This window comes from Anabrus simplex, chromosome 1 (genome assembly GCF_040414725.1).
Source record: "Anabrus simplex isolate iqAnaSimp1 chromosome 1, ASM4041472v1, whole genome shotgun sequence".
NCBI classification, from domain to species: Eukaryota; Metazoa; Arthropoda; class Insecta; order Orthoptera; family Tettigoniidae; genus Anabrus; species Anabrus simplex.
In genome coordinates this window covers 1,676,466,335-1,676,538,423 of record NC_090265.1, presented here as the reverse complement: position 1 = coordinate 1,676,538,423, position 72,089 = coordinate 1,676,466,335, and positions in this window count along the sequence as shown.

Genomic DNA, 72,089 nt, shown 5'->3' with positions numbered 1-72,089 from the left:
GCTTAAAGAAAATCACTGTGGACTGCGAACTTAAAGTATAGATTGCTAAAGGTGCCGATTAATGGAGATCGACCTTGGAGCCTACGCAGTCCCCGCCCTGATTTCATCTTCGGCGGAGTGTATGGGTCCCCCTAAACACAGTGAGCACTGGACATGGAAGAAGTGGCTCTGCGACGCATTCTTGCGGCCTTTGACCTTCTCCAAGCTGTGACTGGAATGAATAATTCATGACTATACGACACATCGCCTACAGATGCCCAGCTAGAGCCTTCCACGGAACTATCGACGACCTTCTGACAGTTTCAAAACGGCTATTCAGTGGCTGCAACAACTGGACCCCCTAGTTAAGCTCATTTGTTAATTTGAGTATTTACTTATATTTTGCATCATTTCTGTGTTTTTGTATATTTTCTATCTTTTCTGCATTGCATGTATTTCTCTCAATTTCTACTTTGTAAAGTTTACCTTCATCAATCCACGACGGGAGGACCGTCTTTACGACTCTGGTAGCTTAGTGGACTGTCCTTTGCTTCAAATAACATTAACAAACTAGCCGATGTACCCGTGCTTCGCTACGAGATTCTCAGAAAGACTGACTTTGTGGTTTTCTTAACCTGAAATCAACATAGGTCGTTACAAAAACGTAAGTACGAATGCAGCGATTAAAAGCAATGCTATCATATAAAATACTCGATCAAATGGAAAGCCGCACGTTTTATCACTTTTAACGAACAGTGCTGCGGTTAGATTGCGGTGCCAATCTAATAGTCCAAAGTTCCAGAGCTGGGATGACCAGGCTGCAGATTGCCATGAACACTCATCTGACATTATTCCGCTAAACATGCACACTGTTCATTCCAATCAGTGCCTCAGAGTAGGGATTGAATAGCCCGAATGCTACGATGATCCAGCGTCTTACGTACCAGTAGTATCAGAAAATTTATAAACCAGGGGAATGTCATGCTAAAGAAGAAAGTTATCTAACTCCCCAGCTACTTCCCATCAATATTCAGGCAGGCTGTTACACTCTGTACGACTGGGCGAGTTGACCGTGTGGTTAGCGGTGCGCAGCTGTGGGCTTGCATCCGAGAGATAGTGGATTCGAACCCCATTGTCGGCAGCGCTGATGATGGTATTCAGTGGTTTCCCACTTTCACACCAGTCAAATGCTGGGCCTGTACCTGAATTAAGGCCTAAGACACTCCTAGCCCTTTCCTATCCCATCGTTGCCATAAAACCTATCTACGTCGGTGTGACGTAAATCAAATAAAAAATACTCTGTACGCCGCAGTAATCCTATCTACCGGAGATGAAGGGCAACAGATGACACAAAGCACATCACGACAATGGTCAATGTAATGTTATTGTTGATCAATGTTATGAGCTTTCTATATTGTAGGCCTTCACATTTAGTTTTCTTTCGACTCTGTGATTTGTAAAATATTTTATACCATAAACTGTAGTTTCTTATTCTCCGACTTTACATACCGATTTTCATTAAATACTGTTTACCCATTTCTAGTTACTCGGCGCTGATATGGACTTAGTAACAAAAATACAAAATCATGAATATCTTTGTGATCATAGCCAGTACGGTAACAATGTATAAGACATGAATAATAGGAAATTTAATACTATAAAACCTAGTTATGTAGCATTCATCTATTACACCTCTTAATAAGAAAGATTTGATAATTACATTTTAGGCATTCCCCTAAACTACAATTTCACTCAGCGTGAATATAATAATTTACAGCCTAGACTATAGCGACTTATTTCTTGACTTTGCATACCGATTTTCATCAAGATAGGACTACTAATAACAACAAAATTTGAGAATTATATTTTAGGCCTTCCCCTAAACTACAATTTTTCTCAGCGCGAATACAATTATTGATAGCCTAGATTGTAGCAACTTATTCCCCAACTTTGCATACCCATTTTCTTTAAAATACGACCACTAATAACAAATAGTTGAGAATTCAATTTTAGGCCTTCCCCTAAACTACAATTTCACTCAGCGTGAGTAAAATGATTTATAGCCTAGATTGTAGAGGATCATCCCCCGACTTCACATACCGATTTTCATTAGACCACTAATAACATAAATAGTTGAGAATTCAATTTTAGGCCTTCCCCTAAACTACCATTTCACTCAGCGTGAGTAAAATGATTTATAGCCTAGATTGTAGAGGCTCATCCCCTGACTTCACATACCAATTTTCATTAAATTTTCTCCAACCGTTTTCTCGTGATGCGTGTACATACATACTGTGCCATTTCACCGTTCTATAGTTGCTGTATTAGGAACAAAAATGGCGCTCCAGCCATTAAAGAATTAAAATAAAGCAATTAGCAGCGGTACGAGCTGAAGAGACAATAAATTCAACCGGCAATCACGGAAAGAACCACTTTTAGAAGGCGGTGCGAAAGAATGACGAGAGCGGATTATTTAAACCGATTATTGAAAAAAATCTTCCATTAGAACAAATCTCAATTCAGCACTGCATCGAAGAAAGGACGGAGTCGAGTAAAGAAACCAGCTACTTATCGGATTCTTTAATCAATCATTGGAGATAAGATCAAATCTGCGATAACCCGTTTAACATCAGCTGTGGTTGACACATATACGTGAGATTATAGACCAGCTGTTAGGAAACGTCAAGTTGGATCTGTACTACGTCACGGTTGGACTCGGAACATTGTATTTGCCCGATACTGCACAACGTCAAGAGAGCTGAATTAAACGGAAAATACAGTGCAATTCTAAAAGCACGTAAAATTCACACCGTTTCGGCGAACAAGGCAGTTGAAATAAGACGATATTTAGAGCTCTTATAAGCAAATTAGACGGACCAAATTACACATATACTTTTCGCATTAGCACTACGAAGCAGATTATAGCATGTATGAATCAACTAATGCTTTGGGTTATTCTGTCCTTGACGCAATGAAGACCACTATGATGTTCTAAGAAGCTGAGGCAGAGACTACTCCGGCTATGGTGACGCTTCACGAGATTGATGACCCAGGAGGGCGGTAACCAGCTGTGAAGACGAGATGGACCCGATTACCTAAGCCGAACCATGGGGCGAGGCTTACCAGCCCATGACGATTAACAGCGAGATGGAAATCACTACCCAATAAGCAAAGTTAAGTCCCCATTTGAGTCGTGTCGTAAGTAGAAACCTTTATCCTTTTGGTTAATATATAATGTGCATTATGACATTGTGTGTGCGTAGTTAATATACGAGTGTACTTACAAGGAAATAGGTATTCATCTGAAGTTACCGTAAATCCCAGACATAGGTGTAAAAATACCAGTGAATGCCGTTCGTAAGTTTGTCTATATGGTAGTGGAGAAGTGATTGATATTTTTCTTAATTCGTTGTCAGTGAAGTGTTAGAGTATTAAGAGGAAGCTAATATTTATATGCGTGATGGCTTTAACAAAATAACATGCGTAAAGATCGTATTTAGGGAATGTTACAATAAAATATAGTGGCACAGTTTTAAGGTTACGATGTGCTGTTCTTTGATACTATGACAGTAATGATAATGATTTATATATGTGTAGGTTATGGCATATATGTTGCGCATTTTGATGAAACGAGTGCTTTGATTATGAATGCTACGCGATAATTGAATGTTAAGTGATGAATGTAATAAGCATATGAGTTGATAGTATATTTTGATGGTGATAGTTACTGTTATGTAGGAAGTTGGTCATAGTATTCTTCGAGAGATGGTAGTATGTGTAGGTTGCACATGCTAAGGTATAGGTATTGAAACGTACTGTTTCCGATTGCTATTTTATTCCCTAATATATATATAATACAGATTAGGATACGATCTCAATGCCATCACTATAGAATTAATTGAGTAAGTAGGATCATCAGAAGAGCCGAGAGGCCACTTACGTCAATATTTAGGCCTTCACTGACATACCTATGGTTGTTTTCATGTATTCTTACAGACGGCAATTTAACTTATGATTTTATGGGAGCAGTTTAATACATCACTGGTAACTTAGTCTTTCATATGTGGATTTTAGATGAAGATAGAGTCTTCCTATGTGTCAATTTTTCCACCTATGGTATTATTCGTTGGAAGGTTAATTAAATACACTTGGTAATGCTATATTAAGTCATATACGCACTTTAATTGAATTTCAACCATGAATTTAAATAATAATTGAATGATTTAGCCACATAAGCCTTACGATGGAATTAATTTGAGATTACTTACGACTTAAAGTGGACTTAGATTTGCTTATATGGAGGTCAGTTGAAATGAAATATGAAACATAAAATAATTTGGAACCTCAACTAGAGAAAATCCCTAATGGACAGACATTAATCTTCTCATACGATTTTTCTACTGTGCGTGGACATTAATGTGAAGTGTTCAGCCGAGTGATATGCATTTCTGTAATTGCATGTGAATTTAGGTTCAGACGATTGAATTTTGGTAATTTTAAGGAGCAATCCAGTTTAATATGGAAAGATTCCAGATCTTAATTAATTAATTAACTGATTGATTCATTATTGGCCACTTTCTTTGCGTTTTCACATTTTCAATTGGAACTCAATTTGAACATTGTATATAGTAGGGAGTATAGCTTGTTTTACTTAAATCATTTGGATGCATCCAATTATTACAATTATGTTGAATGATTTTACTTGATTATATGATTTGCTTATTTTCGTTTCATTTAATTTTTCTTGGATACTACTTAATTACGATACAATTCTTCGACAGGCCAGGATTAGGACATAGTTAAATGAGGCCTGATTTCATTTCTTTTCTATGTTAGAGGTTTCTCTAAACCTGTTTTCTCCAATGCAACATAATCACATCATTTAGAGATGCTGATTGCGTAGGAAACCAGCCACATTATATTTATAATTTTTCAAGATACTCTACTTTTATTTCAACTCATACTTAGACCAATTTATTAATAAAAGCTGAGTAGTGAAAACATTTAATTCTTTCAATGTCTACTTAGAATAAGTACTAGATATAAGCTTTTAATGACTAATTCTGATTGCGATTATGATGATGACATATACGGAATTCTTGACAAGCCATGATAATCTGATTTTTACGATAAAATTCGGTATCATACAAGTACGGTATCCGACTGATAGCGTGTTGAAGACGTTCATCTACGTAGGTTGGGATTTACCGTAGGCCATCGGTGTTCTTTCTCACGCGGAACTCACAACCCAGCAATATTTGGCAGATGAAATTGTTATTAAGAGCTAGTCTGGAACTCGTGTATCCCCACCTGGACGCGGGAGTGGTGCAATACATACATACAGACAGACAGACAGACAGACAGACAGACAGACAGACAGACAGACAGACAGACAGACAGACAGACAGACAGACAGACAGACAGAAATTACGGAAAAGTAAAAAGTGCATTTTCTTGTTACTATGGACATGAACGATACAGAAATACCGTTATTTTCAAATTCTGAGCAATGTACAGACAAAACTCTTATTTCATATATTAACAAATAGTTGATAATTCAATTTTAGGCCTTCCCCTCAACTACCATTTCACTCAGCGTGAGTAAAATGATTTATAGCCTAGATTGTAGAGGCTTATCCCCTGACTTCACATACCGATTTTCATTAAATTCTCTCCAACCGTTTTCTCGTGATGCGTGTACAGACAGACAGACAGACAGACAGACAGACAGACAGACAGACAGACAGACAGACAGACAGACAGACAGACAGACAGACAGACAGACAGACAGACAGACAGACAGACAGACAGACCGACAGACAGAAATTACGGAAAAGTAAAAAGTGCATTTTCTTGTTACTATGGACATGAACGATACAGAAATACCATTATTTTAAAATTCTGAGCAATGTACAGACAAAACTCTTATTATATATAGATAGATAGATAGATAGATAGATAGATAGATAGATAGATAGATAGATAATCTTGCATACATATTTCATAGCAATACCAACTCACACATATAGGCTACACTCAGAACACAGAAAAATGTCACTGAATTAGTATACCATGGATGCGACCTGTCAACATTATTCATACAAAGTTATTTAATTTTAATTTCACCATAGTATGAAATAAAATATTTTACGCAAGAGTCACTTAAATGATAAGTTTATTTTACTCGTTTGGAAACTCCATGCTAGTCCACGAATATCACTTTTCGCGTCAGTTGTGTAAATATATATTTTTTGATCAAAGCCACCTCAACATATACACATTTTAATTTGGAAGGAATATGGCTTGCGTAAATAATAGCCAATCTGCTCGGGGTTCTATTCCCGGTCATCCCAAGGATTTAAATGCTAGGCTCAGAGCGCAAACGGGGGTAAATGAGACGTGTGAGACCAACTGACGACCTGTCTGACGAGAGAGGCAGCGGACTCGGTCACAGAAGCAAAGAAATACACCTGATGATGTCGTAACATTCATTATGTGACACTCCAATACCTGACTGAGCAACAGTCTTCTTGGCAGGTCAAGGGTGTTAATGGCCTATACGCACCATGAGTTTGAAATTGTTCAGAAAACAAGAATCTGCGGGGAAACGTTTTCATGACAGTTGAAACACATCACCTCCGTGATGCAAGTTTATTAAAAAATGCAGCCAATTCCCTATTTACGGATATTTTGTCTTCTGTTGCCATGCTCCTTCTCTTCAGACAAAGGAAGCATGTGTAACCCTGATCTAAATAATATTGTTTCTAGATATTAAGCAGCGGTATATATTATTTTGTTCGCACCCTGCATATAGAGTACCTTCGCCGGCACGCAGCCAAGGGATGGATCCCCCGTCTAACCCCGACCATTAATTCTCTTCAGGCGCGGAAATCTGTTGCTGATTGTAGAGTCAGATATTTGAACACTTATTCTTGTTAACATCAGCACTTTAATTAAAGCTGGATTAAGCACGAAGAATAATACTGGGGATAATTTCGAAAAACAGAACAGCTCATCAACTGTTGTCCTTAATTATGGTTTTGAAATGTTATACTTGTGTACTATTTCAGCGTCCGTCGCGAAAGGAGACCCTGAGTTTACATGTAAGACATTTCAAGTTAGAATTTTCAATCCAGTGTCATGAGATGCGAACATCACACTTCATGCATTTCATCCGGCAAAACTAGCTCCTTTTGTGGATCTGTAGTTGAGTGTTGACCTATCAATCAATCAATCAATCAATCAATCAATCAATCAATCAATCAATCAATCAATCAATCAATCAATCAATCAATCAATCAATCAATCAATCAATCAATCAATCAATCAATCAATCAATCAATCAATCAATCAATCAATCAATCAATCCTGATCTGCATTTAGGGCAGTCGCCCAAGTGACAGATTCCCTATCTGTTGTTTCCTAGCTTTTTCTTAAAAGATTGCAAGAAATTGGAAATTTATTGAACATCTCCCTTGGTAAGTTATTCCAATCTCTAACGCCCCTTCCTACAAACGAATATTTGACCCAGTGAGTCCTCTTGAATTCCAACTTTATCTTCATATTGTGATATTTCCGATTTTTAAAGACAACAATCAAACGTATTCGTCTACTAATGTTATTCCACGCCATCTCTCCGCAAACAGCTCGGAACATACCACTTAGTCGAGCAGCTCGTCTTATTTCTCCTAAGTCTTCCCAGCCCAAACTTGGCAACATTTTTGTAACGCTACTCTTTTGTCGGAAATCACCCAGAACAAATCGAGCTGATTGTCTTTGGATTTTTCCAGTTCATGAATCAAGTAATCTTGTTGGGGGTCTCATACACTGGAGCTATACTCTAGTTGGGGTATTACCAGAGACTTATATGCCCTCTCCTTTATATCTTTACTACAACCCCTAAACACCCTCATAACCATGCTCAGAGATCTGTAGGTACCCTTTATTTACAATCATATTTATGTGATTACCCCAATGAAGATCTTTCCTTATATAAACACCTAGATACTTACAATGATCCCCAAAAGGAACTTTCACCCCATCAACGCAGTAATTAAAGCAGAGAGGATTTTTTCCTATTTATGACACTCACAACCTGACTTTTAACCCCGTTTATCATCATACCATAGCCTGGTGTCCATCTCATAACATTATCGAGGTCATTTTGCAGTTGCTCAGCCAACGGCCGTAGCCGTGTTGAAACACCGGATCCCGTGAGATCTCCGAAGTTAAGCAACATTGGGCGTGGTCAGGAGTTGGATGGGTTGCCACGCGCTGTTGGTGGGGTGGGGGGCGTAAGGGAATGGAGGAGCGGAAAGGAACTGGCCACCCTACGGCACGTAAACTCCGGCTTAGGAACACCTCTGCGGAGGTTCGGACCTGCCTTCGGTCAGAATAACCCTTACCTTACCTTACCTTGCAGTTGCTCACAATCTTGTATCTTATTTATTACTCTATACAGAATAACATCATCCGCAAAAAGCCTTATCTCTGATTCCACTTCTTTACTCATATCATTGTTACATATAAGAAATCATGAAGGTCCAATAATACTGCCTTGAGGAATTCCACTCTTAATTATTACGGGGTCAGTTAAAGCCTCGCCTACTCTAATTCTCTGAGATCTATTTTCTAGAAATATAGCAACCCATTTATTCACTCTTTTGTCTAGTCCAATTGCACTCATTTTTTTCCAGTAATCTCCCATGATCCACCCTATCAATTGCTTTAGGCATGTCAATTGCGATACAGTCCAGTTGACCTCCTGAAAGGTCACGGGTTCAAAAACAACAGAGGTGGTACAAATTTTTAAGTCAGAAAATGAGTCCATTTTGACACTCCGTATACTACGCTCATGTTCATAAGTTAAAGGGATATTCGAGATCCACGAGGAAACACTGAGACATGGCGATAATGTATGTGGCTGTACAACACGGAAACACGTGACATACAGTATATGGCAAGCTCAGTATGAGACGAATTTGTGTACCTGAAACAGTTTATGTGGGCAAAGGTCTCCAGCACAGTGGTTCTGACTGCGCGTTATGTGCGTTTGTCAGGAAGCAGGATGGCACAGCGAACACATATGGGTAAATAACACGACTGGCTGTATCATCGGTACAGCACAGGCTACTCACAATCAGAGTTAGGTGGGCCGGTAGTTGAACGTCGTCCGTAGCATCATTGTACGGCTATGGATAAGATTCCAGGACGGAGGACACATTCAATGGCAGTACGCGCTAGGTCAACTACGAGCTACAACCCAGAGTCAGTATCGGTATCTTGCCTTATGTGTCCGAAGACATCCAACAAACACAGCACCTCCTTTAGCTAGACAACTCGCAGCAGCCACTGGGTCACACATCTCAAGTCAGACTGTTTATCATCGGCTTCTGTAGATCTATGTTCGGCAACCAGCCAGATGCATTCTTCTCACAAAAAATGGCCACATGGCTCGTCGAATGTGGTGTCTTACGATGGTGTGGTGTCCTGTTTAGGGATGTGTTGGGTTTAACCTGGAGAGTGATTCTTGGCGTCTGTTCGTCTGACGCTGGAACACGACACAACCCTGCCAATATTATGGAAAGGGACCGATATGGCAGCGGCAGTCTATAATTATAAAAGGAAGTATTTGTCTGCCTATGTGTCTGTGTGCCTGTGCGTGATGCCCAGCAAAATCTACAGCACGCAGAGGTCTGAAATTCTGGACATAGGTAGATGGAAAGGGGTCGGAATGCACCTCAAAGCCGGAATTTTAATTTTCGCTTTCGTTGGTGAGTTATGAAAGAAGAACCATCGGAAAACGTGCATTGGGATATGACAATCCAACGTGGTGTCACCAATATTAAATGCATGGAGTCGCTGTCGCCAGGCAACGTACAGACGATAGGTAGAGAACACAATATTCAAGCAGCCATTTTACGTCCAGGGCGTAGGAAACCGTTTTTTGGTCTTATATGGTGTGAGGGCATATGACGCAGTTGATGGTGATTCGTCAGTTGGATCGGGACGTAAAGTCTTGAGCTATTCGAGCGTAGTGGGCTATGTGCCGGCGCCGGGTTTCATCCTCTTCATTCTTACTATCACATATAACGTCAATCATTTCATCTCATTAACTCATCTGATTAGGTTGACGTCATGAAAGTCGTCCGGTCGTAAGAGTTCGCTACGAAGATTTATCTCACTTCATATCCAAACCGCACAGAGAAAGGGGCCAAGGGTTGGACACTTATACATTTAGAGGAAACATTCATAACACAAGATAAACAATAATAATAAACAAGGAATAATACATAAATCAGTCAGGATGCCATTGTAAGTCCATGGATTAGGAAGCCATTTTCTTTCAATCCATGATGTCTGTCTGTCTGTCTGTCTGTCTGTCTGTCTGTCTGTCTGTCTGTCTGTCTGTCTGTCTGTCTGTCTGTCTGTCTGTCTGTCTGTCTGTCTGTCTGTCTGTCTGTCTGTCTTCATGTGTGCGATTCCCAGCCAAATACACTGCAAACAAAGACCTAATTTTTTTTCATAGTTGGGAACAGGTTTTCACCTAAGACGCATGTCTGTGTCTCAGAGCAATTCTTGCACCAAGACATGAAGCTGTGAGCGCTTCGAAAACGGTGCTTTTGCCATTCTCAACTGTACGTGGATTGTTCAAGAGTTCGAAAGCAAACACAATACAGTATACATCTTACCTCCAAATGGAAGGACATTAATATAGTTTATTCCGAAGCTCTAAGGAAACAATATATTTTGAATTATATAACATGGTCTATAACATGGTTTTAATATTATTTGTACAATCCTTCAACCCGGTATCTTAAGCATTGAAAGTAACAATATAATAAAAATAAAATAATGTATTTCATGTAATTTACCTCAAAAAGATGTGAGTTAATAAATATAATGCTCTAATGTGTTTTTAAATAAAGAGTTTAGAAACATCTAACGGTTGAATTACTAAACGTGGGCAAAGCCGCGGGCACATTCTAGTGTTCTCATATAGGAAGAGATGTTCTTAGGAGCACATACAACACTGCATATGTTTCTTAGAGGTACTTTGAAAGGTGACAACATCCTTGATCAGTATGTGCGACTTTTGCGTGGTGCATATAGACTAGGACCACGTACGACACTGCATATGTTTCCTAGGGGTACTTTGAAAGGTGACGACATCCTTGAGCAGAATGTGCGACTTTTTCGTGGTGCATAGGAACTACGATACCGCCTGATGTTTGATAATGATCACCCAAAAAAGGGTTGGCCTGGCGGACGAGTACCTGTAACATGAGGACACCACGTCTGCTCAATCCCTGGACCGAAATCCGATTTAACATACATGGGACGTTATAGGCCGAAGGACTGCAGCCCTAACACCGCTACAACAGACCATTCTTGACCTCCAAAGGGGGCTTGTACAGCAAAGGGATGCGTTACTGTCCATGCCGGATGATCTGATCCACAGTATGACAAGCCGTTGCGCGCGCTGTACTGCTATACGAGATCATCACACTCCACGTTGATGTTCTGTATGACACGGAGGTACACCACACGTAGTCGGTGCTACGCGCAGTCCGTGTCTGATTTTCCTGAATGCGTTGTATTAATATCACAGTGTCACGTGTCTAATTGTTCCCAGGGCACACTTCAATGTACACGTTATATCCGTGCCCCATCATTTTCCGTAGATCTCGAATATCCCTTAGCTTATGGACATGAGTGTACTATATCGCCTTGTAAAAGATCTCTGGGCGACACGTTCGGCTATCCACAGGTCGCCATTTCCTCATTCCCCTACACACTCACAGACACTTGCAGCAGTCCCTTCAAATTACGTTCTCTATCTGCAGCTGAAATTATGCAAGAGGCATATTCTTGACATCCTTCGACAGCGAGTTTCATAGTTTTACTGAGCACCAAATAAAAGTCTTCTGTAAGCCTGAGGTACGAATGAAAGGCGGAAAAAGGTTGGAGGTCCGAAAAATGTTAACTCCTAGTCCTCCTTTCTGAGCGGAGCGGTAATCAAGTGACATACATTGGAAAGGTTCAGTACCTATAGAGTTAGAGATGGATTTCCAGAGAAAAACTTGGAATTTGGCTGAAAAGTCAAATTAATGCATAGGTGTAATTATTTATTAAATTTTTAAACGATGCATTATTTTTAATTATTCAGGGGTTTTATACTGTGACGAGGTCCACCATTTTGTTCTAAAACTTAGAGGGATGAGCTATATGGGTAGAATTCAGGCGGGTCTACTGACGTCACAACTTGATGACCCTGCCCCCGCAGCCAACCAAACAGGAAGGAGCCAGCGACGCAAGACCAGCTCCTCTCCGTCATCGCTCTGTCCTGTCACTGGAGACCTCCCGGCGGAGCGATAAAGACCTACAATATATACAATGATCATTCGGAGATCTCTTATTTCCAAAAGTATCTCGAGGGGCCGGTCTCCTTATTTAAGGCGGGCCAGATGAGTTCAGTGTTGTTCAGTGCTACGTGCGAGTGTACTGCTGTGAGTACACGGCTATCTTTCTGTTCTGTCTGTCGTCGAGGATTTTAGACTCTTGTGTCCCATGCTGTGGAGTGAAGGTTTGTGTCTCTGGTCCAGCGTGAGAGAGGTCGGCGAGGGATCGGCAAGGGACAGTGGTCGATGCCTGTTGTGAGCGTACGGAGAGTGTACAACATATAAAATTGTGCTGTACGCGAGCTTTGAACTAAGTGGTTTTAATAGTTTACAGCCTACCTTAGAATACATGTGTTAGAAGCGGAACAGTGTAAACGTGTACGGTATAGCTAGTGTGATTGTGTTACTCTGTAAGCCGTAGAGTGAACAGCCAGTGTGAATGAGTTAGCGAGAGTAGGGAGAATGCAAATTGGTGTACTTGTGTGTGTGTGTCTGTGTAGTGTGTAAGAATATGCAGTAACTAATAAATCTAAGGATTAAAAAGCTACCAGTTGTGTGTTTACTCACCACCCGTGCCAAAGTATGTTACAGGCTAATTGTTAAAGCATTGTGCCCCATTTTTAACTGAGAAATCTGGAAACCCTTATATGTATATATGTATGTAAGTATCTACTTGTATCAATGTATGTAACTTGGGAACAATGAAATGAATAGTTTTCACACAAACATAGATTATGTGGTCCTTTACGGTACTTATTATTATTATTATTATTATTATTATTATTATTATTATTATTATTATTATTATTATTATTATTATTATTTTAATATATCATGGATACTCCTGTGGGCAGTACTTGTGCCAGGCTCCTCACTTTAATCTTTCCTAACTGACCACCATTAGTGATTCTTACTCTTTTCTGATCCCGATGGTATTCTGTTTGCGAGGCCAAGGGAATGTTTTAATTTTCACGCCCTTCGGGCCCCCTCACTTTCTTTTGTCGACAGGAATTCTTGGAATAATCTGACCTCTTCCATTTTCCCTCTGACTGGTGTTAAGGGAGGATATTTGCATAGCAGTACTTTGCATAGTAGTACGTCCTCTTAAAACAATAACCACCACCACTCCCTCACGGAGAACCAAATGAGGTGAAGTTAATATTTTAACACCCGACTGCGAGACGCCGGCTATGAATTTCAATGCCGTCAATGAACGACAGGAGTGAACTTCTATCTCACGAATGCAGGGCAATTCAAGTCAGTTGGTAAATATTAGCTACTGCGCTCTGGCATATTAAAATTCGCATTAGCTTCTCACATCATCCAAAAATAAGGTAGTTTTTCACTCACAGCTTTGGCATAGATCACCCTTAAACGACCGTATTAACTTACTCGAAAACGAAGATGTGATTGCTAAGTCATTTTGGTGGTGATTTCTTCGTGCCTATGGTTCGAATATTGGCCTCTGCAAAGGAGAGTTCTGAACTGATGCATTTTGAACGATAGAAATAATACATTTGTGTTCTCCTCCCGTGTTGGTGCAACTGTTTTCAGTGGCACCCCAAATGGAGGTGAGTTATATGCTTAATTTTTAACCATATACCAGCCATCCCACAATTCTTAGTTTCTGGCAATATCGGGAATCGAATCCGAGTCTAATCGGAACGCAGAAAATAACATTGACCGTTAGGCCACGGGCGCAAACGTTTTGAATAATAATAATAATAATAATAATAATAATAATAATAATAATAATAATAATAATAATAATAATAATAATAATAATAATAATACCCGCTTCTGTGGTGCAGTGGTTAGTGTGAATACCTACCACCCCCGGAGCCCCAGGTTCGATTTCCGGTAATGCCACAAAATTTTAAAAGTGATACGAGGACTGGAACGGAGTTCACTCAGCCTCGGGAGGTCAGCTGAGTCAACTGAGCAGAGGGGGATTCGACTCCCGACGCAGCCATCTTCGAAGTGTTTTTCCGTGATATCCCACTTCTCCTCCAGGTAAATTTCGGGATAGAAATGAACTTCAGTCCACGGCCGTTTCCTTCCCTCTTCCTTGCCTATCCCTTCCAATCTTCCCACCTCCCACAAGGCCCCTGTTCTGCACAGCAGGTAAGGCCACCTGGGAGGGGTACTGGTCCTTCTGACCAGTTGTATCCCGTCCAAATGTCTCACAATCCAGGACGCCACCCCTAAGGCGAGGGAGGTTGGTTTCCTCCCTGAGTTCGGGGGAAATACCCAATATGAACGGTAAACTGGCTAAATAAAATAATAATAATAATAATAATAATAACAATAATCAAGAGAAGCAAAAAGCATGAATGATGGAATGGTACCTGCGAATCAGTCCTCAAAGAAAGACTCAATGCGTGGAAACAGTACTACTCTACGAAATCAGAAAATGAATGGGAAACCTACAAAACCCAACGTGCCCAAGCAGCTAGGGTGTTCTGAACTGAGAATCGTAAATATGAAAAAATCGAAAATGATAATGATAAATGGAAATATCCCCCAGAGGAATCTCTTGATATAGTGCAAAAGCAAATAGAAGAAATTTGGAGCAAGAAGACCCTACCCTAAGATTGGAAAATAGCTTTGATCCATCCATTACACAAAAAAGACAGCATGAAGAACATCAACAACTACAGAGGAATATCTTTGCCACCCGTGACATACAAAATTCTATTACTTGCCATCTTGGAGCGTTTGGAAGCACAAGTCGAACATCAAATAGGTGAATACCAAGGAGGGTTCAGAAAAGGTCGCTCAACAGCCGAACAGATCCAAAATCTCAAAAAGATCATCAGATATTGTACACTAAGGTCCAAGCAGTATGCGTCTGTCTCTGTGGACTTTAAGAAAGCGTACGACTCCATTGACAAGGAAGTCCTGCTAAACATCTTAAATGAATCTGGAGTTGATTTGAAACTGTTGGCATTAATTAGAGCCACCCTGACCGATACAAAATCTAAGGTGAAGTTCCACGAATGTCTCTCTCACTCCTTTGACATCAAAACAGGAGTCCGACAAGGTGATGGGATATCCCGGATACCCTTCATCTGCGTTCTTGAAAAGATCATCAGAACCTGGCGGGTGAGATTACAGGAAACCAACTACAGTCCCTTAAGAATAGGAACCAAATCCAAGGGGATCACATCAGACTGCTTAGCATTTGCCGATGATATTGCTGTTCTCTCAAACGACGTAGAAACCGCTACAGCTCAATTTGAAACGTTAAAGGAAATTGCCGAACAAACTGGTCTGCAGATATCGTTTGAAATAACATAAGTAATGACTAACATCAAAGAGGCCCCACCAAAACTCCATACAAAATACGGGGACACCACCCGAGTGGACAAATTCAAATACCTGGGTGAGATCATCATGAAAAATGGACCGGACAAAGAAGCACTTCAGGAGCGAGTACGCAAACTGGAAATAGCCTACCAAACATTCCGCACAATTTACAACAAAAAATGCCTTTTCCAAAACACCAAGATAGGCCTACATCACTATGAAACCGTTCTGAAGCCAGTAGTTCTATATGCAGCCTAACCCTGTCTCCAAATGCCAACAAAGGCCTCCTTGAAGAAATGGAGAAAAAATTGCGCAAAATTGTGAGATAAATCTTGGGATCAAAGTACAGAAATGGAATCCATCAAAAGAGATCCAACAAGGAAGTCTACAGCAAAATAGAGAAAATTACCGACACAATCAGAAAAAGACGGGCACGATTTTACGGTCGTCTGAAAAGAATGGACGGAAGAAAGTTAACTAAAGAGATCTTTCACTTTTTTTATTCAAACCCCAAAACCACAATTCCCTGGTTTAGAAATAACAAGGAAGACCTGAAAATGCTACATATTTCAGCTGAAGACGCCCTTAACAGATCGTTTCCGCAAGAAAATATTGACCAACGGGCTAAACCGAGACGAGCAACCGAAGAGAAGATACAGTGCCCCTTGGACAGAGGAGCGTAAGCAGGCCCACTCACAAAGAATGAGGAAGATTTGAGCTCTAAAGAAAGCTAAGTTCAGTGTCAAATGCAACAAGACTTAACGTGATCCTTGATGACCCCAACAGCGAATTATATAATAATAATAATAATAATAATAATAATAATAATAATAATAATAATAATAATAATAATAATGATAATAATAATTTTCCTTTCTGAGAGTACTGGAAGAATTCAAAGTAGACAGGAAAACAAGAGAATTAATCAAACAAATAATAACAGACACTACTTCAAAAGGTTAAATTCTTAGGGGAATTATCTGAATCATTTGATGTTAAAACAGGAGATGGATTGTCCCCTCTAATGTTTAATCTTGTTTTGGAAATAGTGATTAGGACTGCAACAATTAAGTTACAGGAATAACGCTTGGCAAACTACGCGAAAACAAAGTTAATTTACAGCGTTTGGCCTTCGCTGGTGACTTAACAGTGTTATCCAATAACGGACAAGAAGCGATTGGATCCATTGGAAAACTCCAAAACTCTATGAAATTGCATCCAGGAAAGGACTCCTGATCTCGTGTTATAAAATCCACTACGTGGAAGGACCTATTCGGTACCTAGATGGACAACCAATGAAAACCCAATATGGCAAAATATCGGAAGTGTCTAAATTCAAACACCTGGGAGAAGTCCTCGAAACTTCAGGACTGAATCGTGAAGCAAACAAATCAATGAACCTTAAATACAAAGAGCAAGCATTCTCACTTGGAAAAGATATAATAATAAAAACCATATCCCGAAATACAAATTGAAGGCATTGCAACACTGTAAATCATGCCTGAAACACTAGATGCAACTGATCATTGCGGTCAGATGATTGATTACTAAAGATGTAGGAAATCAAGAGAGAAAATCGTAAAGAAAATGTTTGGACCAGGATGTACAGGGGGAATCTGGATGATAAGGAGCTCTCATGACCTGTACGAACACTCACAAGGAAACATCGGCAATGGGTAAGTCGCCGATCGCGATGAAACTTGGAAAACACATTGAGGTACACGTAAAAACTATGTCGGCATCAATTTTAGGTGCCAACATTCATTAGAGCGTTAACTACGGGGCCTAAAAGTTGCGACATTTCAAATTCCGCGCGATCAGCGATGAATACCTGCTGGCTAATGCTAAGCTGGCACACTGCGTACTTGGAGACACGCTTCTGCACCTCCTTCCCTCCCCGCTCCAATTGGTTCGCCACCGCAGCTGGCAAGCGCGGGGGGAAGCGAAACGTGTGATGGCGAACCAATTGGAGCGGGGAGGGGAGGAGGTGCAGAGGCGTGTCTCCAGGTACATAGTGTGCCAGCTTAGCATTGGCCAGCAGGTATTCATCGCTGATCGCGCGGAATTTGAAATGTCGCAAGTTTTAGGCCCCGTAGTTAACGCCCTAATGAATGTTGGCACCCAAAATTGATGCCCCCATGGTTTTTACGTGTACCTCAATGTGTTTTCCAAGTTTCATCGCGATCGGCGACTTGCCCATTGCCGATGTTCCCTTGTCAGAAAAAATCTCAGACGCGTTTAGGAAAAGACGTTTGAAATATTACGGACATATTCTCAGAATGAGTAATCAGAGATTGATCAAAATAATTCGTAACCCTGCACTGTCAATGAAAATAAAAAAAATTAATAGGATCCTCAAAATTGGAAAAGATATTCAGGAAATAGGCATCATAGATGGCATTGCATTAGTTAGAGGTAAGTTCAGAAAATCAGTCTAAAGTCACCGCTTTACACTCCACCCAAGCATTACCACCAAAAGGCCTAGTTTGGGCGATCGCAAGGAAAGCCACAGTGAAAAGATGAAGAGATTTTTCGAGAAGAAAAGGGCAACGGCATCCGTTAAATGAGTTCAATCGCGCTTCTTAGTCTGGCTTAACGATGAAAGAATAATAACAATTCGATTTTCTTCCCACTAACCTCTTTTTATTTTTCTGTAGACGGCACGTTTTGATTTAAAGCATATCTTCAATGTTGCCTTCATAGGATTTGGACGGTGCGAGAACAACATCACTGTTTCATTTCAAGTCGTATATACAAGTGTAACAAAAAGGTACGGACAAATTTTCAGGACACAAATAAAAGAAAAAAATACTTTATAATGGACATGGGCCCGAAAACGCCTGATGTCCATGTTAGAACTCACTTTCTGACATAACACATTTATCATCGGTAACACACAAGAACGGAGCGTACAAGCATACATTCATTTCTTACATGAAACGTTCAAGATGCTCCCCGTTACACCAACCCGCCTCCAGGGATACATCACCGCCTTCGGGATTCTATTCGTTACTAGTTTCCTGTAAGCGCCCACATATACAGTAAAGCATTTTCCTCTCGTTCATGTAGTTCATCGGACAACATAACTAACTACAAATATCTACAGGAAGGTGCAAAAGAAACGAATCATTTGAAATATATCATCAATTTCGTCTTTAAAATGATCATCTCTTTCCTTTTTTTTTTTTCGTCTTCTTAAGGACGTCTTGTAAAGTAACCGCAGAAATTTGAAAATCGAACAGCGGATGAAAGTTATTGAACTGTAAGTTGTAAACCACACATATATTTCTGGCATTCCCACAATTGGCAGCCCAGGAGTCTCTATTTGATCTCTGGTTTCACGCCATTGTTTACAGACTAACAGACGCTTGTGAACTCAAGGCCAGTATTCGACCATAAAATTGATGCAATGCAGACAAGAACCTTGAAAATCTTTTGAAAAATGCACTGAGAAAAATTCGTCTTTGTGAGTATTACCGAACTTCTCCAACCAGAAACAACCAGCATCTCGCAGGACTGCCTACAAGGGAGTGAGATGGTAAGAGGAGAAAGCCGAACTGTAAATTTTCTTTCTATAGTGTTGTGTTTATTAAAGCGAACTAACACAGTTTGAAACAAGACAACATGATATCGCAAAACCACGCATTACTGCAAGCAACTGTCATTCAATATTCTCAGATTTTCATTGAATACCGCAGGGCTGTCACTGGTGCGGCCTCAGTAAAAGAAAATATTGCCCCATTCTGGTGAAACTGTCGTTAACTCGGCACAAGATAAGGAAAACCAAATCCACACCGGATGGTAACGATGAAAATGAAATGTCGTATGGCTTTTAGTGCCGGGATATCCCAGGACGGGTTCGGCTCACCAGGTGCAGGTCTTTTGATTTGACTCCCGTAGGCGACCTGCGCGTCGTGATGAGGATGAAATGATGATGAATACAATACATACACCCAGCCCCCGTGCCATTGGAATTAACCAATTAAGGTTAAAATCCCCGACGTGGCCGGGAATCGAACCCGGAACCTTCTGAACCGAAGGCCAGTACGCTGACCGTTCAGCCAACGAGTCGGACATGGTAACGATTAGAGAAGTACAATAATAAAAAGGTGGACATTTCCTGTTACTCCTGATACTTTCCCAATCGGATTTATACTTTTGCAGAATTTGGTCCCATTTTACGGCCGGCTGTCCTTTCTGATATCAAACCTATTTGGATGGATTGACACACAATTACGTGTAGTGTAGGAGTGCTGGATGTAGACTGAGAGAAGTGTCTTACGACGAATACAAATCTCCAGTGTCCGAGCGAGAGGAATTATCCATACGCAGTGAAAATCCCCGGCTCAGCCAAGAGTCGAACCCGAGGACCTCTGAATCGAAGCCAGTACGCTGACCATTTAACCAAGGGACAGACCTCTCCCCCATCGGTCTATAAATGTTTATTTTCAAATTAACTGAGCATCTACGAGTCTACATTTATAAGGGATTCTACTTCATTTGAGTGTTTACGTAGCCGTTTGTTGTCATTACTGGCTGACACTTGATAGGTTTCCTAATGGTATACAGACAGGTCTTATGGCGACGATGGGATAGGAAAGGCCGCGGAGTGGGAAGGAAGTGGCGGTGGCCTTAATTAATGTACAGCTCCATGATTTCCCGGGTGTGAAAGTGGGAAACCACGGAAAACCATCTTCAGGGCTTCCGGCTGTGAGGTTCGAAACCACTGTCTCCTGGTTGCAAGCACAGAGCTGCACACCCTTAACCGCATGGCCAACTCGCCCGGTCCCAAGGGTAGTGTGGGCTAAACCACACATTCAAATCAGTATAGAAATTCATATTATTATCAGTTTGCTTATTTATTTTTCTTTTCCTTTTCTATTTAACAATTGGCTTTACGACGAATATAGGTCTCGTGGCGACGATGGAATAGGAAAGGGATAGGAGCAGAAATCGGCCGTTGCCTTAATTGAAGTACAGCCCCAGAATTTGCTTGGTATAAAAATGGGAAACCACAGAAGACCATGTTCAGGGCTGCCGACAGTCGGGATCGAACCCACTATACACCGAATGCAAGCTCACAGCTGCGCGCGCTTAACAGCACGGCAGTTTCCTTATGGTTACTGCCACCCTAGGAACTGTATAGAGTTCATGTGAATTACACTTCCTAATATATTTACAGAAAGTCAGTGTCCAAAGTAGATTGAAGAAATTCAAATATTGCTCCTGTTATGTGGGCTTCTGTTAATAATGGCATTAATTTGCAGAGCTGTCCACACGAAGAATTTTGGAATAAGTCTGTACGGCTTTACTCTTGAAGACGACTTAACACGCGATTACGAAAATTCAACTTCACCGAGTTTAAAGAATAAAAAAGGACAATGGCGCTCGGGGAAAGCGAACATTTACACAATGCAAGCGGGTGGAAATAAAAACTACACGGAGATATTCTGTGTCATTGTATGCCCAGCTAAAGAACGGGAGAAGCGACGTTACACTCACTTTTTTGTCTGTTGAGTAAACCATGTAGAAACCTCTGATTTCAGATTGCCTGTGGATGAAGACTGGACAATATATCGAGCTTCCAGACTTCGGGAATAAGAATGCAGTGCGAATATTAGAATTCTAGAGTATATTACAAGATCTATCTTTCAAACTTCCAAGTTTTAAAGCCAGCACCAACATCAAGCAACCAACTTTATCCTAAATTCCAAGAAGAAATGTATTTAGAAAGAACAATGAAAGGACTATATCAACGAGATTATAAATACGGAGCATCCAGGGTATTTAATCAAGGAGTTTAGAACCGGCGAGCGAGTGATTGCACGAATTGGACTCACGGAGCTATCAAACCCCACTGTAGGCAGCCCTTAATATGTTTTTCCGTGGTTTCCCATTTTCATACCAGGCAAATTCTGCGACTGTATCTTAATTAAGGCTGCATTCGTTTCCTTCCCACTCCTAGCACTTTCCTATTCACTGTACCTTAATTAAGGCCGCATTCGTTTCCTTCCCACCCCTAGCCCTTTCCTACTCGATCGTCGTCATAAGAGCTATCTGTGTCGGTGCGACGTACAGCAAATTGTTTTGAAAAATGTTCAGAACCAAAACAAGTCTAAATCTATCCTAAGGGATATTTCCTTCTTTGACACTTTCTTCATATCTTGAAGCTTCCAAATTTCTGTACTGCAATTTTCCACGAAATTTGTTTCGAGACTGAATTCTGTGAGATGCACTTTAAAAGCCTCGGACGCACACCAACAATATTATGAACTGCTCATTCCGTGGGTTTCGGTGGATATATTCTTCAGGACATTCCACTTTCGCTATCAAAATATTCATCAGCTCAAAGTTTTGATTTGTATTTTTTGATTTTTTACGTCCCACCAACTTTATTAGATCTTACAGTGACAATGGGATAAGATAGTTGAAGGACAGCGAACGAATAGATCGTGTATTTAATCAAGGTACTGTCCCGGCATTTGTCTAGTATAAAAATGTGATACCACGGAAAACCATCTTTAGAGGGCTAACGGCGGGCTTCCTGCCAATTATGTCGTGAATTCACAGGTACATGACTCGAACCGCATGGCCAACTCGCTCGGCCACTATTTTATCGAACACTTCTTTATTTTCAGCCTCACTCTCACTTTGTATCATAACAATCGTCATTAAATACGTTTTTCAACCATTTCACATGTATATATAAAGAAAATTGGTCATATAGATGTCGGGTTCCTTGGCTGAAAGATCGGCGTTGCGGCCTTCGGTTCAGGAGGTCCCGGTTTCGATCGAGTCTAACTCTTCTGGCCCGGAAACTGGGTGTTTGTGTTTGTGCCGACACTCTGCTCTTCATATTCAGGCAGCACAGAAACACGCAGTAGTGGTTATATCCCTCCACGTAGGGTTGGCGTCTGGAATGTCATCCGGCTGTGAAACACAGCCAAATACACAAGTACGACACAGTTCTTACGCGCGACTCCACAGGTGTGGGAGAAATGGTAGAAGAAAATTAGCCATGTAAATCACGAACATTATTCAATCATTTATGGAACTAAATGTGAAGATTAGTCCCAACAACAATGACAAGCCAACTTGAATTGGTGGAAAGATGTACCAACAACAACCACGGAGAAAATAACCGGACAAAATATTTGTAGAACACAAACTACAAAAAATGTTCAACAACGTCTCAAATGAACAAAAATAAATATTGTTACTTTAGGAGGAACCAGCTATGTAACCAACACAACAGATATGACGTGGTCATGCCGATAACAACAACAACAGAAACAGGTATCAAGGTACACAGATATCGTTGTGCTCCGCCGACTCTACACACATGTGAAGCTAATGTTGCTGGGGCTGTACCTTAATTAAGGCCACGGCCGCTTCCTTCCCACTCCTAGCCTTTTCCTATCCCATCATCACCATAAGACCTGTCTGTCTCGGTGCGCCATAAAGCCACTAGCAAAGAAAAGTTGATGTTGAAGAAGAAAAGTAGAGAATTTTCCTCATTAATGGCATGATTATTCATTAAACCAGGCCGGCGGTATGGAGGAATTGCGCCTACTTCCCACCCGCGTTCGACTTCCCTGTCGGATATTTTAATTTTGCATTGAGGGCTGGAACGAGGTTCGCTAAGCCTCGTGAGATCAACTAAGGAGATGACCTGTACGAGTGGCAGCGGATCTCGTCAAGAAAGGCAAACTATATGAGCGAACGTTACGCTGACCACGCAACCACCAGACTGCGCAGCAGTCGTCTTATCAGGCCAAAGTCGTTAGTACCAAGGGTTTATTTTGCTTGTAATTGTGCATTAAAACCTATTATGTAAAAAGGTGAGATTTGCTTCACTTTGCACAGTGGACTTAAACCGTGCTAAAATTGATACTGTGCTATATGGAGTCGTGACCCGTATACGGAAAAGTCTAAAATTAACCGCAATATTTACCTACTGCCGTAGGTAATGTAATATTGGTTAGGAAGAGAAACTTTTCCTTCCGAAGGTAGCTAGTGGTTATAAAACCTACAATCAAATCAGTTACGACCGAATGCCAGTTGTACACCTGGTTAACTCGCGGGGACCCCCCAAGGTAATTCTGTGTCACAGCAGATTCTAAAACGACTCACGTACAGCTGGTTGCCTAATGCTGGGGGCCATCCACCGTACTAGCGAACACCGCGCGCTTAATTCAATATAGCACGGAGCTGTGTGGCCGATACCATCCTGGGCTGACCATGACCGACAAGTTTTACCTTCTCAGTAAGCAGATGTACAAACAGTCCTTTGGAATCTGGTAGATGTTCAAGAATATATTGCTACTAGTTCTACTGTTAGCCATAAATATTAGGTTGCATACAACAACATGTTGTACGTCTTAATTATAGACACTTAGGCTTTTCAGCGTTCATTCTGCAAGCCTCAGTGAACTACTAACTAATGTATGGATATTTGTATATTTGAAGTAGCTTTGTTGGTCCACTTGGGCACCTCGTAGAATTAACACCATTACATGTATTGAATAGGTGGAATAGAAAAAAGAATGTATGCTAATTATAACACCATTGTCACATTGCTCCCCCGTCTCTTTATACATTTATTGCCCAATCTTACTGTTCAAATAATAATAATAATAATAATAATAATAATAATAATAATAATAATAATAATAATAATAATTTGTCTGGCTGAGTGGCTCAGACGGTTGAGACACTGGCTTTCTGACCCCAACTTGGCAGGTTCGATCCTGGCTCAGTCCGATGGTATTTGAAGGTGCTCAAATACGTCAGCCTCGTATCGGTAGATTTACTGTCACGTAAAAGAACCCCTGCGGACTAAATTCCGGAATCTCGGTGTCTCCGAAAACCGTTAAAGTAGTTAGTGGGACGTAAAGCCAATAGCATTAATATTACTTAAATCATAATAATTTTAAGTATTACAAGAGAAAAGGAACTTTCTTTACAGATGTGTCTCTACAGACCGTAAACGTAGTCGCTGAACATACAATCAATGAAAGAATGCCATTAAGGAGCGGAAGAGAAAAATGGAAATAGAATTTCAACTGACGAGGAACACCTATAACAAAAATGTTCTATCTTATGTGGATAAATTGTAGCATCTAGACACTCTTGTTGAACCTGTTAAATCTGTGCAGCAGAAACATTAGATATGATTGGAAAATGTGAGCTTGAAGATATCTGGTAAAAACGAAAGAACAATGCTAATAAAAATTCTAGGTTCAAGTGTGAAATATTGAATTAGGAGACACAAATCTAAAAAAAAAAAGAATTGTATCAAAGAACAGGAGTGGTTGAGCTGATGAGGAATAGAAGGTTACATTTCACTTGTTGAGGATGGACTGTAACAGACTAACGAAGAGAATCTTTGAATTCTTCAGGAAGAGGAAGATAGACCTGAAATGGTTTCGAGACGTGAGGTTGGACTTGACGAAGTTGGGGGTTCCTGAAGAATACATTATGGAGAGAAATCGATTTAGACAACTCTTCAAAACGTTCCGTGGTTTCCAGGAGACTGGGGAAACACTAGTGATAAAAAGGAGACCCTATACAGAAGAGCAGAAGAAGGAATCAGGAGAAAGAATGAAAAGATACTGGCAGACAAGAAAAGCAGAGAAGCCTAAAATACCGCAACGTGGTCCATAGATGGTTGAAGGGAAGGAAAAAACATTTAATAATAATAATAATAATAATAATAATAATAATAATAATAATAATAATAATAATAATGATAATAATAATAATAATAATAATAATAATAATAATAATAATGAAACCGAAAGAGTTGGCTGAGTGACATAGGCCGAGTAGATGTGAGCTTGCTTTCGGGGGGATGGCGGGTTCGAAGCCTGCGATCAGCAGACCTGAAAATGATCTTCCATGTTCTCCCATTTTCACGCCTGACCACCGCATCTTCCCTCCCAGCTTTATCCCTTTCCTGTCCCACCGCTGAGCATTTTGGAGATGCAAAGGAAGTTCATTTACGTCCTGGTAAATCTACAGACATATTTCAATAACTTAAACACCACTTTATTGGACAGTAATCGAACCCATCAATTGAATTCAGAAAGCCAGAACCTTTCTGTATGCGCCACCCGGCAGTCCATTGTTCTCTAAAATAGCCTATCCTCCTCTATTCACCTCAAATGACCCCACCACGGAAGCCGGTTAATACGTACTGGTTCATCCATAAAAATTATTGCTAGCTTAACCGTTTTCTCTTCACTGTGAATATTCTCTTACCATTCATCCATTGTTTCATAAACAATTTGTTTTCGTGCAATACTGCTTTAACGATCTGACAGTCAGCGAGATGCATTTTTCACATTAAAACCCAACAAATATGCCGTCAATATCATTATTTAGTTATTAACCTGGACATGATTTTTGGCTGGGGGTCTGTCTGAAATTAGCGTCGCCAGTTTAGCGCAGACAATTTTTCATGGACAGAAAACCGACACCGTGGAATCCAGGCAGCCAGCGTTCGTCGTCTTATTCCTGACATTATAACGGTGTGCCAGAACTCTGCCTTCTTTATACAGTAGGTAAAAAAATAACGCCGTGTTTTAAACGACTTTCCACTGTTTTTTACTGACGTTTAGTCTTGGTAACAGCAAAGCCCCCTACACTCGATAACGACACCGAAGGCTGCGGAAATTTCACATACGCATCCTGCAAATATTTATCGCCATAACATAGTTGTGTGCTGAATAAGAGAACATTCTTCTGGACGTAGGTCTTGGCAGGGGAGACCATATTGTTACATGGTGTGGAAATGTGTACCGATTCCATGCTTTGGTAGTCATCATTTTGAGTAACTTTTGCGAGGTAATTTAAGTCAGATTTGGCAGTGATATGGTACTTTATAGTAATAACTGTAAGTTGTGTGAGTCTGTATGCATTAGATCTAAACATCAAAGTTATTTGCTCCCATTTCTGAAGGGGAGAGCAAACATAATGTTCACTTGAAGCTCATCTCAGTTTCCATGGTTTAAACTAAAGAAATAGCATGTATAGAAATTCACTGTTAACTACTTCCAGCCACTGAATACAATTTGTGTAGGCAAGCAGGATATTCATTTCAGTAAGATTTTCTTGCAGCGACACTCTAATTAAAGGATAGTATTTTACTCAGCACAAGCTAATTAGTTCACAGCCGTCTTTTAAAAGAGCTCTTCTTATGAAGACGGTTGTTACTCAGCCGTATGGAAGACAAGGCGAGCTCTTCAAGCAGGTAGTGTTTCATTTCCTTTCAGGACATTAGAACATTTTACAATGCTGAGATTGTTACCGACTGAAAGGACCAGTACACATATTATATCGTTGATTATATTATGAGTGAAAGGATTCTTATTTCATGGACGTATCAGCAACTTTCAGTTATTCACTGTCAAGCAAACTTGAGATCGATACGCTTAGTACCATCTGATCTCTTGGTGCCATCTATTTCATTAAGGCAGATGATTGGCATGGCAAGGGGCTTTACGTCGCACCGACACAGATAGGTCTTATGGCGACGATGGGATAGGAAAGGCCTAGGAGTTGGAGGAGAGCGGCTGTGTCCTTAATTAAGGTACAGCCCCAGCATTTGCCCGGTGTGAAAATGGGAAACCACGGAAAACCATCTTCAGGGCTGCCGATTGTGGGATTCGAACCTACTATCTCCCGGATGCAAGCTCACAGCCGCGGGCCTCTACGCGCACGGCCAACTCGCCCGGTGCATGGGGTTTTATTCACACCAAAATAAAGTACAAAAATGACAAACAGATGACGCTATACGATACACAAGCAATAATTAGCGTAACAATCGAGGTTTATCAAAGATGATGTTCTTTATAACACATGCTCAAAATGTCAGCCGTCATTTATCAACAATACTTGTGGTCCACGGACAATATTGTGTACAGCACTGAACGGCATGTCCGTAGGTATGGTAAGAAATTGCCGTCGGACGTTGTTTTTTAGCATCCCTAATAAGGTCGGACGACCGCGGTAGACTTGCGACTTCAGCTGACCACACAACCAACAATAACACGGGCTGAGGTCGGGGACCAGAGGGCCGCAATTGCAATTGCAGACGCCCTCCTGTCCGGCTCCATGACTAAATGGTTAGCTTGCTGGCCTTTGTCCACAGGGATCCCGGGTTTCGATTTCCGGCAGGTTTGGTTAATTCCGCTGGCACTGGCGCTGGGTGTATGTGTCGTCTTCATGATCTTTACATCCTCATCACGACGCGCGGGTCGCCTACGGGAGTCAACTCAAAAGACCTGCATTTGGCGAGCCGAACTTGTCCTTAGACACTCTCGGCACTAAAAGCCATAGGTCATTTCATTTTTTTAGACAGATCCTTTTATATCGTACACGGGTCTCATGCGGTATCACTGACATGTTGCTATCCAGCGCCATCTGTTGGCCTTCATGTGTGGCCATTTTTACCTGACGTGTTGCTGTTCAGCGCCATCTGTTGATCATTATCCGTACTTTATTTTGGTGTCAATAAAACCCCACGTTATTATAATAATGTGTGTCAATCATTACCCCTCTACCTCCAATATTCCGTGAAGTATTACCAGGTCATCTGGTACTGCAACATCCGTAACGAAATTCCTAACTTCAAACTTAATCCTAAATATGAACCCCTCCCCCGATCTAGATAATAACTGAAGCAGCCTTAGCTTGTAAATGATCGACCGAAGGACATGTTCATAGGACCTTTTAATGTTCTCTTTGGGCATACTATACATCCCATCATTACTTCTCACTTGTTTGGGAACACTCTGTATATTTGCAAGAGTCTGCTTCTCCACTATTAGTCCTAATTTTACGCTGAAGATAGTTCAAAAGAACTCTTTCTGCACCATTTTACTCAAGATTTATTGTCAGTGCGCCTGGTGGCCGCGATTGTTAAGGCGTAAAGTCTATGTCATCTGACCGTGTTTACTAGGTTCGAGAACTGTTGGTGGAACAATATTTCATAATTAAAATATTGATTACCAGAGTAGGATAGATGATGGTATATTATAATAATAATAATAATAATAATAATAATAATAATAATAATAATAATAATAATAATAATAATAATAATAATTGTTACCGTGTTTCGGTGGATCAGCAGAGGTGAAAGAAGGTGCGGGCTTAAATGGGTCTAACTACAAGGCCGAAAGATGAATTAAAATTTCAATAAAGGTTTTATTTTCAAAACTTAAAAATTTTCACATAAAAACTTCAGATTTTAACAAATAACAACAAGTCAAATCAGGTACAAGACCAAGAAAGCCGAAATTTAGAGAGACTTCAAAAATCTGGGCCACAAGCCCTAATTTTTACAATTCCTGAGCTCTCAGCTCACAACCACATATTACCAAAAGGGCAGAAAACCCCTCATTACATGGAGCACCTGCTCCCAACTTTTAACCTCAAGCCTCCCAGAGGCACTTTTCAAACACAAGAAAGAGCTGACCCGCTCTCAATCTTTCAAGCCTATTAAAGGCAATACAATGCTTTACAATCTTGCCATCGAAGCGCAACTTACAAGAATTAAACAGGGATATCTCGTACCCAGCCTACAGGGCCTTAAAGGAAAAAATAATTTAATTAAATGGCCCAAAATACCAAGGTGAATGGAGGCGTGTACACGAACGCGTGTTAAAATCTAAGGGGCACTAGGCTGGTTAAACAGGGGCTAATCCCACACCAGGGAGGCGACTCGTATAAGAAAATTTTAATATTAAGAGTAGAAAATCCGTTATGAAAACGTAGCCACCTCAAGTAAAAATGAAGGGGGGCTCGAGAGGGTAAAGCACTCTCTATCCCCGATTTACAGTTAAAGTAATAAGAAACTTTTACATAAGCCGGCACTAAGTTACATATTTCGAAAGGTAGCTTACATTGAAAAAGTTTTGGACCTTCCCCGAGGGCTAAACTGCTGAGCTAGCAAGAATTAAAGATATTAAAAGGCCATTACTTTGTAGAAGAGCTGCTGGCGGATGAAAGAGGCGCTACCCGCCCCCTGCTATACTTCCATACACTAAGCTAGATGTTGTTGAAGTAGCCGAGAGCCAGGAAAATCAGCAGTTTTTATACTCTGGGGGAAGATTCGAGACCTTTCATGAATGATTAAGACACACCCACAGTCGTTTATTGGATAGCTTACAGTCACACATCAAGAATGGGGAAGAAAGACGCCATTGGCTAAAAATTAATGACAGAAATTTACGATTGGCTCATTTCAAAACTGGCGGAAAGAAAGATGAATATTGCCAACCCACAAATTAAAGAACAACATTTAGTAAAGAACAAACTTATGAATACAAAATATCTTCAAGAAAAGTTCCTTCACTTCGCACCAGGGTGCATGATCATAGTTTTTGGTAGGGACATCTGTGAGAGAATGTCCACACATCTTGATAATTAGTAAACAAAAACAATTCGAAATTAACACAGTGACATCTTCTGATAAACGGTTACATTAATTCAGTTTTAAAGTTCAGAGTTTCAGCTGTAGTGGAGTACTTTAAGGCGGAAAATTCAAATGTGCGGCGTATAGGTGTACCAACCGGTACAACAATAATAATAATAATAATAATAATAATAATAATAATAATAATAATAATAATAATAATAATAATAATAATGATGAAATCTACAGCCTGTTTCCAGTCATTCGACCGGGTCTGGAATGGGATGAATGAAACCCTCATCTAGCGGCGACAACAGGAATTGTGCCTGGGAATTGTGCCGGTTGCCAAAGCCTATCGCACTCCTCTGGGGCAATGATTAATGACTGACAGATGAAATGAAATGATATTGGAGAGTCTTTCTGGAATGAAAACTGACAGGGAAAACCAGAGTATACGGAGAAAAACCTGTCTCGCCTCCGCTTTGTACACCACAAATCTCAAATGGAGTAACCGGCATTTGAACCAAGGCCGGCGCGTTGCCACCTGAATCTTGGAGGCCTTATAACTGTAATAATAATAATCATAATGATAATAATAATAATAATAATAATAATAATAATAATAATAATAATAACAATAACAATAATAATAATAATAATAGCATGTAGCCTCCGGAGAGACCTGGTGCAGGTATTTCGAGTTGATGCCCTATAGGCGATTTGCGCGTCTGTGGGGATGGGGTCCTACCTAAGATGAATATTCTAACACTGAAGACGGCACGAACACCCATCCCCCTGAGCCATAGGAATTAACCAATCAAGGTTAAAATTTCTGACTCTGCCTCGAATCGAACTCAGGACACTTTGTACCAAATATCAGCATGCTCACCTTTTAACATTGGGTTCGGTTTATAACTAGTGAGGGCATATAACGAACGCTGTCGGTGGTGGATTCCTCCGTCAGTTGGGGATGTTGACCTTTGAGCTCATCCCTTGGTGTTATTCTAGAAGGGTAGGCCATGTGCCAATAACAGGTTTCACCCTCTCTCTACGAAGAAAGCACAATAGATCCAACTGGTCTTAGTGAAATGTCATGCAGTGACTACCCCCTTGTAACCTAACTTAACCTTGGTTATGAACAATATATGACAACAGGGTGGTTACCCCATTCGTTCAATAGCCTCAGATGAGTAATTTATCAGTGACGTGGATATAATTAATTCGTGTTAGGAACACAATAAGTAAGCAAAGCGCTATGGATAACAAAACGCGCACACGTCTTCCGAAAGTTGCAACTGCAGTAAAGATCTCTTGGTTTCTTAAAAAGATCGCCGGCTACTTTTTATTTATTTACGGATGGAATTTCTTCGGCAATTATTATTATTATTATTATTATTATTATTATTATTATTATTATTATTATTATTATTATTATTATTATTATTATTATTATTATTATTATTTACCCATCTAAAATGTCACTGACGTTAGGCATAGTGGCCTGCTATTATAATGGAAACTCGCCAACTCGGTGTGACTGGCAGTAAGCTGACCGGCATTAGAAAAAAGCCTATCATTATATTGATAGCAGCACAACTCAATTTTGACTGGCAGGAGGGAAGGTTCCTGCCATTAAAATTAAGATTCCTCAGTTGTTATCTGTCTGGAAGTAGAAAATGGGGTCTGCCGATGCAACGAAAACTCCTCAAATCGATTGTGACTGTGAAACAGGCAATGGGGCCCACCATTATATCGATTGCGAATGGCAGTATGCAGGTAGACCTGCCGTTATCGTCAGAAGTCCGCAACTCGTATTTTACTTTGGAAACAATCTATGTCGACCTACCTGCTAAGAGACATGCAATTTAAAAAAAATTGTATTCAGTGCATGTACAGTAATTTAATTCGATATCCGCATACATTATAGAATACCGAAGTGAAGCACGGGGAACATTTGCTAGTAAAGGTATAAAAAAGAAAACAGACGTGAATTGATGAGGCAATTCCAGGCATCTTAAAAACTGAAAACTTGATTCCAGAGAAGTTGATGACCTCAGAATCACTAGAAAAATCGAAAATTCTCACAATTCTCTGAGGAGGCTACGCTGGGAGTTTTCAAATTTAGGGCTCGGCATAAGAACGCAATCAGATATATTTATCCAGAACGATAATCTATAGGTTTCATGGGCATAAAAGTTTCCTGAGCGTCCTAAGTTTTACCATCTCCCTCCCCCAAATCAAGATGGCGCCAAAATCCGCCAGACGAGCTAGAACATTGAAATTTGGCTAAAGTAACCAACGAAAAATTTCCAGTTTCAAATTTTTCACATTTTACCACCGAAAAATAATTAAATATGGAGGCAATTTTAATGTCAGTGCAGATTTTCGTTTCAAGATATTTGGTGGCTAAACGGTAGGTCGTATCATGAAGCAGATGGCATAAACTCTGTTCAGTTAGGAATGATCTACTTTGGTCCTATGATATTTTGTTGTATCTCTGTCCCTTATACGTTTGATTTGGCAGTAGAACATGGCGCCTGTCATTATGATAAAAACTCTCCAACCCGGAATTTCCTTGATATTTAGTAAGTTCTTACTCACAACGCGTACAATAATTTACCTAGACATCTGTATACGTCGTAGATGTCTGTAGCGAAGCATGGGTACATTTGCTAGTTAAGAATGAATTCCTTTTGTCATCACTGTTTGGTCCGCTAAGTAGCTCTGCTGTCTCCATTTGTTTGTGCTCTGTGTACTGAATTCTCCATCCCCTTAAAACTATGTTGTACGAGCTTAACGAGGTCGTACATTGTCGTCAAGAAACTCAAAATGTAACAAGTTTGCCTTACATAAGTTATCTTTGATGTAATTCCTTGAAAGCAACGTGTCTCTGTCCATGCGTCGTCGACCTGGCTTCGTTGCTGTTCCAAGAATGGCATGTGAAGCTTTGTCACAGTTTTCTTTCACTTCAATCCTCATTTTTCTTCGACTGTGGTAAAGGGTGGCAGTGTTATTCGCGCTACAGCGTAGGCCTCCTTCTCCTTGAAGTACCACTATTTGATTCTCACTCGCCTAGTTTTTACTTAGTGTTCGATTTTCAATGAGTTGAAGATGACTGATAGGTGTTCCGTAGGCAGTTTCCTTCTGTACTACTTTCACGTCTAGTAAGTCTTTGAAATCTCGCTTTATGAATCACGTGTTCGTGAAGACCCGATGGTAATTTCCGCATAATCCATAATCGTCGCCTTCTCCCCTATTCATGTCCATCGTAGGCTGAGTGACTTTCCTCCAATTTATTCAATTCCTTCATTTAAACATATTGTCTGAATCTAGCTGAAGATGTCCACAAGAAGGCCGAAACATGTTCTAGTTTAGGGATAACTATTTAATTGTTAATTACAGTACTATCCGAAATATTTTCATTTTTCAGATGAAGTTCCTTATTGTTCCTTTTCTTTCATTCATTTTAATTTTTCTACTTACTTTCCTTTCCATCTCTTCCATTTCATCAGTTTCTCCTTTTTTGTTTAAGACAAGGATATAGCCTTCAGTCTATTCTTTTCAGTCTGGTGCTCGACAAAGTCATAAAGGCCTGGAACTTACCCTGAGCAATCTCGGAATCAAAGTGGTTGCAATTCGTTGGCTTTCTTTTAAAACCTCGTATGTCTCAATGCTCTTCCCACCCATTATATTCCTTAAGACTGGTCACGCCTCTCAACCACATATGGATATGTTGTCCATAAGAATAATTTTCGTTGTGTTCATTTTCGCATGCTGCTTTGTAAAGGAAAATGGACCTTATCATACCGTATTGTACGGATGTTGTTTGCATGGCGAATGTATGCACTCCTACAGTATAATGTATTTAAGGTTAATTATCCTTTACATTATAGCAGAGGAAAATGAACAGAATGAAAATTATTCTGATGGACTGTATATAAATATGTGCCTAGGAGGCGTGACCAGTCTTAAGCGATATTATGGGTCGGAAGAGCATTGAGACATACGAGGTTTTAAAAGAAAGCCATCGAATTGGAGCCGGAACACGGAAGATCGAGATGAGGAGCCTGGCCTTAGCAGATGACATCGCGATCCTAACCACGGACAATAAACCTGTTACAGTTGCTGTCCAACCCCTAAAAGAGACATCAGCGAAGATAGGACTACAGTTATTATACGGTAAGACCAAGTACATCGAGGGTAAGCACCCCGAGAAAGCCCCTTTGACGACCGTCTATGGAAAGATTGGAAAAGTCAATCGATTCCGGTATCCCGGCGAATGGGTCCACCCCAATTTGGAAGAACGCCAAAATATGCCATTAAAAAACCGTTGTCAGACCTCAGTTCTTATACACGCTGCGGAATCCTTACTGATTAACGGGAATGGTCCCATGAAGTACCTGGAAAAATCAAAAGATGTATCCTCTGGAAAATTGATGGGCGAAGAGTACTCCCGGATGTAACCTACCGACTGAAAGCGAACTCTGAAGTGTACCAACAGATGGAAACACTAGCATGCGACGTAGGCGGCTAAAGTTCTCGGGCACCTTCTGAGAATGGACACCAGCAGGCTTAGGAACAAGATCTTCTCACTCATCAAACCCAACATGACTGGAAGCATGTGACTCAATGAAATTGAAAAGAGATTCCGCTGGGATTACTGATACTGATGTCTCTGACCGCCCTAATTTTCTTAAATGGTAAACTCGTAGCCTCATCTACTAAAGATGGTTACATTTCGCAAAACTCTATCATAGGAGAGGAAGGAAAAACTAATAGAAGGACTCAAGAGGTGTTAGGAACGAAAGCGAGCATCCAAAAAGAACTTGATGCAGTTATAAGCACTCCCTAGTGGGCTTAAAACACTAAGCATGTTATTATTATTATTATTATTATTATTATTATTATTATTATTATTATTATTATTATTATTTAACCGGGTCACCTTCTAAAATGAATTTTGTAATTTTTGCTTACTTCCTGACTCAAGTGCCGATATCATTGTATTAAGGAGTCCGACTCGTTGGCTGAACGGTCATCGTACTGGCCTTCGGTGCAGAGGGTCCTGGGTTCGATTCCCGGCCGGGTCAGGGATTTTAACCTTAATTGCTTAATTCCTACTGCATGGGGGGCTGGGTGTATGTGTTGTCTTCATCATCATTTCATCCTCATCACGACACGCAGGTCGCCTACGGGAGTCAAATAGAAAGACCTGCACCTGGCGAGCCGAACCCGTCCTGGGATATCCCAGCACTAAAAGCCATACGACATTTCATTTCATTGTATTAAGGAGCAGTAACAGATAAACGATAACAGCGCTAAAGAGCAGTATGTCAAGGCACATAAACAGTATCGCTACTGACTGACAAAGTCCACGGTTTTAGAGACACGCTATACATAGAATGAGATGAATGTCTAGCAATTAGTTTCATTCTAATTAAGAGACGAGGTCACAGTTAATTTAATTACATCGTAACTCACGGGGTATACAGGTGATGTGATGTGGCTACCACTGATAGATTTGTTGGGAAATGTGTCACTCGAAACTGGTGACATCATTTATATATTTGTTAAATTGTTATCACTCATCACAGTACAGTATATAATTATGGTTCTCATACGTATATCACTTTGAAGACTATGCTACCTAAACTGTCGGCGGAGAAGATGAGCTTACAGACTTGCCGGCAGAAGCATTGTATATTAGTCTAAATTACGGAGAGGAGTTGAATGTCAAGACGACCGAACTCTTTACAATTGATACATGACTTCACAGCTCGTTTAGGGAACTCGAGGCGGATGTCATCTTAAGCTAGAATAAGACATATCGTCGCTTCACCGGTAAAAGGTTGTAATCCACAAAGCTCTTCCTATCGATTATTCTCCTTAAGACTGGTCACGCCTCCCAGCCACATATGGATATGCAGCCCATCAGAACAATGTCCGTTGTGTTCGTTTTCCTATGCAGACGAGTAACCGAAAATGAACCTAACATGCATTATACAATACGAGTGCGTAAATACGTAATGCAAGCATACATTCGTATACTACGGTACAGTAAGGTTAATTTTACTTTACAATGAGCATAGGAAAATGAACACAACGGACATTGTTCTGATGGACTGCATAACCATATGTGGCTGGGAGGCGTAACCAGTCTTAAGGAGAATAATTGATAGGAAGAGCTTTGTGGATTACAACCTTTTACCGGTGAAGCGACGATATGAAAGCAGCGAGAACGATCGCTGGTACAGACAATGGAAACTATACCAGCAGAGTACTCTGAATGAGGATAACGAATGTTAAGTCAGTAGTGAACTGAACGGATGACGTTGTGCGAACGAAACGGATTCGAGTCGCTGAGATGAAGAGCGACACTCCAGATATTTTATAAGTGCAAGTTCAGCCCCTTTGTGGTGGGGGGGGGGGGGGCGATGGGGAGCGAGATATAAATATTGTCGAAAATAGTGTCGAATCCACAGTCGACACTCCAGAATTTTATGAGTCCAATTTCAGCCCCCTTTGTGGTGGGGTGCGAGGGGGGAGCGAGATATAAAAATAGCCGAAAGTAGTGTCAAATCCATAGTTTTCGGTGTAGCTGAGATGAATAGTACCACTCTATATTTTAAAAATTAAAATTCAGCCCCTTTGTGGTGGAGCGGGTAAAAGTGAGATATAAAATAATCTAAAACAGTATCGAATCCATAGTTTTCGGGGTCGCTGAGATGAACAGTGACACTGCGGAATTTTATTGTGAGGGGTGAGGGAGATGTGAAGTATAAAAAAATTTAAAATAGTATCGAATCCGAAGTTTTATGGGTCACTGAGATGAACAGTGATACTTCAAAATATATTTTGGTCCAAGTTCAGCTCCTTTAGTATGGAGGTGAAGAAATAAAATGACAAACATCGTGATTATGGATGTGTGTATTTTCCAACATAGCTGTCAACTATATTTGGAACAAATATTACTTATTATATGTATAAAAATCTGTTCGGGCAGAAATATAACTAAAACCGCCCAATATTAGACTCAAAACATAGTTTTCAGGACTACCGGAGCGATTTCAATCAATCTCGGCACACATATGACTTACTACCAATAGATTAACAGCATGGGGATGAGATACCTCTAACACCTTTATGTGGGGGTGAGATATAAAATAATAAATATTGTCTAATCCATAGTTTTCGGGAACGCTGCGATGAATAGTGATACTCCACATTTTTTATCCAGCCCGCTATGCCATACGGGGTGAGAAAGGATAAAAATATAAAATGTCTAAATTGGTCGAGATTATGGATACAGTCCTATGTGTGTATTTTCCGGCATAGCTGTCAACTAAATTTGGTGAAAATATTACCATCTGTGAAAAATGCTTTGGGGGCAAGGCAAGTTTTGAAACCCTACAGGAAGAGGTGAAATACAAATATGAATAAATGAATAAAAACGACAAATAATCGTGTCGAATCCATAGTTTCCAGGACTACTGGAGCGATTTGAACCAAACTTGGTACATATATTACTTACTGCCAGGAGACTAACCGCGTATGGATACGCAGAAACTGGTTCCAGGAAGGATATTCTTGGGATCATTGATGAACAAGTGGAGTATATTTCCAAGGTCTTACAGAAGACAGAAGTATTCAGTCTGCGATATATAAAGGTAGTTTGATATAAAGGTAATGGCCCGATAGAGGAGGCGACTAATAATGGCGAAATACTGAAATTTACCTATGATAATAAAGACCTTTTTCAAAAGATACAAAAGTTTAAAGGTAGAAAGGTACCTAAGGTTTATAAGATTTCTGGTAATTCATTAAAAGCTATGGGTTGGGATATAGTGCTATATCTGAAATACTTATTTGATTATTGTTTGCATGAAGGAGCTTTACCAAATGAATGGAGAGTTGCAACAGTAACCCTAGTGTACAAAGGAAGGGGTGACAAACAAAAAGCGGAAACGGGCAGGGTAGACTGCTTGACATGTGTAGTTTGTAAGCTGTGGGAAAGCATTCTTTCTGATTATATTAGACACGTATGCGAAATTACAAACCGGTTTGATAGAAGGCAGTTCGGGTTTAGAAAAGGTTATTCCATTGAAGCTCAACTTGTTTCTAAATATTTTTGAGTGTGATTTGATATAATGTGATGATATCCTTTCAAGAACAATAAATGGCATTCTATTAGAATTAATTTCTTGCTTTTCAGATATAATTCTATTACCGTATCGTCGCTGCTGTCCCAAAACAGCGAATGTGACAATGTTCTTCCCATCCATTCGTTAAGAATTGTCACGCCACCCAGCCACACATTGACATGCAGTCCATTTATTCGTAGAGTTCATTTTCCTATGCGGATGTGTAAAAGAAAATGAACCTTAGTGTACCGTACTGTAGAACTGTATGTTTGCATGACATATTTACCCACTTCTAGAGTATGATTTGTTTAAGGTTCTGACAAAGGCAGCTGGGTACAGAGCTGACGTCTCTCTTTATTGGAGTCGAGGTTAGGATTAATTTCCTACCCTCCAAGAGACTTTATGGCCTGATGATGCGAGACGTCTGACAACGCTGCAAGAAGGTGTAATACAACTCTGTGTGCTACGTTAATTTTAGTTATGTAATGGTCAAAAATTGGTCAAAAATGTAGTGAAGAATTTGTCCCATTTACGGGAGGTTCACACGATCTTGCTGCCTCTGAGAGCGAGAGTATTATATAGTCTGTTATTGTCAGTTTTCCTCAATCGAGCCAAAATATTTTATCTTCGTGTTATACATCTAAGGAAAATCGATTCTTTTAAAATTTGGTGCTAGCGAAGAAAGTTATGCATGCCATGTACAACATTTCGCACCAAAGATTTCATTTTAAGCCACCTCAAATCCAGAATCACTAAGTAAGCAAAGAGTCATACAACTCTTTGAACACACTATGCGATGTGGGAATGTTATTTTTTTTATATCACGGCACGAGAGGTCATGGACGAGTTCCCATTCGAACGTCGAACATTATCTCAAAAAAAAGCTTAACATGTTATAGACGTAAAAATTGGTATTTTGAATCTCCTTTAAAAATAAACACATATTTTTTTGTTTTCGGAAAATTCCCTGAAGGCGGTGGGGGGGGAAGGGTACGAAGGACTGAAAATGGTGTTTAAACTACTGTAATTGGGATACTTACATCTCAGAAACTGAATATGTCGCAGACGTGAATATTGGTATTTGGAATCTCCTTTAAAAATTAAGAAACAAAAACGTTTTTGGAAAATCCATCTGAGGAGGGTGAAAAGGATCGGTAAAAAGTGTTGAATTCTTTTTATTAGGATACATATATCTAAAAAAACTGAAGATATTACAGACGTAAACATTTTTATTTGAAATCTCCTTTAAAAATAAAGAAACACGTACTTTTTTCCGGAAAGTCCACTTTACGGGTGAGGTTGAGGGCTGGTTGGAAAGAAGTGAAGAGACTTGAATTCTTTTTATGAGGGTACATACATCCCAAAACTAAAGAGGTTACAGATGTTAAAATTCGTACTTGGAATATCTTAGAAAGGAACATATTTTGTTTTTGTTTTCGAAAAAGCCACTTAGCCGGGGTGAAAATAAATGAAGAAGGAATTGAATTTCTTTTTATGAGGATACTTATATCTTAGAAAGTGAATATGTTACAGACATAGAAATAAATATTTGGAGTCTCCTTTAAAAATTAACACGTATTTTCTTTGTTTTCGACTTAAGAGAGGTTGATTCTCACATGTCTATGTCGCATGTTCCTGAGTTAGCTCTGACAGTAGCCTGGTCATCTCAGCCTCAAAAGACAATACCAAAAACGTGGTTTACAAAGAGGTTCTGGGGTAAATGAAACGCAATTTTCCGGTGAGTTTTTATGATTGAGGAATTTTCAAATTATGCCTTAGTGAAGTATCTAGGAATGATTAATTTTATCAAATTACGAAATCGTCTTTCGCAAAGCCGCAGGTAACAATTAGTCAAGAATATATATGGATTGAACTTCTTTGGTGCATTAAGTCTGGCCGAGAATCGCAAGAGATTGAAACAACTGAAAAATATCCTTCTCGGAGATCACGATCCTCAGAATGGAGGAAAGGATAACAGAGACAAATTTTCTGGATTTTTAGGTTTCCTGATAGGAATATGAGCAGTAACTTCTCACAAAAATACTTTCAGTGGAACACACAGGGAAACTGTTTGATGTAGCTGGGGTTGAAGATGACATTTTTCCTTTGATTCAATAACTTGTTGTCCGACTCGTTGGCTGAATGTTCAGCGTACTGGCCTTCGGTTTAGAAGGTCCCGGGTTCTATTCCCGGCCGGGTCGGAGATTTTAACCCTCATTGGTTAATTCCAATGGCCCGAGGACTGGGGTTTGTGCTGTCTTCAACATCCTTGCAATTCACACACCACACATAACACTATCCTCCACTACAATAACACGCAGTTACCTACATATGGTAGATGCCGCCCACCCTCATTGGAGAGTCTGCCTTACAAGGGCTGCAGTCAGTTAGAAATAGCCACATGAAATGGTTATTATAATAACTTCCTGCTTAGAAAGGAGTTGCTGTTCCAAATATAATACCATAATGCAATATTGGGTTTTGGTAAGCAGATACTGTCAAAGGAGGACAGCTAGAAGTTGAGTCACACGGTACCGTGAAGTAGGAAGTTATTCCATTGATGGTAAAACACTACTCCAGTCTAGAGACTGCTGCTCAGTGTTCTTCAAACTTGGAGAGAAGTCGGAACACAAACAGCACTTCAATTTCTCAGCAAGCAAAAAGCTTCTTGAGCGTGGTTGCTGCTAGTCTATTTCCGCCCCTGAAAACATTCAGACAATAGATTTGAGACCTCTGAATGTGCACACCTTTACCTCGACATCACTGGCATATTCAGATTTGATTAAATTACCTCTTCATAATATGAATCTAAATGGCATTAAGTTAGATTAGTCTTGACATGCAAGCAATTTGTTCTTTGAAGAGCAGAAGTAGTTCATTGTAAAGCTTGACGTTTTATTCTCGTCGTTATTCTGTGAAAAGAGCAACTTCCCCTTCTTACACATAATGAACTGCTCGCGTAATATCCCTGAGTGGATAAAATGTTTCGTAAACTCCCTCCGGATAAAACGTACCAGGCCGTGACAGCACTTTTCTCATACTTAGAGTCCTCCATTATAAATGCTACTGTACGCTTGCAAAGATAATTACCATTAAAGAAAACGAGTTACATATCAAGGCAAAATGGAAACTCTCATCTTCGGAAGTGCGATTGTGTCTGAAACAGTATTAGTGTGATTTTATGAAATCGCAAATATATTTTCTCCCTTTGTACCAACATTATGGTTTTAGTGATGATTAGGGTTGATTACCTGTAAATTGCCCAAAAAAAGAACAAAATATATGAAAAAAAGGACCTAAAACTGGATACAACGTAAAAACGCCATCCAAATTCACTCATAATTTTAGTTTTAATTATGGAAATAATATAATATTAAAAATGAAAAATTCTGATTGTTTGAAGAAAGTATTTGCAGAATTTAGAACGAAATATTTTTTCCACCTAGAATGAAATTAGTGAACCTGCAATGGGCATTTTTAGAGAAATAAATTGAAATTAGTATAACTGTAATCGCGTATGGTTTCACAACACTATTGTTACGGAAAATGAATTCGGAAGCCTCGCTCCAGTTGTCTTTGCATTATATCACAATAGTAAACCCCATGTTGTTACCTGTAAATGATCGTCAGTTTTCAGACAGTACGTTGCGAAACATAGAGAAACTTCCATCCACATCAATGAAAGTTAAGGGTTCATACTTGAAAACACTCACATCATAACTTTCTCCTTTCAATATTTCATTTACCTTGCACATCATTTGATACCCCTGGATATTTTTATGCACTAGTTTCATTTTTATTTCATTTTTATTCCAACTTCTCTCTTTTCAGATATGTTACTAGAGAAAAGATATCGTCCCTGTTCTGCCAAAAGGGCGAATGTTACAATGCTCTTCCTATCCATTATTTCCCCTAATACTGGTCACGCCTTCCAGCCACATATTGATATTCGGTCCATCAGAACAATTTCCGTTGAGTTCATTTTCCTATGTGCAAATGTAAAGGAAAATGAACCTTACTGTACCATACTAAAGGAATGTATGTTTACATGACATTTACCTACTCCTAGAGTGTGATGTATTTAAGGTTCATTTTCCTTTACACACGCGCATAGGAAAATGAACTCAACGAAAATTGTTCTGATGGACCGCATATCAATATATAGCTGGAAGGCGTGACCAGTCTTAAGGGAAATAATGGATAAGAAGAGCATTGTAACATTCGCCGTTTTGGCAGAACAGGGACGATATTTAAGAGGTGATGGATGTACCAATGACGATTCGAATTGAGAATAGGCAGTAAAAACATATTCGAAAGAAGATTAATTTGCAAAAAATTCGCTAAGACCTACATGATAGCTAAAAACAGGACCAAAGAGCCAAAATCACGGAAAGGGGCAAAGAAGGACAAATAAAACCCACCATTTTCTGGCCTACAATGACCCGGAATGAATATTCCGTCGTTGCCTGGACAAAACCTCCCATGTGATGATATTTTTGGAGATATAGTGACCCGCAGCACATACATTATGAAGAGTGAGAATGCCTTGACAATATTCACACAATATTGCACCTTCGATGACAGAACCTTACCGGCCATACTTCTAAGGTAAAATATTTCACATAGGAGGTTTTGCCCCAGCAGCGACGATATACTATGTTTGGCCTCGTCTTCGGGCACTCGAGAAAAAAATTATTTTTCCACAACTTGCGAGCTGTACTGATCATAAACAAACATATAATACTAAAAATGAAGTAGTCCGGCCGCGCGTTGTAGGGGGCAACGCGTCCGCCTGTCACCCGGTGGCCCCGGGTTCGATTCCCGCCCGGGTAAGGGTTTTTTAATTGTAATGATTAATATTCCTGGCCTGGGGACTGAGTGTGTGTGACGTCCTTAATGTTCCTTTCCTCACACACATTCCACACTACAGTCATTCTAATAACACGCACATGCATACAATATGTTGCCAGTAGGGACAAAAGATCCACATAGGTCGACACCGCGAACAAATAACATTTTTTGAAAATGAAGTATTTAGGACATGACAAAGCGGAAAAATGCACAGTCAATAAAAATGAGATCATGGTAAAATGTAAGGTCCACCCAGATACATTTTTTCAGAAACAATATTGAATATATAGATGCAATTTTTGTGGGTATCCACGGGATTTTATGTACGTGAGAGGTGATTTATATTTTAATAAAAAGTAATATTAAGTGTTATAAAATCTTAATTGTAAGAAACATTAAATAACATGTGCTAATTCTTTATTGTGAGTGACTATACATATAACCTCTATAGATAAATTTTACCTTTTTCCTGTGTAATATGAAAATGATCATTTTATTTAATTAAATACATTTTCCGAGTCATAAAGGACCTTAAATTACACCGCTTTAATATTTTGTATGTATGTACACACGGTTACTGAGGTAAAATGTCCTGCTCAAATAACTCGTGAACCGTTAAAGGTACCGAATATCTGATTTCATTTTCATTAATGCTACCAAGGGGCTCATAATCGAATTTGCAGCGCATTTTCAGGGTGAAGATTATGAACTATCCTAAATTTAACAGCTCCAATCAATCGTATTCGTCTAATAATGCCATTTACGTCATCTCTCCACCAACAGCTTGGAACGTACAGCTTAGTCCAGCACCTCGTCTCCTTACTCCCAAGTCTTCCCAGCCCATGTTTGCAACATTTTCGTAATACTACTCTACTACTCTTCTTTCTTAATCAGTTTATACTCCAGGGTTGGTTTCTCCCTCCGACTCTGCGACGGATCCTACCTTTACCGCCTCAAGGGCAGTGTCCTGGAGCTTGAGACTTTGGGCCTGGGATATAACTGGAAAGGAGGACTAGGATCTCGCCCAGACCGTCTCACCTGCTATGCTGAACAGGCCCCTTGTGGGAGACGATCAAATTGAATGGGATAGGTAAGGAAGAGGAAAGAAAGCGGTCATAGCCTGCATTTTCCTGAAGAGAAATGGGAAAACACGGAAAACCACTTTTGGGGTGGCTGAGATGGGAATCGAACCTCCTCTACTCAGTTGACCTGCCGAGGCTGAGTGGACCCGGTTCTTGCACCCGTACCATTTTTCAAATTCCTTGGCAGAGCTGGGAATCGAACTCAGGCCTCCGGCGGTGGTAGCTAATCATACTAACCAGTACACCACAGAGCCGGACTTGTCCATCACTGTCTTGTGCACCTCACAAAATTGTTGAGGTCTTTCTGAAGTTGCTCAAAACTCTGTAACTTATTCATTACTCTATAGAATATAATGTTATCTGCAAGAATGTTTATTTGTGATTCCATTTCTTAATTCATTAAAGACCGTTACGCCTTTCAGCGTTATATATATCTATATATATCTTACTATATACAAAAACTGATGAATGTGTGTTAATGACACATCTGCTCCTAAACCACTGGAGCAATATCAATCAAATTTTGAACACTTATTATTTGCTATCTGGAGACGAGCACTTTGGGGGTAAGCCCCCTTAGGGGTGGAGGGTTAGGGGGGGGTCAGGTAAAAAATTAATCGAAAATAGTGTCGAATCCATAGTTTTCGGGGTCGCTGAGACGAATAGTAACACTCCCGATAGTTTAATACTCAAAGTTCAACCCCCTTTAGGGTCGAGGGGGAGTGAGATATAATAATAATCGAATATACAGCCTAATCCATAGTTTTCCGGGTCGCTGAGATGAATAGTAACATTCCGGATTTTTAAAGTCCAACTTCAGCCCCCTTTGGCATAGAGGGTGAGAAAGGGTGAAAAAATAAATTGTCAAAAATACCCAAGATAATAGACGTGTGTATGTTCCAGTATGACTTTCATGTATGACTTACTACCTGGAAAACATACTGTGGGAATAAGACGCCCCTAGAACCACTACGAAAGCGGGTGAAATATAATCCATATTAAAAATAGAAGTCAGTTTGGTGCGATCTATATATACTGTACTATATATATAAATTAAGGCATAAAAATGAAAACAGACGTGAATTAATGAGACCATTCTAGGCATCCTAGAAACTTAAAACTTGGTACCAGACAACCTGATGACTTCAGGATCCCTAGAAAAATCTAAAATTCTCAAAATTATCTGAGTGGGACACGGTGGGAGTTTCAAATCTGCATAAGAACACAGTCGGTGATATTTATCCAGAACGATAAATAAAGCAATAGGTTTCATGGACTTAAACGTTTCCTGAAAGTCCTAATGTTTAACCCCCTCCCCCATATCAAGACGGCAGCACAATCTCCCAGACGAGTTAGAAAATTGAAAACTGGCAAAATTATAGCTTTTAGCCTGTAACAGACGGAAAATTTAAGAGATGTTTAAACATTTTATTTTTTACTCCCGGAAAATATCGAAACATGGAGGCAGTTTTAATGACGGTGCAGACCTTCCTTTCGAGGTATTTGGCGGCTAAACGGTAAGTCGCATCACAAAACGGATGGCACAATCTCTGTTCAATTTGGAGTAATCTACAACTTTGATCCTATGACTTTTTATCGTATCTCTATCCCTTATGTTAAATTTGGGTCTATTTCTGCATTTACGTAAATTTTGCACTTTGTAAACGTATAATTGATGGTTTGATTCACTTATAGGAAAGATGGGATCATCAAATTCTACACGGATATTTGCCCACCCAGCCAAATTCTATGTTTGAGGCTGTCGCATAAGTATCTGAAAAGTAATTCACTGTGTGAAAATCTTACACAAATTTCGCCCTATTCAACGTTTCTAAAATAATCTTGCCTTTAAATAGATGAGATACGAGATAATATCATAGGGCCAGCCATTTAGATCGCTAAATGAGGCCAGAGGCGTCTTTTCATACACTCCGTTTTTCAATATGAAAGCACCGTTTGGCAGCAGTTATTCTGTAAATGATGGTGAACATGCATTTCGTCGCTGCCGGGACAAAACCTCCTATGTGAAATAATTTTAGGTTAGAACTTTGGCTGGTAAGGTTCTGTCATCTAAGGTGATATATCGTGTGCATATTGTCAAGGCATTCTCGCTCTTCACAATGTATGTGCTGCGGGTCAGTATATCTCCAAAATAAATTATCACATAAGAGGTTTTGTCCCGGCAACGACGATATACTTCCGTATGTCGATCTACATTTATTAATTTAAGTAGGTTTGTAGCGATCTAGAAGGGGGTGTGTCTTACATTGTAATTAATACTCCACAAATCAATAGTGACCGTCAGCAGGAGGCCATCTGCTGTTGTAATCAGTACTCCCCACATCGACTTTAACTAGCAATAGGAATTGCGTCCTTCTCCAACGCCTGTGTACCATTGTAATGTATAATTCCCTTCTTGATTTGACTAGCAGAAGGCAAGGGAGCGTGCATTTTTTTAACTCTTTTACCTGATTCTCTTTATCATTGGGTATAGGTGCCCCCGATTATATACAAATTTACCAATCAAAATGTGACTGACGTTACGCATAGTGAATTGCGGCAGACACCTGGACCTGTCCTTATCATCACAACTCTGCAACTAGCACTTTACATTGGAAACAACATCTGCGGACCACCCTATGCTTTTTCTCAGATAACGCCAAGAGACATGCGATTAAAAAGTTCTTATTCACTTCAAGTACAGCAATTTACTTCGATATCCGTATACATTGTAGAATACCGTAGCGAAGCACGGGTACATTTGCTAGTAAGGTTTATAAGAAACATCAATTTCCATGCGGTACTTACCTTCTTAATAATTAAAGGATAAAATAATGCTCCACGTACATTAATTCCCCAGTTCTCTGAGCTTTATTTTCTAGACATTTAGCCACTAATTCAATCAGTCTTTTGACTAATTCAATAAAACTCATTTTAGTCAGCAGTCTCGCATTATCTGCCGTATCGAAAGTCTTGGGTAAGCCAGTAGCGATACCGTCTATTTGACCCCCATAATTTAAAACATCTGCTATGTCTTAATGAAAACCTACAAGTTGAGCTTCATCCGGTTAACCTTTAAGAAAACCATGCCTTCTATCAAACAAGTTAGTAATTTCGGAAACGTGTCTAATATATTCACAAAGAATGCTTTCTCAGGGCTTTCATTCAACACATGGCAATTTAAGCTGACTGGATTGGAATTAACCACTTTATATTTGATATGAAGTGAATCAGGCGACACTAAATGATAAATAACGTCTAAATGGAAGGGAAAATAAATGTCCATTTTTTTGTGGAAGAAGCCAGAATCTGGAATGTGGGAGAGAATCAGTGTTACCCGCAAAATCAAAGCCGTCAATGGCGAATATAACGAGTAGTCTATAGTAACAAATGGGAGTTTAAGTGTGACGACGTTTGAAGGTGGTTGAAAAAGTGAAAATAATCATGATTTAATGGGGTAGTTTCAGACATTGTAGAAAGTTGGAACTTCGTATCTGAGAATAGTAGCAGTAAATTCCAAAATCTTCGCTTAGGAAGGGTCTGAGCTACTGTTAATATGTCTCAGTGACATTTTATTGTTTACGTTCTCTACGAAGATCAATGTCGAAGCAGAAGAAAGTGGACGAATGTCACTTCCTGTTAAAGTCTCATCTCGGAGCTCCCAGCTGGCGCTCACAAGACACATTGCAGGGACTGGACTCTTGTATCACAAGAGAGATGTTTGGAGTGAAAATCCAGGAAGAAAGTGAAGGGACGAAAGTTTAGAACTGCTGGTGATTTACGAACATCGTTCACAACCCTCGCTCGCATATTGCTTCACACTCCCTTCAGCAAAGTTCCATGTGTCTGACCTTCGCAGAGGGCTTGTCTGTATTTATTCAACTTCTTGAAACTCCACATGGTTCCTCTAATGCATATATATATGGTGCAATGCGAAACTATTGGCATTCAGCATTACTTAGGTAAATAACCATTTCAAAAGTCAAAACAAAATCTTCTTGTAAAGTCAAAAGATTATAGTCTGGAGAGGAAGAAGAATGCGTTTTGACTTTGGTTATTTACAATCAAAAGTAAGAAAGGTCCACCTATTCAACATATTTAATTTGCTGCATCTATACTTTATTCATTGTGGGACTAGTGTTCAGGTCCTTCTAATATATGAGATAATTCTGAGCTACAGATGCGATAGTAGGAATAATTACAAGTAGGCCCACAACAAAATCAATCACCAAATATAAAATTGTAAACACTTTGTATGTATTCATATTTGCTATCATAGAATTTGAAACTAATGAAGCATGTCAATAAGCACATTGATTCTTGCAGACGTTTGATGTTGATCAACTGATAATTACTAAAATTAAATTAGGGCTTGTACAATAACTTGTGTCCCTGTATTGGGATAACTAGAATATCAGTTCATAAACGCATGTACGTGAATATGGAACTACACACTTTAAAAAATGGTGGAAAAACAAATTAAAGAATTATTATTTTTATTATTATTCATGATAAAATTGTGACATTGTCCATATATTTCTTCCTGTTTCTTGTCTTAGCTTGAAGTGAGTTGATCAACGTATTTGTGGGAGAAGTTTAAACTGAAGCAAGTTAATTGTTGTTTATTTACCTAAGTAATGCTGATTGCAAGTAATGTCGCATTGCACCATATATTTACTTTACAGAAACCATGTGGGGACGATAAAAAAAATAACCTTAAGATTCAGAAAAGTATAGATGATTAGTTTGGACAGTCTGGGTCTGGCCAAAAATACAGGCAATTGAAAATGATAGAGAATTATCAACGCAGTAATTTAACAGGAACATTTCTCGAAAATCCACGATCCAAATTTTCAATACCAACGTGAATTCCGTTCACATTTATGGCTGTGAATTATGAAAGGTCACTAAACAATTCACACACAAACTACACGTGTAGGTGAATGGCTGTCTGCGGCGTATCATCGATATAAGATATGATCTGAAACGAAAACTTGTGGAAGGAAAGCAAAGAGAAATCCATTGATGTATAAATAAGGAAAACAGGACACACATTAAAAGAACAGGACGTAAGAGTTCAAGAGTCGGTCCTAGAATGGAACTCAATAGGAAAGAGGAAGCTTGGAAGACCTACGAACACATGAAGCTGAACAGTTAGAGAGGAACTGATTGGAATTGGGAAAACATGGAATGACCTAAAAGAAGCTGGCTGCAGAACGTACCGAATGGAGAGATCTTCAGGATATTCTTTGCTCCATAAGGAGAAATAGGAGTTAGATCAGTTTATATTAGATTAGAACTGCACAAATCATTACACTGCTTTCACTGTTCTTTCTTTAACGAAGTTAATTCAGCATTATCGCCGGTGAAGAAACCGAACCTCATATGTCATAATGATCTTTCTATCCATTATATTCCTTAAGAATGGCCACGCCTCCCAGCAACATATCTATATCGTCGTTGCCGGTACAAAACCTCCTATATGACAATATTCTTGGAGATGTACTGACCCGCAGCAGATACATTATAAAGAGCGAGAATGCCTTGACAATATTCACACAATATTGCACCTTTGATGACAGAACTTTATCGGCCAAATTTCTAATCTAAAATATTTCACATAGGAGGTTTTGTGCCAGTAGCGACGATATGCAGTCAGCCAGAACAATGTTCGTTGTGTTTATAGTCCCATGCGAAAGTGTAAAGGAAAATGAAACTTATATATAGTATATTAGCTAGGCCCGGATGTATATGCAGTAATAGGTTAGAATGCAAACTTACTGAAGCGGGTGAGAAATAGAATCTACCTGCCCGACGATAATGCTATGAGGTTTACATAACAATTAGGGGTTCTAATGGGCCGAACTCCTAATGCTTATGCAAACCTCATAGCACTACCGTCGTGCAGGTAGACTCTACTTGTCACTCGCTTCAGTAACTTTGCATTCTAACCTATTACTGCGTAAATATCCGGGCCCTATAATATTACCGTAGCTGTAGTGCCCGGCGTTGCCCGGATAGTTTGCGAATGTTTACCTTTAATATTTGTATTACCTGATAATTATGTGTTACGCAAAACGTTATACAAACCCTTATTGAGAAGTTGATTGATATTTTACGATATTTTATGTAGTTATATAGTTATTTACATGTATTTGATTTCAAGTTATATATTATTTAATTTTCGAGTAAAACTTTGTCCTTGTGGAAGCTCGAATTGGCTGGCAAGTATTTTACTCCTTCAAAAAATTATAAGTGACAACTATATGTATAAAAGTCGCGCTATAGATATGATGTAGGTGCTTGATTTCAACTGTCATTGAGACTACCACCTATCAGCCTTGTGACCCCAAAAGCAGTTGATTCGACGCTAATTTCGGTCATTTCAGACTATTTACACTAGCGGAAATGGGAAGTGTTACTCCATGAACACATTGACCGAATGCTACCAAACAGATACCCTAGTATTTCCATGCCTGTGTGATAGGTTTATTAAATTTAATCCTCATACGACATAACTGTTAGTGCAGGAAAGCGTCTTTCGTAAATATGGCGGGTGGTGAGTGTACGTGATGGCTGCTGGGTGTGTGTGAAGTTACTGCCTCTTTTCAGGTAGAGATCGCATCACAGCTTGCTTATAGGAGGTGCACGACCAGCTTATCGCCATTTTTCGGACATTGTGAAAGGTCGAATCATTGGTATGAGGGATATGGGATCATCATACCGACAGATTGCGACAGATAGTTGCCTGTAGTGAAATGACTGCAGAACGCATAGTGAAGAAATGGAATCAGGACAACAGTGTGGTACTAAGAGCAGGCACGCGTCCATCCAGAAGGACTACTCCACGAGAAGATCGTAGGTTTCGTCGGATGGTTCTGACAAACACATGGATGACAACATCTGAAATCCAGGAAGGGATTACAGGCAGAGATTCACCACGAATCATCGGGTGCAATTTACTGGATCTGGGTTGAGATCTCGAGTTTCCATGCGTTGTTTACCGCTAGCACCAAACAACAGACAACGGAGACTTACATTGTGTAGAGACAGAGTCACCTGGGACATTGAGAGGTATTCTGTAGTGCTCAGCGATGAGTCTCGCTTCTGTATGTGGTGGTCAGACCGACGTGAACATGTCCGTAAAAGACGCTGTGAAAGGTCACAAGAAGCAGAGATTATCGAGGCGCATACCTCTGCACTTCCTGGAGTCATAATATAGGGAACAATTGGGTATGACAACAGAACTGATTTGGTACTTGTTGAAGGGGGACTAAGTGCTCACCAGTATGTGGCAAGTGTGGTAAACCCTGTCGTCACGCCCTTCATGACGAGTGTACAAAATGGCATATTCCATCAGGATAATGTAAGAGCCCACACTGCAGTACACACGAGAGACGCCTTGAGGAATGTACGGATTGTTTACAGGCCCGCCCGGTCTCCTGATTTTTCACCCATAGTGCATGTCTGTGATGTGACAGGAAGACATATACGGTCATACCAGCCTCCAGTCAGCAACCGTAACGATCTGACACATCATGTGTGTCAGGCGTGACGAGAAAGCTCTCAAGATGATATTTTTAGACTCTTTTCTTGCATGCCACACCAAATACAAGAGTATATTTGTGCCGTGAGTGTCAGACCTAATGCTGCTGCTGCTGCTGCTGCTGCTGCTGCTGCTGCTGCTGCTGCTGCTGCTGCTGCTGCTGATGATGATGATGATGATGATGATGATGATGATTATGATGATGATGATGAACAATCTCGAATTTACTGAAACTGAAAATTTAATCATTTAATACCTATTATGTGATGAAAATCTCCACAAAGTTTGATTAATATCGGAGTGGTACTTCATGGTGTAACACTTTCCATTTCCGCTAGTGTATTTTAAGCCCCTCTAAGCACCTCGTCTCAGTGGAGGCTGAACGTGGTCTGAATGGTATCCATAGCGTCAAAATGAATCTCAGCGACACACATACAATGGATTCGACATTAATATAGGTTATTTTCCATCATTTTTACACGTCATCCCCCTCCCATTCCCCACCACTAGCGACGGTTGGGAAGTTTCATCTCCATAGTATTTTAATTTTCTCGATGGTAAGTCATATGTGTAGCAAGTTTCGTTGAGAGCCATTCTGGAAGATACCCACAGCAGTTATTTTTAATTTTATTTTCACCCCTTCTCAACCTCCATTCTGATTGCGGCTGAAGTATGGCTTAACCAGTATCCAGAGTGTCACAGTTCAAGTCAGCGACTTCGTAAGCCATAGATTCGACATTAATATCAGTCCTTTTCGTTTATTTTTAAGTTTCACCCCCCCCCCCCTACACGCCCTTGAGTTCTAGGGCTGTTTTACTCCAACGGTATTTTTTTTTCACATAGTAAGTTATATGCGTAACAAGTTTAGTTGAGAGCTGGTACGGATCATACCCGCAAAGTACATTTTACCAGATGTCAAGTAAAATGAAATGTCGTATGGCTTTTAGTGCCGGGATATCCCAGGATGGGTTCGGCTCGCCAGGTGCAGGTCTTTCTATTTGACTCCCGTAGGCGACCTGCGCGTCGTGATGAGGATGAAATGATGATGAAGACAACACATACACCCAGCCCCCGTGCCAATGGAATTAAGCAATTAAGGTCAAAATCCCCGACCCGGCTGGAAATCGAACCCGGGACCCTCTGAACCGAAGGCCAGTACGCTGACTGTTCATCCAACGAGTCGGACAGATGCCAAGTATAATAATATAATGGTGTATTGCTTTTAGTCCCGGGAGTGTCCGAGGACAAGTTCGGCTCGCCAGGTGCTGGTCTTTTGATTTTACACCCGTAAGCGATCTGCACATCGTGATGAGGATGAAAATGATGAAGACGACACATATTGTACACCCAGTTCTCGTGCCAGCGAAATTAATAATTTATGGTTAAAATTCCTGACCCTGCCGGGAATGAAACCCGGGACCCCTGTGAGCAAACGCCAGCACGCCAACCATTTATCCATGAATCCCGGCAGATGACAAGTAATATGTGTAGCAAGTTCGAATGAGATTTCTTCTGGAACATACAGAGATCGCATCCATAATCTCTGTCATTAGGCACATTCTATTCATCTCTCATCACCCCTCATGCCGAGGTGAGTAGAAAATTTACTTAAGCGACATATTGAATGTTTCTATTCAACTGAGGAACGTAAAAAACTATGGATAAGACATTAATATTGGATGTTGTCGATTATGTTCAAGTTTCATCCCTCTCCTGGGGGTGCCACGTACAGTAAATCCGTAATTCCGATCATTTTGGATATTTTCTCATTTAACCCTTCTCATTCCCATGCCGATAAGGGCTTAACATGGACTTAAAGGACACCCGGAACGTCATTATTTACCTCAGCGACCACGAAAACTATGGACTGCACATTAATATTCTTCGTTTTCAATTATTTTTATATTTCGTCCATTTTTATGTATTTTTTATAATTTACCCTCATCCCTAGGGATGCTAGGACTGTCTTATCCGCATAGTATTGTTTTCCAGACAGTAAGTCATATGTGTACCAATTTTGGTTGAGAGGTATGCTAGAACATACACACATACGTCCTTAACTCAGACACTTGCGAGATATTCTTTCCTTCACCTGCCCCCTACCGACTTGGACTGAACATGGACTTAAACGGCATCTAGATTATCACAGTTCATCTCAGCGACCACGAAGACTATGGATTCGACACAAATATATGTCGTTTTCGAATATATTTACGTTTCACCCCTACCCGAGGACGCTAGGGGTCTCTTATGCACACAGTGAACTGAAATGGAAATGGCGTATTGCATTTAGTGCCGGGAGTGTCCGAGGAGATGGTCGACTCGCCCGGTGCAGGTCTTTTGATTTGACGCCCGTAGGTGACCTGAGAATCGCGATGAGGATGAAATGACAATGAAAACGACACATACACCCAGGCCCCACGCCAGTGAAATTAACTAATGATGGTTAAAATTCTCGACTCTGGCAGGAATCGAACCCGAGTCTTCTGTGACCAAAGACCAGTGTGTTAACCATTTAGCCATTGAGCCGGACATCCACACAGTATTTCTTCCAGATAGTGTTAATTTTGGTTGAGATCTATGCTGGCACGTATACACATACGTCCATTATCTCGGTCACTTTGCAAATTTTCTGTTTTCACGTTTTCTCACGCCTATGCCAACGGAGGCTGAACTTGGAATTTAAAAACAACTCGGATTGTCACAGTTCATCTCAGCGACTCTGAAAACTATGGATTCGACACTATTCGTTTTCAGTTATATTTATATTTCACCCCCTCTCCTAGGGGTTCTAGGGGTGTCTTGCCCCACAGTATTCTTTTTCAGATGGTAAGCCATACTTGTATCAACTTTGGTTGATACCTACGCTGGTACATACGTCCATTATCTCGGTCATTTTGAACAATTTATTTTTTACCATTTCTCAACCCCTACGCCAAAGAGGGCTAAACTTTGACTTTTAAATATCCATAGTGTCACTATTCATCTCTGCAATCCCGAAAAATATGTATTCGACACTATTTTCGATTATTTTTTATATCATACACCCCCACTCCTAAGGGTGCAAAGGGCTTCTTGCCTCCAGACAGTTAGTGTCCTGATAGTATATTATAAATGTACCAAGTTTGGTTCAAATCATACCAGTAGCCCTGAAAAGTATTCGTTCAGCAATATTATTGGTCGTCTTTAGTTATATTTATGTTTCACCACCTCTCCTAGGTGTTCTAGAGGTGCCTTGCTCCCACAGAGATTTTTTACAAACAGTAAGTACTATTTGTACCAAATTTAGTTGACATCTTTGCTGGAAAATACACACATGCACCCGTATTCTCGGTCATTTCGTTCATTTTATGTTTACCCTTCCTCACCCCCTATTCGAAAGGGGGCTGAAGTTGGACTTTAAAAAATCCGAACTGTTACTATTCATCTTAGCGACCCCGAAAACTGTGAATTCGACACTATTTACGATTATTTTATACCTCACACATCTCACCCCCACCCCTAAGGGTGTTAGGGATGTCTTACCCCCCACACGGTTAGTCACATGATAGTAAGACATACGTGTACCAAGGCTGGTTGAAATCGCTCCAGTAGTCCTGAAAACTTTGGATTCGACAGTAATATCGGATGTTTTTAGTTATATTTCACCCCTTACCGGGAGGTTCTAGGGGTTGTTAGCCCCACAGAATTTTTTACAGATAGCAAGTAATACTTTTACCAAATTTAGTCGACAGCTATTCTGGAAAATACACATACATATATACATATCCTCAGTCAGTTTGGCCATTTTATTTTTTACCTCGCTCTCATCCCCTAGGGGGTTTAAGTTGGACTTAAAAAAAGTACGGAATATCAATATTCATCTCAGCAACCTCTAAAACTGTGCATTGTATACCATTTTATATTACTTATATATCTCACACCCACCCCTTCCCCCTTCCACAGTAAAGGGGGCTGAATTTGTACTTTAAAAAATCGGATGTCAATATTCACATCAGCGTCCCAGAAAACTATGGATTCAACACTAATTTCAATTGTATTTATACCTAAATATCCTGCCCCCACCCCTAAGGGTGCCATAGTAAGTTATAACTGCACCAAGATGCTCGTTGGGAAACCCCAGTTGTTCTCGTCATTCCACTGTTGATATTCTACATTATTCATTGTTTATTACATATTTTTTCACATCTAACACACAGCTACATTCTTCAAACTGGGCAGATCTATCAAAGTTGGTCTATGACATGAAAGAACATCTCGATCACGGCATATTGGATTGATATTTCCAAATAAGAGGCATAAGAATGAACCTTCTATCAAGAAAGATACTTTATAAAACATGGCGGCGTGTTCCCATCCTCACACATACAGCATTTCTTACCGGACTATCATGATATAGCGGAAGATGCTGTCACCTAGCGACAATCTATCCATCATGTCAATCCAATCTAGATGCGGCTTGGAAATATAATAAAATTACATAAAGTTACTCATCATAAAAGAACTACCCAACGGATTCCGTTTAAACTACTTCATAAACCCTCCCAGGAATAATAAGAACAAGTTGTCAAATTTTCAGCGAAATCGATCCAGTAGTTTTTGAGTCTATTAAGCTATTTCGAAGTGACGCCGTACAGGCGACCTGCTAATCTATGGGGATAGCGTCCTACTTATGAATTATAAATGCTAAGGAGGGCACACGCACACCCAGCCTCCGAGCCAATGGAATTAACCAATGAAGAAGACTTTCACCTACCTTGCCGGAAACTGAACCCGCGACCCCTCGTACCAAAGGTCAGCATGCTAATAATGTAGCCATGGAACCGGAGCTAACTATAAATAATAATGATATAATGATGACCAGTTACACTGCAAAATATCGTCGCTGGAAAGGTAAAAGGTTGTATTCCACAAAGCTCTTCCTATCGATTATTCTCCTTAAGACTGGTCACGCCTCCCAGTCACGTATGGATATGCAGTCCATCACAACAAATTTTGTTGTGTTCATTTTCCTATGCCCATGTGTAAAGGAAAATGAACCTTACAGTACCGTACTGTAGGAATGTACGTTTGCATTACGTATTTACGCACTCCTAGTGTACAATGCATGTAAGGTTCATTTTCGTTTAATCGTCGACATAGGAAAACGAACACAACGGACATTGTCCTGATGGATTGCATATCCATATGTGGCTGGGAGGCGTGACCAGTCTGAAGGAGAATAATTGATAGGAAGAGCTTTGTGGAATACAACCTTTTACCTTTCCAGCGACGATATAGTATATTCATACCCAGAGAATAATTTTGTATATATCCCAATTAATTGTTAACTCCTCCCTTCAGGGGGTTGATTACCGGACACGGTATATTACAGTGCTTCGTTTTCAGTTCTGAGTTTGCCTGATGTAGACGCACGGTTTCCTGCCTTCGCAGGACCATAACTGTAGTTCTCGGGTATGTCAGTCCCCGACAATAGTGACATATTTTAACAAGCTATTTGCAGATTTTATAGACATCAGTTAATTGTCAAGCTTGTTATTACCTAAAGGAAATGATGGATTGGAAGAGCATTGGAAGATACGAGGTTTCCTAATTACACCAGCAATATGCGCAGGGAAAAAAATCATGCAGTTCGAAAGAAAGAAAAAAAATTGCAATTTATGGTCACCTATGAGTGGTGTTGAGTAGCACGTAAACATGCCTAAGCGAGTAGTAAGTATACTCTAGTCCGTACAACAGTTTTCCTTTGAGATTTGCGAAAACATAAGGGGTACAGCCTACTATAAACCCCTAGAAATTATGTTACTATCGCTATGTTACGGAAGATCGGGATAGACTACCCTTTCTATTAGCCAAATTACTGTAGTTTACATTCTAACTTTTTACTGCCTAAGCATCTATGCTCTAGACCAGCCACTCCCAAACTGAGGATCGCGATCTACTGAGGGGCCGCGACTACAATCCAAGGGGTACGCAATAATAATGTAAGTGGTAAGTATTTGAAGAGTGAATTTTATTTTATTGTACACACGCAATTCATAAACCATTATACTAAATTCTTCACTGTTGTATAACTTACATAGCGTATGTGTAGCTCTTAAGTTAGGCGATAGATGGTACAAGTTAGCAGCATAAAAAGAAGAAATACTGCAAGGCAGTGTAAGTGAATTAATTGTGAGACACTTGGAGTTACTACTATCCATATTCAGACCATATTTTCTGACTCTGATTGAGAAAATATCGTGGATCCTAAATTCCTTCTTTGAAACTGAACATGAACTGTCCTCCCTTGAGGAAGATCAACTAGCCGAAGTATGCTGGCAGAGAGAAAGTGAAAAACAAATTGGAGTATGATATCGGTGGAGAATGAGATGGAGTGGCATGTTTAGCGCCAGGAAGTTTCATGAAGGTATCACAGCTCCACGTCTTTGATCGACTTTTGGGTCCATAACATGCCCTATACCCTACAATTTTTGGAAAGGAAATAATGAGTTAAAAAGCTTTCATGACAACATACCTGTGTGGATGTACTTTTTGTGCTCTCACACAAATGAAAACGAACTACAGAAACAGAGCTAATCTTCGGTTCGAGTGACTACGTTTGTAAATCGCTCGGTTTTTGGAAAACAGCATCATCTGTCCCATTGATCAAAAAACCGAAACAAGTAATTTTTTTCAAGTAAGTTTCCAGCCTGTTGTGAATATTAGCCAAGTGTCACACTGTTTTATAAGTTATGTGCATTTGTAAAGTACCATTACAGAAATGAATTTAAATTAAACTTTCAAATAACGTAAATATTAGTTCAATATTGCATACGAATAGTCCGGCTCCATGGCTAAAGTGTTAGCGTGCTTTGGGGATGAGGTCCCGGATTCGATTCCAGGCGAGGTCGGAAATTTTAACCATCATTGGTTAATTTTACTGGCACAGGGACTCGGATTTCATGTTGTCTTCATCATCATTTCATCATCACAGCGTGCAGGTCGTCTACGGGCGTTAAATCAAAAGACCTGCCTTTGGCCTCGGACACTCCCGACACTAAAAGCCATACGCAATTTCATTTTCATTCTACAAATAAAATCAAACATGGCAACATTACAAAATATTGGTTTTTGTTTACTGAATGCAGTATTATGTTCTGTTGCTAACGGGTGCTTGGACATGCATGCGATTTGTTCAGGGGTCCTCAGAGACAAAACGTTTGGGAAATCCTGCCCTAGACGATATTATCAGCATGACTTGTGCATCAGGAAGTTATTAAAAATGCTACCCATAACGCCCGTCGGACAGCAATAGCACATTCTCTCGCCAAGTGACGAAAACAATGGCAAAATAACTCTCTCCTCGTCACGCCTCATGCGGAACATTAGGCGCCAACATAGGTTTTTGTGGTTTTCTTACAACACTATGTATGCCGGCCCCGTGGTGTAGGGGTAGCGTGCCTGCCTCTCGCCCGGAGGCCCCGGGTTCTATTCCCGTCCAGGTCAGGGATTTTTCTCTCGACCTGAGGGCTGGTTCGAGGTCCACTCAGCCTACGTGATTAGAACTGAGGAGCTATCTGACGCTGAGATGGCGGTCCCGGTCTCGAAAGCCCAGAATAACGGCCGAGAGGATGCGTCATGCTGACCACACGGCCCCTCATAATCTGCAAGCCTTCGGGCTGAGCAGCGGTCGCTGGGCAGGCCAAAGCCCTTTCAATGTCGTTAAGTGCCGTGGGGTTTGGCTTTTTTGGTACAAACACTTTGGTCATTCTGTTTCCTCGAGCTGACAGACCCAAATGTGTTCAAAGAAATTGTACTTTCTCTTAAAATAACAATACCCACCACTTGAAAGGGCGTGGGAAAGCGTATGGTTCTCAGGTTGCCTAGGTTCATTCGTGGGTGAAAATGCGGTCGAGTATAAAGTTAACTACTCTACCCCAGCTGCCATCCACGTTACGAGCTGTAGTCTTCTTCAACGGCCTTCATGGCCTCAGTGAAGACGGCCTTAATTTGACAGTCGGTAAACTTGTAAAATCAGCATTCTGTGTTTTAAAATTCACCTGAACTGTAAACGACTACAATAGCAGTTATTATCATAATTTTGAAGTAGTATATTCGCATAATGTGTGATGTTATTCAGAATAACATGCATTTAAACTGCAGTCTACGGTACCCACCGGGTAAGCATATTCTGCTGTTTATCTCTAGGAGAAGTACGTCGTTAGCGTTTGTAATGTTTATTCTACAAACAAAGTCTGCGCTTGATATTTACATGAACAGATAATGGCAACAGGCGTTTATTTAAATAGGAGCGAGAAATTGTGCAATCAGTTTGGTTAAATGTGAAACTCACGTGCCGTAAGTAACTTATCAAGTGACTCCCTCCGAAAGCTTAGCAGTATTAAAAGAAAAACTGTTCGACTGAATGGGCGAATTGTGAATTGCATCTATACATATCAAATAATATTTTTATCTGTGCTTTTTTGAAAACTAACCAGATACTTTTTGGCTTCAGCAGAAATGTAGGAATACTGAAGCAGTCCTGACTTTAAGCCTGATTTTCCAGTAGAATATTGAAAAAGAAGGACAACCCACGCACATGGCATTCGTAGATCTGGAAAAGGCATTCGATAATGTTTTTGGATCAAGCTCTTTGAGATGATGAAAGCAATCGGAATCTGATGCTGAGAAAGAATAATTATCTACAATATTTATAAAAATAAGCCTGCAGTGATGAAGAATCGAAGGATCTGACGAACAATCAGCAATCCAGAAAAGATTGCGGCAAGGTTGCAGTCACTCCCCCTCTCTCCATTTCATTGTTTATAGAACAGCTGGTAAATCAAGTGGTTACTAGAAATGGAACCACAATCCAAGGAGAAGAAATAACAATTTCGAGATTTGCTGATGATATTGGTATTTTACAGGAGTCTGCAGAAGATCTGGAGAAATTGCTGAATGTTAAACACAGTCTTGGAAAAGGAGTGTACGTTGGGTATTCAGCCCGAAGGCTGGTTTGATCCGCCAACAGCTGTCATAGACAACCTAGGCGTCACTGAAGAGGCATACGAGCGAAATGAGGAGTGAGGTAGTTTCCCGTTGCTTTCCTCGCCGAGCCAGAAATTGCTATTACATATCCATCTGCCAAGCCCACTGAAATGCATGCACCAACCGACCCTAGATCGGTATTTTCACACCATTCATAACAGGGACTGCCTGCGTAAGTAATGGTATTACTAGCATCACTCATACCTCGGTCACTTTCATATTGTCAAAACCTATGATGGAACTGTGACAGGTCAATGAAAGTAACAAATTTATTCTAGCCCATACCTGAAGAAATAGTGCACTGTAGCAAAGCAAGATGAAAATAAATAAATAAATAAATAAATAAATAAATAAATAAATAAATAAATAAATAAATAAATAAATAAATAAATAAATAAATAAATCCAAAACAAAGGTGATGGCCTGCATTCGAACGGAATCAGGTGATGCAGGAAACGTTTGATTAGGAAATCATCATCATCATCTGTTTACCCTCCAGGTTCAGTTTTTCCCTCGGACTTAGCGAGGGATCCCACCTCTACCGCCTCAGGGGCAGTGTCCTGGAGCTTCAGACTCTTGGTCGGGGATACAACTGGGGAGTATGACCAGTACTTCGCCCAGGCGGCCTCACCTGCTGTGCTGAACAGGGGCCTTGTGGAGGGATGGGAAGATTGGAAGGGATAGGCAAGGAAGAGGGAAGGAAGCGGCAGTGGCCTTAAGTTAGGTACCATCCCGGCATTCGCCTGGAGGAGAAGTGGGAAACCACGGAAAACCACTTCCAGGATGGCTGAGGTGGGAATCGAACCCACCTCTACTCAGTTGACCTCCCGGGGCTGAGTGGACCCCGTTCCAGTCCTCGTACCACTTTTCAAATTGCGTGGCAGAGCCGGGAATCGAACCCGGGCCTCCGGGGGGTGGCAGCTAATCACGCTAACCACTACACCACAGAGGCGGACTTGATTAGGAAATGGTCTTAAGTAGATGTTTTGTTTGGTTTTATTTTAAATTCTTACCACAGCACCCGCATCCTGACGCAGAGACAAAGAGTTCCTAAAAATTCTGATCAGGCATGAACCTCTTTCTTATAGAAATCAAATATTAATTATAATTGTTACTTGCATAGTAGAATTAGTAACGACAGCAGAAGTAAGGACATAATCATGGGCAAGGAAGATATTTCATAAGAAAGAAAGATTCCCACTTCGAACATTGATATAGGAATAGTTCGGAAGATGATTTTGAAGACTTTCATGTGGAGCGTAGCATTTTATGGAAATGAAACATGGACAATGGCTAGCTCAGAAAGGAACAGAATGGAAGCTTTGAAATATCAGAAGAATTCTGAAGGTGAGATGTGCGGATCGAATCACGAATGAATAGATACCGAATCTAATTGGTGAGAGGAGAACACACCACTGCTTTTGAAGGAAATGTAGGCGGCAAGAACGATAGTTGTAAGGAATGGTCATGAAGAACTATAAATTGTAGCAAGATAAGGAGGAAGACTGCTAATTTAAAACTTCAACAGCATTCAATCCAACAATTACGCAACTTTAAATACATTCGATTCTGGATTAATGACGTCCCAGTTCCCAATCTGGAAATCAAGACCCGCATAGAAGTAGCTCGAACCTTATTTGACAGAATGACGCCTAAGAAGCAAAACCTCGTATCTCGCAATGCTTTTCCTGTCCATTATTTTTCTTAAGACTGGTCACGCCTCCTAGCCCCGTATGGATATACAGAACAGTAGTCCATCAGAACAATTTATGCGTTCATTTTGGTATGCCTGTGTATAAAGGAAAATGAAACATATACAGTATGCTGTAGAAGTGCGTAAACATGTCATGGAAACATACATCCCTACAGTACTGTATGTTAATTTTCCTTTATATGTAATCATATGAAAATGGACACAGCGAAAGTTGTTCTGATGGACTTCATATCCACAATTGTCTGGGAGGCGTGACCAGTTTTTAGGAACATAATATATAGGAATAGAATTGTAAGATTCGACGTATTGCTTCTAAGGGGGACGATATATCGATGGCTTACTTCTAAAACCTCGTATGTCCCAATGCTCGTCCTATCCTTTATATTCCTCAAGACTGGTCACGCCTTCCAGCCACATATGGATGTGCAGCCCATCAGAACTACGTTCCTTGTAATCATTTTCCTAAGGCTGTGTGTACAGGAAAGCCGGCCCCGTGGTGTAGGGGTAGCGTGCCTGCCTCTTACCCGGAGGACCCGGGTTCGATTCCCGGCCAGGTCAGGGACTTTTACCTGGACCTGAGGGCTGGTTCGAGGTCCACTCAGCCTACGTGATTAGAATTGAGGAGCTATCTGACGGTGAGATAGCGGCCCCGGTCTCGAAAGACAAGAATAACGGCCGAGAGGATTCGTCGTGCTGACGACACGGCACCTCGTAATCAGCAGGCCTTCGGGCTGAGCAGCGGTCACTTGGTAGGCCAAGGCCCTTCACGGGCTGTAGTGCCATGGGGTTTGGTTTGGTTTGGTTTTGGTCGTAATGTTCTTGTTCTGTATTGTTTTGTAAATATACAACCCCCCCCCCCCTTCCTCCTTCCATCGCCCGATCCTGGTTACGCTACCGCGCAAGTGTTGCCTAGAAATGATTTCGAATTTCAAATATTCATCTTTTTGTAAATCTCACCAGCCTAATTACGTTTCCGAAATGTTGGCGTATTCTGCGTCACAAGAAATCTGTCACCCTTTCTTGATGGGAGCTCAATACTGCATGGACCGGGGATAAATGTGACATTTTCTCCTTTAGCCGCTCTAACCCTCGACGGGTTTTTGCCAAGCACATGGCCTGTAATCGCCATTATTGGACCTCTCAGCCTCCCTTGCCAACAGAAAGCTGAACTGCTCGCGTCAAGCTACAGTAGAATCATTAGCGAGGGTAAAGTGGCATGGAAAACCTGACCCCAACAGCCTGGCAGCAACTCAATTCGCTTTTTATGGAGAGGCTGCGATAAAGTTCATAATCAATCACAATTCTTGTGGCAAGCAAGCAGTGTCGTTGTAAGTAGTCACATTTCCGAGATATCGATCTAGGCTTGCCACTGTATTTTGCTCGTCATTGAGGGAAGATGTAGACGCTGCTGGCTGCCAGAAATAGACATATCTCTTGGGAGATTCAAGCTCTACAGCCATGTTACAGCCCAACATTTCACAATGTGCTATCTCTGATTTTCTACGAGCAAGTGCAAATGAAGATACTGAACTAATGGTCCTGGATGTATTAAAACAGTGAAGCTCAAACCGAACGTTCAGCAATACGGAGCAGATCTCGAGATAGTACATGGACTATTTAAATCAGGTGAGCCTGGCTCGCTGGCTCTGAGGGTAGAGTTCAATCCCTGCTCAGTCCGGTGGGATTTGCAGGTGCTCAAGAAAATCAATTTCGTCTTAGCACATTCACCAGCATCTCACAAATTTTATGTGGGGAAAAAGAATCCTGCACCTCGCCGTCATCAAAAATTGTAAAAGGCCGGACCGCGGTCTAGCAGTAACTTGTCTGCCAGTCACCCTGAATCCCAGGTTTGATTTTTGGCCAAGTCAGAGATTTTTACCGTGATCTGATTGTTGGTTTGGTGTCCACTCAGGGACCATGCAAGACGTCAGTTACGGTTTGTGAGAAGGATTGATCTCCGTTGAGACACAGTGCCTAGAACACTTATCTCTCCTCGGTGCACTTATCATCTTGCGATAGCACCACATATCAAAGGCTTCAAAACGGTTCTTTGCATTTTTATTTAGTGTCCTCGCTGCACAGGCGCACATAGCATTCTCAGTCGGAGAGACTGCAACACAGAGATATCCTCTTCCGTATAAAAGCTGTCTTCGCCTGAGCAATACGGTATTTAGCTTGAGTGGTGCACGTTCCTTTCTCTATAATCTTCTGACCTAGGTAAGTGAATGACTTGACTTGCTCTATATCTGAATTATCAATATTTAAGTTTCGCAAACTGCCATGCATTTTATCTTTGAGGTGTTGATTTTCATCCCGTATTTCTTCTCCGTTGATGCAGCATTCCCTGAAAGATAGATTGGTTGCTAGGTGGAATAGCCTGATCGTCAGCAAAATTAATTATTTGTGTATGTACTCCACTGAGTTTTCAGACCTACTTCACTGTGCGGTAGTGAACACTGGATATCGTTGATGAGCAAGCAGTGCCTCGCATGTCACAATGCTCTTTCTGGCTATGTGACGCCACCCAGCCACATATTGATACGCAGTCCATTAGATCCAATGTTCAGTGTGTGTGGAGATGAGGAGCGTTGTGGGATACGAGGTATTGCTCGCGCACCGTGGCCGGGGGGCCTCGCCAGTCTTAAGGAATATATTGGACAATTCGAGAATTGTGTAATAAGTTTTTTGTTCACGACGGCATGATAATAAGCGTTCGGGGTTTTACCGAGCAAGTCGTCTCTGTTAGAGAACAGACGAGGTTTTCTTCAGAAGACGCGGAACAAAATTCTCCACGAAACGTAAAGATTTTCACCTTGTTTTCCGATACGGCAAAAGCCTAAAAGCGTACTATCAAGTCTAAAATCACGGGTCGTGAAAGCATCAATCTAAATATTTTAAAAAATCACTTCAAACACCATTAACAGGTAAAAATATCCCAAAAGTCAACATTCTAAAAAATACCCGGGAGGCACTACAGCTAGTTATTTGTAATTTTCCTTTTAAATACTCTCACATTGCCGATAATATAGGTGTGACCATGTAAAACATTCTCAGCTAATGTGTGAGAACGGGGATCCTCTTGGAGGCAAGGAAGCTCATTCTTTTGTCAACCAGCGTGGATAGTGAGGAAAGTGTATTACAAGATGCAGCATCCTATGCATAAAAGTATCGGATAATGGAATGAAATATGAGGTCATATTTGACAGCTTGCTTTCAATAGACCCTCTGTTTACGTTGGAGACACAGTCTTGCGAAGTGATGAAGAAACAAGTTAAATGAACCATCTCGGTTTTTTGACTAGCGACCAGTCTACAGGCCTCTGAGATTCCAAAGAGCCTTTATTTATTGCTTGAACCGTGATATATCCTACAATCTCTCTATGTTTCAATATTAATTGAAATCAGATTCAAATTATGCTCCGAATTCCATCCGGCGCAACGCGTCGTACGATGTCAGCACGTAAACGTTCTCTGATGATACTTTTGGTGTTCACCCGACAAAATTAATAAAAGCTCAACAATCGGTAACGCTATCTGTACAGCAAAACGGAGCACCGAAATTGACGAGCATGCAGCCTAATTGGTGTCAAATCTTAATGTCTCCATACGAGTATTATTTTTTCTTTCTTCTCCGTCAAGGTCTTATGGGAACTTCAATGATTCATCCTTTGTTGTTCCTTCTTCCTCCTCCAATACTCCTTCATCTGTTCATTATGCCTCCTTTTCCTTTCCTCAGACCATTTTGAGCCTATTTTCTTTCCCTCACGACCTTGAAATCATTCCATTTTAACATCTTATCTAAAATTCTCTCTGTTTTTTCTTCTTCTTCTTCTCTTATGTTGTTTTTTTCCAAATCTTTCTTCACTTCTTGAATCAAGGTTGTTGTTGACTTCTTGTTCCAAATACATTATAGCCTCTTCCGCATTGTATCTGTTATGATTTATATGTCACGGTATATTTCAGCATTACTTCTTAATTTCCAGAGATCTGTAGTTCTTAGCGGGACGAGTATTTTCCGCATAATTTTTCTTTCAAGTAATTCTAATTTAGTCAGCTAGTAAATGAGTACTAGACATTCACTCGCGTATAGGCAATCCGGTTTGACTACTGTCTTGTAGTGTTGTATCTTGAGATTTTTAAATAAACACTCTTCGTTGTATATGTTCCTGGTTATGTCGTATGCTCTTTCCATCTTCCGAATCTTTCTTCTACAGCGGATTTTTCCAAACCATTTTCTTGTATTATTATTATTATTATTATTATTATTATTATTATTATTATTATTATTATTATTATTATTATTATTATGTATACGAATTTGAAATTATGTGCATGATTCAGTCAGAAGGAAAATTCGAATTCTCACTTTCAAATTCTGAAGGACGCATAGAGGTTTCAGTCTGCCTGCACCGTAAAACAGCGCGCGATTTTGAGCAAAATTCAAGTTCATTTTAGATTGATTGATTGATTGATTGATTGATTGATTGATTGATTGATTGATTGATTGATTGATTGATTGATTGATTGATTGATTGATTGATTGATTGATTGATTGATTGATTGATTGATTGATTGATTGATTGATTGATTGATTGATTGATTGGGAGAGACCCTCCCTTGTTATTCCCCTGCACTTTCCCTAGGATTCAGACCTTTTTATGATGTACCCAAAGTAATCTTGTGATAAATGTCTGAATATTGGTCTTGAGTAACCGTTTGTTTATTACTATTATAATTATTATAATTAAATATCGTCGGCTTACTTCTAAAACCTCGTATGTTACAATGTTCTTCCTATCTATTATATTCCTTAAGAATGGTCACGCCTCCCAACCACATATTTATATGCAGTCCATCAGAACCTTTTTCGTAGTGTTCATTTTCCTATGCTAACGTGTAAAGGAAAATGGACCTTACCACACCGTATTGTAGGGATGTTGTTTTCCTAGCGAATTTAAGCACTCCTACAGTTTAATGTATTTAAGGTTCTTTTTCCTTTATACCCCACCATAGGAAAATGAACACAACGAAAATTGTTCTGATGGACTGTACATCCATATGTGGCTGGGAGGCCATATCCATATCGTCCCTGTTCTGCCAAAACGGCGAATGTTACAATGCTCTTCCTATCCATTATTTCCCTTAAGACTGGTCACGCCTTCCAGCCACATATTGATATTCGGTCCATCAGAACAATTTCCGTTGAGTTCATTTTCCTATGTGCGTGTGTAAAGGAAAATAAATCTTACTGTACCATACTGAAGGAATGTATGTTTGCATGACATTTACCCACTCCTAGAGTGTGATGTATTTAAGGTTCATTTTCCTTTACACACGCGCATAAGAAAATGAACTCTACGAAAATTGTTCTGATGGACCGCATATCAGTATATAGCTGGAAGGCGTGACCAGGGAAATAATGGATAGGAAAATCATCGTTACAATCGCCGTTTTGGCAGAACAGGGACGATATGTGGCCGGGAGGCATGACCAGTCTTAAGGAACGTAATGGATAGGAAGAGCATATCGATGGCTTACTTCTAAAACCTCGATATAGCATATCGATGGCTTACTTCTAAAACCTCGTCTGGCTCCATGGCTAAATGGTTAGCGTGCTGGCCTTTGGTCAGGGGTTCCGGGTTCGATTCCCGGCAGGGTCAGGAATTTGAACCTTAATTGGTTAATTTCGCTGGCACGGGGGCTGGGTGTATGTGTCGTCTTCATCACCATTTCATCCTCATCACGACACGCAGGTCGCCTACGGGAGTCAAATCAAAAGACCTGCATCTGGCGAGCCGAACTTGTCCTCGGACACTCCCGTCACTAAAAGCCATACGCCATTTTTCATTTCTAAAACCTCGTATCTCCCAATGCACTTCCTATCCATTTTCTTCCTTAAGACTGGTCACGCCTCCCAGCCACATATGGATGTACAGTCCATCAGAACAATTTTCATTGTGTTCATTTTCCTGTGGGGAAGTGTAAAGGAAAATGAACCTTAAATACATTAAACTGTAGGAGTGCTTAAATTCGCTATCAATACAACCTCTCTACAATTCGGTGTGATAATGTCCATTTTCCTTTACACGTTAGCATAGGAAAATGAACACTACGAAAAGGTTCTGATGGAGTGTATATAAATATGTGGATGGGAGGCGTGACCAGTCTTAAGGAATATAATAAATAGGAAGAATATTGTAACATACGAGGTTTTAGAAGTACGCCGACGATATTGAGATGACCTTTTGTCTGAACAGCGACGAATTAACCGTTTATACATTACATTGTCGGAGTACATAAACACCTCTTTTGGGTGTGTGCCTAAAAAGAACTGCTCTAGCTCGGGATAGATTCCAAATTCATAAATCTTAGCAAGGGGAGAACAACAAAGCTAGACTTGAAAATAGTCAATAATTTAACTCTCACCCCTTGCATTAGTCGTTGAATTACCTTTCTAATGAGCAGTGTTGATTGGTGTAGAGGGAGGCAATCTGACAATAAGAAACGAAAATAGAACGTCAAAGCACGGTCTTTTCTTTATTCCGGTGCTCCAATGTCCACGCAAGTGAACTGCCTTTGTGTAGTCGAATATATTCTGCGATTAAGTCGTACAGATGAAATAAGGAACACGGAAGTCACATGTAACTTTGACAGAAGGTGAATATTCTTGGCATTCGAAAAGTTAAAAAAAAATGTGGACATGTAACATGCAATGAAAAGAGTTAAGGAACGGAGAATAAATGTCATTATGCAAACAGTAGAGGTATATCAATCTCTGCCTGTGAAAGGAAAAATATAAACGTCAGGTGGATATAATTCATGACCCAATTTCTAAGAAAAGCCCTGAGTCATTCACAACTTTCGCATTTAAAACTGTACGTTACAACCCACTCACATGAATCGCAGTAATTCCTGACACATGAGAGAGAGAGGCCAAACTGACTGAGGATAAAATCATTCATTGTGTCAACAATCAGAGAAATAGGAATACAATGTTGAAAATTACGATGAATGTATAAGTTGGCTACAAAAATAGAATGATTAATGCACAACTTTTGTAAATCCGGAGGTTCATAGTTATGATTAAAGTAATTGGTCAAATTACAAGAAACTTGCATACAGAAAGGAGTGAGGCTTACATGCGGGAGTTGGCGGGTTGTATCCCCTCTGTTGGTAGTCCTGAATATGGTATTCAGTCTTCTCCAAGTTTAGCCCGTTCCTATTCCTTCGTCGCCATAAGACTTATCGGCGTCGCTGCGACACAAAGCAAATTATAAAAAGAAAAGTAGAAACGAATGAGGCAAGAGTGTACACTGAGGATGGCCGAATATAAACAAGAAAAGGAAAAAAAGTTAATGAAGACATAGTGATTAGGTTTCCTGGTGACATCGAAGTGATTCAACGCAAAGAAAATAACAACAGAATTGCATGGAATATTTCATCGCTGGTGTGCCAGTACCGCAAATGTGACAGTGCTCTTCTTATCCACTATTTCCCTTAAGACTGGTCTCGCCTCATTGTCAGATATTGATCTGCAGTGCAAAAGAACAATTTTCGTTGAGTTCATTTTCCTAAGGGCATGTGAAGAGGAAATTGAACCTTACCGTACCTTAGTCTAGGAATGTATGTTTTCATGATGTATTGACGCGTTCCTATAGGGGAATGGGGAGGAGGACTAGTACCTATACCAAGCAGACTTGATGAACATGGGCCTTGTGGCGGATGCGAAAATTGGAAGGGATAGACAAGGAAGAGAGAAGCCAGCGGCCGTAGCCTTAAGTTAGGTACCATCCAGGCATTTGCCTGGAGGAGAAGTGAGAAACCACAGAAAACCACTTCGAGGATGGCTGGGGTGGGTATCGAACACCCATCCACTCAATTGACCACCCGAGGCTGAGTGGACCCCGTTCCAGTCCTGGTACCAATTTTCACATTGATGTTTAATGGAACATAACAACCAGGTCTTCGGCCCGTTATAGTTTCTTATGTAAATATAGAAGTGATGCCATCTTGTGGAGATGAGTGGCGGAGAAGGATGGGAGCACATCTCAATCAAGACTGGTCAATGTAATGTTATTGTTAGCCAGGCGATTGGGCTAAATGGTCAGCGTACAGGCCTTCGGTTCAGAGGCCCGCGGGTTCGAATTCCGGGCGGGATATGGACTTGAATTTTAATTCCTCTAGCTCGGGTACTTATAATTTGGGTTCGTCTTAATACACATCTCCATGACACTCGAAATCTTTGATATCTCGTGGCCAGAAATATTGATTTAGGCCGAGAAATCAGTAAAGCCCCAAGAACCACCCAGTACCTGCTTACACACTCTCTCTGACTGGTCACATCTATCAGACGCGTTAACACATGCACACATCTAAAGTGTGAGAGGAGGTGGAGAAACCTAAGTACGAGGGTATCTAGCATGAACGTAACACACACGGAGGGGAAGGTACTTGCTTCCCCGGCTGCCCACACGTTCCACTGGCTCAACAATGAAGGGAGAGGGGAACCACACGGCTCCTTCAAGGCAACAGACGTAATGTGTATGTCAACTCAATGAGGGTCAAATTCTCCAGTTTCTTCGTAATTCTTGGGTGCGAGATCTGGCTGAAATGTTAGCGGTCTCGACTAGGACTTCATTATAAAATGTCATCGCGCTCAACCACTGTAGGAAACAATGACCCTTATATTCGTCAATATAGGCCCTGATAAATACTACTACTTATTATTATTATTATTATTATTATTATTATTATTATTATTATTATTATTATTATTATTATTATTATTATTATTATTATTATCAAAAACCAAAGTAAACCTGGCATTAAATGATCATGATTATCAGAGACGCAAGAGCGTTTGGAAAACAGTTCCTATAAAGTTACTGCCAGCGCTGATCAAACAATTAAATGCCATATATTGGGGTGAGATTACAACGTGCACACTTCATCGCAGTTAAATTACAGTTAATTAATTGTTTTCCATGATTATGAAAAGCTAGTATAGCCAGAATGTCTAACCATAGATACATCTTAATCAGTTCCCGAGAAATTGGAGTTGGGAGTGATCTCTGAGTCACACCACCTGAAAGACGAACACATGTGACGTTGCCTTGGTTACTTCTCCTTCATCATCAGGGTTAGCCAAAATCTTCGCCCAAACGTTACGCGATTCCTTTTCCACCCGGAATTCTTGTGATCGCGTTTGTACGTACAACGCACCACACGATAAGCCCGCACAGACGCGCGATGGTGAGTACATCCCTCCACATTGGGTTGGTGTACGGAAAGGCATCGGGCCGTATTTCTTTCTTTCTTAAGTTGTTTACCCTCAAGGCTTTGTTTTTCCTCGGACTCAGCGAGGTATTCCACCTCTACCGCGTCAAGGACAGTGTCCTGGAACGTGAGACTTCGGGTCGTGGTATACGACTAGGGGAAGAGGACCAGTACATTTACCAGGCGGCCACAACTGCTATGCTGAACAAGAGCCTTGTGGGGCGTGGGAAGATTGAAAGAGATGGACAAGGAGGAGGGACGGAAATGGTCGTGGTCTTTAGTTAGGTACTGTACCCGACAGGGGTATGATCCAAGTACCTCTGGTTATGACTGGTCATT